Source organism: Equus przewalskii, chromosome X (assembly GCF_037783145.1).
Source record: "Equus przewalskii isolate Varuska chromosome X, EquPr2, whole genome shotgun sequence".
Taxonomy (NCBI): Eukaryota; Metazoa; Chordata; class Mammalia; order Perissodactyla; family Equidae; genus Equus; species Equus przewalskii.
Genome location: NC_091863.1, coordinates 44,285,483 through 44,357,571, shown reverse-complemented (window position 1 = coordinate 44,357,571; position 72,089 = coordinate 44,285,483). Strand labels below are relative to the sequence as shown.

Below are 72,089 nucleotides of genomic sequence, written 5' to 3'. Positions count from 1 at the left end.
CTGAAAATCAAGCAATTATTGTCCCAGCATACTCACTCCTGCTTTATTGCACACATACATCCTCACACTCCTCTTCCTGGTCCTTTATCTCAAGGGAACGCTATTGTTGATTCTGTTGTAGCCAATGTTTCACTTGACTGTCCTGCGTTTACAGCAGCACGTTCGTTTCATGCCTTACATCATTGCAATGCTCCAGCCCTGCGCTCGCGCTTTCACTTAACAAAACGACAGGCTGCACAAATAATTGCTGGTTGCCCAGCCTGTCAACAATCTTCCCTAGCCACCTCTCCCTTCGCTGCTGATGGGGTTAACCCTTGTGGACTATACAGCAATGATCTTTGGCAAACGGATACAACAATATTTCCGCCTTTTGGATGTTTCAAGTATATTATCGCTTCTGTTGACACTTACTCTCAATTTCTTTTCGCATTGGCACATACAAAAAATACCGCTAAACAAGTCATTCATCATTGGCTTGCTATATTTGCTTTCGTGGGGTCTCCTACATGCATTAAAACTGGTAATGGTCCCGAGTTCTCAGCGCAGATTATCTGCCAATTTTGTGCAAATTGGAATATTATCCATAAAACTGGCATCCCCTATAATTCTACGGGACAAGCTATTACTGAGCGATGTCGTAGAACGCTAAAGGCTGCTTTACAAAAAATGAAAGAGGCAATGAATATTATAAGAATGATCCGCAAGGTATTCTCAATCACACCTTATTTACTTTAAATTTTTTGAATCTAGCAGAGGATGGCACATCAGCTGCAGAAAGATATATGAGTCAAACTCAGAACCATGTGGCCCAACAAAGGCCAGCATTACACACGTCTGTTTCGACACAAAATGTTGGCAAAGTGTGGATTAAACGTCCTTATACGGATATCTGGGAGGGCCCTTTTATGGTTAAATGTGGGAAGAGAGGAGCGAGCTCTTTGTGTTTTGACAGATAAAGACATTGAGCGGATTCCATTAAAATGTGCACGGCATGCTCTAGAATTACTGAAAAATGGACAAACGGATAAGTAAATCAGTTTTTTTCTTTTTCCTCTTTTCTTCTCTAATGCATGTTGAGGTGATTTCAGAGCATGAAAATCTCACATATTGGGTCTTTATTCCTAATCCTCCTCTCTTTACTCCGGTTACTTGGTGGCATGCCGATCCCTCTTTGTCCTCTAACGATTCTGATTGGACAGGAGGAACCTGGGTACCCCCCCCAACAACATACAGGCCTGCACCAAAAGGGAGAAGAACCTCTGGTGATGTATGCTAACGATTTACCTTTTTGTATGGTTTATCAAAACAAAAGCACAACGTGTGTCACCTTTCAGGAACAAATGTATTTGTATTACCAACCTAAGAAAGGACAACAGGCAGCCAATCTGACATACATTACTGCTATATCAACATCTTATGAAGACAAAAGTAATGTCACACAAGTTCCTTCCGTCCCAATTTGCCATCCAAAAACTGATTGGCGTTACAAACATTACTCAGTACAGTGGTCCCCTTGCCGTACAGCATATCCAAGGTGAGGCAACATCTTTGGGGCCAACGTGCTGGATTAGGGACCTCACGGACATCTTTTGAGTGACAATCATACTTGGGCCTTCAACAGATCAAGTCCTAAACCTATAACATGGAGCAAACATGGCCTATCTGGACCCCTTTTACAACTATCTTACAATGAGACAGTGTGCAGCCCCCTCACAAAGGAATATGGAGGGTCGGGTTGCCTTTTATATCATGACTGTTGTCCCATGGTAAATATGAGAATGCAACTGGCGATTATTCATTGACTCTGATTCGAAAAGTTTCTGATACCGTTATGATCTGTACCACCCATCCTTATGTGTTATTATGGGGAAAAAATGTCCCTACTATCGAAGAATCTTCTAGTATGTATGTGGTTAATATTTCTCCCCCATATTGGTATTCTGATTGTTTAACACATTATAATGTAACCTCATTGAATGTGACCTATGTAATGGTGTTAAAAAGAAGAGCACATATTTGGTTACCTGTTTCTCTAAAGCGGACATGGTCCGAAGAGCATGCTCTACATATCCTCCTTGAGTCCATGAGAAAATTACGCCCTAAGCGGTTTTTGGCTACACTAATTGCATTCATTGTGTCCGCAGTGATTATCATTCCATCGGCAGCTACAGCTACTACTGCCTTGGTTAACAGTGTTCAAACAGACCATACGATGGAGTCCGTCTTGGTAAATGTCACTCAAGAATTGCAGACACAGGTGGATATTGATAAAGGGCTAATGTCACGATTGCAGGCATTAGAGGCAGCAGTAGAGTGGCTGGGAGAGCAGCAAAATGCATTAAATATGCGTATGAAACTAAAATGTGACTGGCAATTTACCACGCAATGCGTTACCCCCCTACTGTATAATAGCTCACTGACATCTTGGTAAGAAATAAAAAAACATTTACAGGGGGCATTTAATACCTCCCTGGCCAATGACATCACTGGGCTACAAGCTCGGTTAGAGAGGCAGTTACAAGAAGTACATAAGGTGTTCTCTCAACAAATATTTCAAGACATTGAAAATGGGTTACACTGGCTAGAGCCCTCCAATTGGTTCTCGGGCCTCAATTTATGCATATTTGTTGATGCTGGTGTGATTTTGATATTATCCATGTTAATAGGTTATGTTTTACATCTGCTGTGCTCCCTGAAAAAACAACAAAGGCAACAAGAGCAGGCATTGGTTATGATGGGCCTTCTAGCCTCAGCACAACATGACACCTTCCTTACTTTAAAAAACGAAAAAGTGGGAAATGTAACCGCCACTGATGCAGGAAGGGTTAATGATCACTGGAAAAGGCTTACCAACAAACTGTGACCTGGAGGTGAGAAGGCCGGTTAGCCAAAGATGGGTAAGATTTCCAGTGGGAGGCAACCTAAGCCAGGCATGGTCGCCCAGGGGCACAGATGGAGACACGATATCGGGAGCAGGAGGGGCCGTTGCCTAGGAGGCCTTGCATGCTCCGAGATAAAAATATACGAGCACAGCAATAACATGATAATATCAAAACAGAGGCCGAGGGAGGGCTCCTTGAGAAATTGCTAAGAATTCTTGGCATCTGCTAATTACATTGTCCAGAACACCTGTGTATGTTTAACAGCTGTAAGCTATGTATATATTGAAACACTGATTATAATAAACTCAGAGTGGCCATCAGCCCTCTCTGCATCTATCCTAGTGTGTACATTGATCGCGACACCAACATACTTTCATTCTTTTGCATGGGGCTGTCCAGTTTTCCGAACCCCATTTATTGAAGAGACTTTCCTTTCTCCAGTGTATGTTCTTGGCTCCTTTGTCAAAGATTAGCTGTCCATAGACATGTGGTTTTATTTCTGGGCTCTCAATTCTGTTCCATTGATCTCTGTGTCTGTTTTTCTGCCAGTACCATGCTGTTTGGATCACTATAGCTTTTGTGTATTTTTTCATTTTCTTTTTTCTTTTCTTTTTATTGCAGTAACATTGGTTTATAACATTATATAAATGTAAGGTGTATATCATTATATATTTCCATTTCTGTGTAAATTACATCATGTTCACCACCCAATGACTAATTAAAATCCATCACAACACACATGGGCCATACACCTCTTTCCCCTCTTTCCTCCCTGCTTCCCCTCTGGTAACCACCAATCCAATCTCTGTTTCTATGTGTTTGTTAGTCGTTGTTTTTATCTTCTACTTATGAGTGAGATCATATGGTATTTGACTTTCTTCTTCTGATTTATTTCACTTAGCATAATACTCTCAAGGTCCATTCATATTGTCACAAAGGGCTGGATTTCATCATTTCTCATGGCTGAGTAGTATTCCATTATGTATATATAGCACATCTTCTTTATCCATTTGTCCCTTGATGGGCACCTAGGTTGCTTCCAAGTCTTGGCTATTGTGAATAATGCTGTGATGAACATTGGGGTGCATGTATCTTTATGCACTCATGTTTCCAAGTTCTTTGGATAAACCCCCAGCAGTGGAATAGCTGGATCATACGGTAGATATATTCTTAGTTTTTTTGAGGAATCTCCATACTGTTTTCCCTCGTGGCTGCACAAGTTTTCACTCCCACCAGCCGTGTACGAGGGCTCCTTTCTCTCCATATTCTCTCCAACACTTGTTTCCTGTCTTGTTAATTATAGCCATTCTGACAGGAGTGAGGTGATATCTCATAGTTCTGATTTGCATTTCCCTGATAGCTAATGTTGTTGAACATCTTTTCATGTGTCTGTTGGCCATCTGTATATCTTCTTTGGAGACATGTCTGTTCAGATCTTTTGCCCATTTTTTAATTGGGTTGTTAGTTTTTTCGTTGTTGAGATGTATGTGTTCTTTGTATATTTGGGATATTAACCCATTATCAGATATGTGGTTTGCAAATATCTCCTCCCAGTTGTTAGCTTGTCTTTTCGTCTTGTTGATGGTTTCCTTTGCCATGCAGAAGCTTTTTAGTTTGATGTAGTCCCATTTGTTTATTTTTTCTATTGTTTCCATTGCAGGGTCAGACACAGTACTGGAAAATATGCTGCTAAGACCAGTGTTGAAGAGTGTACTGCCTATGTTTTCTTCTAGAAGTTTAATGGTTTCAGGTCTTACATTCAAGTCTTTAATCCATTTTTGGATTCAAGCTTTGTTCTTTTTCCTCAGCATTCCTTTGGCTATTTGGGGTCTTTTGTTGTTGCATATAAATTTTAGGATTCTTTGTTCTATTTCTGTGAAAAAATGTTGTTGGAACTTTGATAGAGATTGCATTGAATCTGTAGATTGCTTTAGGAAGTATGGACATATTAACTATGTTAATTCTTCCAATCCAAGAGCATGGAATATCTTTCCATTTCTTTGTGTTTTCTTCAATTTCTTTCAACAATGTTTTATAGTTTTCAGTGTACACATCTTTCACCTCTTTGGTCATGTTTCTTCCTAAATAATTTATTCTTTTTGCTGCCATTGTAAATGGGATTGTATTCTTCATTTCTCTTTCTGCTACTTCATTGTTAGTATATAGAAATGCAATTTATTTTTGTATGTTGATTTTGTATCCTGCAACTTTACTGTATTCATTTATTATTTCTAAAAGTTTTTTGCTGGATTCTTTAGTGTTTTCTATATATAAAACCATGCCATCTGCAAATAGTGAATTTCATGTCTTCATTTCCAATTTGGATCCCTTTTATTCCTTTTCTTGCCTGATTGCTCTGGCTAAGACTTCTAACACTGTGTTAAATAAAAGTGGTGAAAGTGGGCATCCTTGTCTGGTTCCTCCTCTCAAAGGGATAGCTTTCAGTTTTTCTCCACTGAGAATGACATTAGCTGTGGGTTTGTCATATATGGCCTTTCTTATGTTGAGGTACTTTCCTTCTATACCCATTTTATTCAGAGTTTTAATCATAAACTGTTGCTTTATCTCGTCAAATTCTTTCTCTGCATCTATTGAGACGATCATGTGATTTTATTCTTAATTTTGTTGATGTGGTGTATCACATTGTTTGATTTGTGGATGTAGAACCCTCCCTGTATCCCTGGAATGAATCCCACTCGATTACGGTGTATGATCTTTCTAATGTATTGTTGTATTCGATTTGCTAGTATTTTGTTGAGGATTTTTGCATCAATGTTCATCAGTGTTATTGGCTTGTAATTTTCTTATTTTGTGATGTCCTTGTTTGACTTTGGTATCAGGATAAGGTCAGCTTCATAGAATGAGTTAGGAAGCCTCCCCTCCCCTTCAATGTTTTGGAAGAGATTGAGAAGGATAGATATTAAGACTTCTTTGAATGTTTGGTAGAATTCACCAGGGAAGCCATCTGATCCTGGACTTTTATTTTAGGGGTAGTATTTGGTTACTGTTTTGATATCCCTACTGGTGATTGGTCTATTCAAATTCTCTACTTCTTGACTCAGTTTTGGAAGGTTGTATGATTCTAAGAATTTATCCATTTCTTCTAAATTATCCAATTTGTTGGCATATAGCTTTTCCTAGTATTCTCTTAGAATTTTTTGTATTTCTGAGGTGTCATAATTTCTCCTCTTTTATTTCTGATTTTATGTATTTGAGCCTTCTCTATTTTATTCTTGATGAGTGTAGCTAAAGGTTTGTCAGTTTTGTTTATCTTTTGAAAGAACCAGCTCTTGGTTTCATTAATTTTTTCTATTTTTTTTTTTTTTAGTCTCTATATCATTTATTTCTGCTCTGATTTTTATTATTTCCTTCCTTCTATTGGTTTGGGCTTTGTTTGTTCTTCTTTTTCCAGTTCCTTTAGGGCACTGTTAGATTGTTTATTTGGGATTTTTCTTGTTTGTTGCAGTAGGCCCAAATTGCTATAAACTTCCCTCTTAGAACCACTTTAGCTGTATCCCATAGATTTTGGCATGTTGTATTTTCATTTTCGTTTTTCCTCAGGTAATTTTTGATTTCTCCTTTGATTTCTTCCTTGACCCAATTGTTGTTCAGTAGCATTTTGTTTATCTCCACATTTTTGTAGCTTTTCTTATTTTCTTCCCGTAGTTGATTTCTAATTCCATCCCATTGTGGTCAGAAAAGATGCTTGGTATGATTTCAATCTGCTTAAATTTACTGAGGCTTGCTTTTTTTCCAAACACATGGTCTATCTTTGAGAATGTTCCATGTGCACTTAAGAATGATGTGTATTCTGCTATTTTTGAATGGAATGTTCCATATGCATTAAGTCCATCTGATCTAATGTTTCATTTAAGGCCATTGTTTCCTTATTGATTTTCTGTCTGGATGATCTATCCATTGATATAAGTGGGGTGTTAAGCTCCTCTACTATTATTGCATTGCTGTCAATTTCTCCCTTTTGATTTGTTAATAGTTGCCTTATATACTTTGGTGCTTCTGTGTTAGGTGTTTTTATATATTAACATTTTATGTCTTCTTGTTGGAATGTCCTTATATCATTATATAATGCCCATCTTTGTCTCTCATTTTCTTTTTTGTCTTGTAGGGTTTTTTGTCTGATATAAGAATGACTACACCCACTTTCTTTTGGTTGCTATTTGCTTGGAGTATCATCTTCCATCCCTTCACTCTTAGCATGTTTGTCTTTAGATCTGAGATGTGTTTCCTGGAGGCAGCATATTGTTGGGTGTTGTTTTTTCATCCAGCCAGCCAATCTGTGTCTTTTTAATTTGGGAACTCAATGCATTTGCATGTGGAATGATTATTCATATATGAGCGCTTAATACTACCATTTTATCTTTTGTTTTCTGGATGCTCTATATTTCCATTGTTTCTTTTTCTTTGTGCTTCTGTCTGCCATTTCAGTTTGGTGGTTTCCTGTGATGTTTTTCTCAGTTTTCTCTTTATTTATGACTTGTGACTCTGCTCTGATTTTCTGCTTAGTGATTACCATGAGGTTTGTATAAAAGATCTCTTAGATGAGACAGTTCTTTTTCTGATAGCCTCTTTTCTCCATTAGCCTATGTAGATTCCACCCCTTTCCTCTTCCCCTTCTATGTTTTTGTTGTCACAAATTGTTCTTTTTTGTGTTGTGAGTTTGTGACAAAATTTAAGTGGTTATATTTTTTTTGATGCTTCCTTTCCCTTTACCTTTATGTTATAGTTGTTTACTAAGCTATTCTGATATAGAGTTGCAATTTTCTAGTTCTGTCTGTCTATTTATCACCTTGCTCAAAGCTGTGTAAACCTTTGCCTTTTTGTTTCAGGTAGGAGAGCTTCTTTCAACATCTCTTGTAAGGCAGGTCTAGTGGCAATGAACTTCCTCAGCTTTTCTTTGTCTTTTAAAGCCTTCATTTCTCCTTCATGACCTAAGGATAATTTCTCTGAATAGAGTATTCTTGGCTTATAGTTATTGTCCTTCTGTATTTTGAATATATCATTTCACTCTCTCCTAGTGTGGGGGGTTTCTGCTGAGAAATCTGCTGAAAGTCTGATGGGGGTTCCTTTGTAGGTTATTTTCTTCTGTCTTAATGACCTTAATATTTTTTCTTTGTCATTGACTTTTGACATTTTTAATATTATATACCTTGGAGAAGATCTTTTTTGCACTGAGGTAATTAGGAGTTCTATTTCCTTTCTTGTACTTACATGTCCAGTTCTCTCCCCAAATTTGGGAAGTTTTCCACTATTATTTCTTTAAATAAGCTCTCTGCTCCTTTCTCCCTCTCTTCTCCTTCTGGGATATCTATAATCCTTTTGTTACTTTTCCTAATTGAGTCGGATATTTCTCAAAGAATTTCTTCATTCTTTTAAAATCTTGGTTGTCTTTTGTCCTCCATCTGAACCATTTTTAGATTTCTATCTTTGAGCTCACTAATTCTATCCTCCATATGGTCTGCTCTATTTTTTAATGCTTTCTGTGTTATTTTTCATCTCATTAATTATGTTCTCCATCTCCAGAATGTCTGGTTTTTTTCTAGCATTTCAATCTCTTTGGTGAAGTACTATTTTGTTCATTAATTTTACTCCTGAGCTCATTGGACTATCTTTCTGAGTTTTCCTGTAACTTGTTGAGTTTCTCTATGAAAGCTATTTTGAATTCTCTGTCAGTTAGATTATAATCTTCTGTGATTTCAAGCTGGTTTCCAGAGTTGTCATTCTCTTTCTGCTCTGTTGTTTTCCTGCAGTTCTCCCTGGTGTTTGATGAATTAATCCTCTGCTGGTGCATTTGTGGTAGTAAGCACCATTTCTTATTTGGATATGGCTTTGGTTACTTTGTTCTGAGCCACTTCTGATTGTATTTGAGAGCCTGCACTTTCCACTTCCCACTGCCTCTGCTATAAGCATTGTCAATGCCCTCCTTGTGCCACCCTGTGCCTCTGAGGTTGCTGGTGCCTTGCTGCTTATGATGTCACTGCAGTCTCTGGTGTTGCCCTTGGGGTCACCAGGCTGTGAGCACTTCTGCTGCATCTGGGGTCGCTTGGGCCTCCTGATCCTTCGCTAGCTCTCCACAGGCTCTCCATGGACTTGGATGCTGCTGCCCCATGCACCACCTGCACTGCTGTTCCTGAGTTGTCTGGGGGTGCTGTTTGCACCACTACCAGGGGTGCTGGGTTTGCAGTTGTCACTGTTGTTGCCAGGGGCTTGGGACCCAGGGACTTGTATGCAGCCCTCACTGCTAGTGGAGCTGGCATTGGGGGTGCCACTACTCAGTGCTGGGTCACCATTTCTGCTCTGGTTCCTGAAGCCTTTGGTTGCAGGTTCCACCTGGGTGGGGGCGTGGGGACCATGGGCTGTTTTATCTGCTTCCACCACATCTGCTCATAATTGCATGAGCCAGGGGTCCTGCTGACCCCACTCCACTGGCCATCTTGTGGACTGGGGCACCTGCCACCTCTGCTCACAGTCATGCAAGCTACTGTGTTAGGATCTGTGCCACGGATTGCAACTGCCATCAGAGGGAGAGAGAGATGTTCCCCTAGCTCCACTGCCTCCCGGGGGTCCAGTCCACCAACCTTCAGATGTATAGATGCATGGGTCTCTTATGCATCCTGTTGTGCTGTGTAGGGAATCCTCTGTTGGCAAATGGCTATCCAGTTGCTTGTAACATGGTGGGGAGAGACAAAGGGAACAACTCACTCTGTCGTGATGCTGATGTCACTCCCTAGAAGTCTTATTACTTTTAGCGTTGTATTTAATTCCATGATGCATATTGGGTTAACTTTTGTATGTGGTGTGAGTTATGGGTAAAAGTTCATTTTTTGATCTTATGGAATCCAATTACCTCAAAACTATTTGTTGAAAAAATTGCCTTTCTCCCTTGAATTGCCTTTGCATCTTTGTTGAAAATCACTTGATTATACATGCATGAGTCTACTGCTAGACTCTATTTGTTGATTTTTTGTCAATACAATGCTATCTTGATTACTGTGGTTTTATAGTAAGTCTTGAAATCAGATAGAGTGAGTTCTTTAACATTGTTCTTCTTCAGAATTGTTTTGTATATTCTAGTTCATTTGCCTTTCTATATAAGTTTGAAAATCAGCTTTATTGAAGTAGGTCAAAGAGAGAAGAGTCTTAGGATAAGTTAAGGCAATATGCTTTGAAGGACAAAATGTAGTTCCAATCTGCAGAAGGACATGTGGGAAGGGATTGGATTTCCACCCCCGCCCCCCCTCAGCTTGGGGGACTGCTCCAACAGAGAGGTAGCAGGTGATGGTTCAGGAGAGAAGAATGATTATTTCAGGTGCAAAGTTCTTGAGAAAGTGGAAGGCATGGGATCCTGAGCAGAGGTGAGGGGCTGGTTGCAGTCAGGAGCATATATGCAGAGGGCAGCAGAGAATGCCAGGGTAGAAACAGGTAGTTCGGGTTTGGGAAGCTCTGAGAAGTCCCAGCTGATTGCTTCTGTCTTCTCAATGAATTATTAGTGAGGGTCGTTAGAATGGAGGAGTGTTGCTAGTGATTGTGAAGGAGTATTGTAGTAGTGTATGTAGGATGAAAGTAAAAGTTTGGAGCAATTCTGTCATGGTCATGAATTTCAGATTAAATAATTCAGTGTGGTTGTAACATTTTCTCATCATTTCTTGGTTGCTCAGATACAGGTATTATTATATTCATTACATTATTATTTGTACTAGGAGCAATAGCATATAAAATAGGTATCATAATACTTGCCTCCTCAAAGGCACTAAAACTATGTATATTAGTTTGCTCAGGCTGCCATAACAAAGTACCACAGACTGGGGTGGCTTAAACAATATAAATTTATTTTCTCACAATTCTGTAGGCTAAAACTCTGAGATCAAGGTGTCAGCAGGGTTGGTTTCATCTAAGGCCTCTCCTTGGCTTATAGATGGCTGTGAGCTTGTGCCTTCACATGGTCTTCCCTCTGTACGTGTCTGTTTGTAAATCCCTGTTTTTATAAGGAATCCAGTCGTATTGGATTAAGGCCCACCCCAATGACCTCAATTTCACTTACTGATCTCTTTAAAGACCTTATCTCCAAATACAGTCACATTCTGAGGTACCAGGGGTTAGGATGTCAACATATGAATTTTGAGATTTTGATGGGACACAGCTAAGCCCATAACAGTATCATTATTAGTTTTATTTTAATACTATCTTTATTCCTATTACTAATATAATTAATTTCATTCTCGCAACAACCCTGTGAGATAGGAGTTAGACACTTAAACTCAGGAATTATGGCGCTTGCCAAACCTTCCCAGGAAAGGAAGTACTACTTAAACAGATGAAACTCGTGTATTTTTTAGTGTAGTCTAGCTTACATAGAGAGTCAACCTGTTTGTAATCACTAATTCACTTGTTATCATTAAACTATAAATGTTCAGCATCAGTAAAGAAAATAATAATGAAGGATGATGGAGTCTTATGAATCTACAGATATACTGGAAATCACACTGGATTTGGAGTCCAGTGAGATACACCTGGTCAGGCAACTACAACAAGCCACTGCCAAAGGTCTCTGCCCCCTGCAGTACTGAGGCAGGTGAATAACAAGGGAGTCTTGAGGCCACTGCAATTATTCACACATTTACACCTGCACAAACCCATGCATCTGCGGCCACTCTGGGAGAAATAAAAATAGCTTCCACTTCCCAAACCTTACAGAAAGGAGTATCATTAGCAACACCTAAGAATTTGTGGAGCACCACCACCTGCAAGGGACCCTGAGACATTCAGCTATCAAGAGTCTAACACTAGCAGTGCAAGGGAGAGCAGAAAAGCAGAAGGGAATGACTGTTGTTTGAATGGTTGTGGAGGTTCTATCTGTCAAGAATTGATCTAGTATGTTTTTTGTGATATGAGTTTCCTGGACACTGAGGTTCATGTGTATTTGTTGTTCTATGGCTTCCCCTGAATCAGTATATTGCATGGTAGATTTTTAAGACACATAGCTTCAAGTTTTCTAACTTTGGGGACAAACTGATTCTAAAATTTATACAGAAATGCAATGGACCACAAATAGCCAAGACAGTCATGAAGAAGAACACTGCTAAAGAATTTACATTACCAGAAATCAACACATTATAAAACACTAGTAATTAAGACAATGACGTATTGACACTAGGATAGTAAAATAGGCCAATGAAACAGAACAGGTGCTAGAGAAATAGACCCAATCATATAAGACCACCTGATTTACTACAAAGGAGCCACTGTTATTCAAGGAAGAAGAGATGGTTCTTGATCAATTAGATATCCACATGGAAAAATTAAAACTTGGGCCCTTGTCACATCAGCCACAAAAGTCAATTCCAGATGGATTTTTGATCAAAATTTGTCAAAATACAAAAGATAAAACAATTAATTTTCTATAAGTAGCATAGGAAGATATTCTTATGACTTCAGAGTGGGCACAGATTTCTTAAACCGGACACAATAAACACTAAGACAAAAGAAAAGATTGATAATATGGAATTCATTAAAATTAAGATCCTCTCTTCATCCAAGGCACAACTGAGACGGTTAAAAGACTAACTACTGGGGTCCGGTCCGGTGGCTCAGTGGTTAAGTGTGCAAGTTCAGCTTCAGCGGCCCGGGGTTCGCCGGTTCGGATCCCGGGTGCAGATAAGGCGCCGCTTGGCAAGCCATGCTGTGGCAGGCGTTCCACATATAAAGTAGAGGAAGATGGGCACAGATGTTAGCTGAGGGCCACTCTTCCTCAGCAAAAAGAGGAGGATTGGCAGCAGATGTTAGCTCAGGGCTAATATTCCCCACAAAAACAAAAAGACTATAGGAGAAGATATTTCCAATACATATCTCCAAAAAAGGACTTGCGTGTAGAATATCTAAGAAACTTCCACAAATGACTAAGAGAAAAGCAGACAACCCAATGAGAATAGGCAAAAGGCTTGGAAAGCCATTTCACAAAAGAAGAATAACCAAGTGGAAAATAAATATTATGAATTAGTGCTCAACATCTGTAGTCATCAGGGAAACAAACTAAAACCACAGCGAGATTTCACTACATGCCTACTGTAATGGATAAAATGAGAGAGAGGGGAAAAAAATCTTAACGTCAACTACGATCTGAAGCAACTACAACTCGAGAGAGCATTACCACACTGCTTTTGGAACATAGTTTGTTTCAACCACTGCTGCAAACTGTTGGTAGTAACACTTAAAGCTGAGTACTTAAAGCTGCATCCTCTGTAACAGAGCAATGCCACTCCTCAGCATACACCAAACAGATATGTGTTTATATGTTCACCCAAGGGACAAGTACAGGAATATTAGTAGCAGTATTATTTCATTAACATCAAAATTTGGAAATAATCCAAATGTCCATCAATATTAGAGTGAATAATAAAAGTGTTGAGTATTCAAACATTAGATTATTAAACAGAAATGAGAAATATTAAACTACTGCTATCCACAACAATACGGATGAATTTCACAACCATAATATTGAATGAAATAAGACAGACATAAAAAGGATACATACAGTGCTGTTCCATTCACATAGCATTCAAAAACTGGCAAGACTATTCTTTTCTGTTTGGTTAACAATTGGGAAAGGATTGTGATGTGTTACCATGTAGAGCACATTGGATATGTAGGGTCTGAAATCTTTCTGAATGATACTATAATGGTGGATGCATGAATTTATGCATTTTTCAAAATCCATAGAACCCTAATGTAAACTATGGACTTTAGTCAATAATAATGTATCAATATTGGTTCATTAATTGTAACAAGGGTACCACACTAATGCAAGATGTTAATAATAGGGGAAATTGTGTGGGAGGCTTCTGGGAACTATCTGTGTTTCCTACACAAATTTTCTGTAAACCTAAACTTCCTCTGAAAAATACAGTCTATTCAGTTTTCAGAAGTCAGAATAGTGGTAAATTTTGCTGGGTTAATGATAGGGAAAGGATTATGATGGAGGTTTCTGGGGTGCTGGTAATGTTCTATATCATGGTGTAAATATTAGTTCTGTGCATGGTTAACTTCACAAAATTCATTGAGTTGTACTCTTAAAATATGGGCACTTATATCTGTATATGTGAAGTGAAAAACACATTCCAAGAAAAAATGTCCCAGAAAACTAAACTGAAAGTCAGAAGCTAAAGGCCTTGTTAGATCTCTCTTTCTCTCCCTCTCTCTCTCTCTCTCCCTCTCTCTCTCTCCCTCTCTCTCTCTCCCTGTTTCTAACTCCCTATCTGTCCCTCTCCCTCTCCCTCAGTTTGGGAAATCTCTAAACACAACTGCTGTTTGCTAAAATTGATCCTGAGATAAATAACCCCAAATAAGTTGAAAAAAAAAAAGCCTTTTTTCTTCCAAACTTGACTCCTCGGAATACGATATCCGTCTCTGAGCTCATGGTTTTAATGACTCTACCATATTGCTTGCTAAGGATGCATCTCTCCAAAACAGGTTCATTGTATGGACAGTACTTGAGGCTTTTACTGTGGAACAGGACATATGGGTACTTTCCTGACCCTAGAATTTGAGGACAAAATATTCACTTGTGTGTGCTTTTTCATCTTTATCTCAGGAACTTGTGAACCTTCAGGACCTCCTTCTTGACCATGGAAGGCCTGTCCCTTACCGTTGCTTACCAGGTAAACCATTTTGTCTTCCAGACTGGCCACGTCTCTGGAGAAGGGAAGGCTATCCTACCACCCTCTATCACTCTGGGGAAGGCTGCAAGGTACAATTAAATGAATCAGTGACCATATTATATGGAGCTCCCACTGTGTGGAAGGCACTGCCCTTTGTGCTTCAAAATCCTGTTTCTGTTTTCTTCTCAACCTCACAATGTAGCTTTCATGATGCATTTTAAAATTAGCTGTGAAAAATAAAATAAAAATAAACCTAAAAATAGCTACGAAAGCTGAGACACAAAAAGGTTTTCACCAAGTTAAAGAACACTATTCAAACTCTTCTGTGCCATGTCTTATATCTGAAAGCTCCAATGTTATTTTTCATTAGAATTAGATACACATTGCAATATTCTGATGAATAACAATATGAAAACAGTTGTCATTGCTCTTGTAGAGTAAGTGCAATTTGGGAGTTCATTGATGAAATTAGCTATAATCTTGGGCTTATGTTTCATAGCAGATGCTGAATACATAGCAGCTCTAATCCTCATTGTCATTGTTAGTCTAAGTATTCATTAAGCACATGTGTGCCAAGCACTGAGTTAGGCACTTGAACATGTGCCATCCCAGGAAAACTTCAAAACATTCCAAGCATGTAGATATTCTTTTTGCCATTTTATAGAGAGGAAACTGAGGGGCTGACTTGCCCCAAATTGGGTGTCAGTCCTAGATTTTCCAGGTTCTGTCTATATGATTTTGTGTCGGTGGCTTACCCTTTTATGAGCCTCAGTTACCTTATCTATAAAATGAGATTAGTTACAATATGTACTGTCTCTGGTCTTTGTGTGTGTGTGAGTTCGATAGAACATGCTGCCTTGGTTTCTATGTGGATTAAATAAAATCACACGTGTGAGGCACTTAGCTCAGTTGCTTCCACAGAGTAAATGCTCAACAAATCACAATAATTTTGGCCAATAATATTGCTATTGCTACTACTGTAGAAAATTCCAGACTGTGGCCTATCACTGGAGAAAGACATAGTACATTCTATGGAAGATGGTTGGAAGCACTAATTTGCCAACTCTTGTCACAGCAATCTTCTTTAAGAAGAATCTTGACAGTATACTACTGGCCAATTCCCTCTTTCTTGGGATGTCATTAAAAATCAAATAAAACAATAAAAAATACAAGTTTAAGGCGGGGGGAGGGCCTTCTGACAGAGCTGGTGGAGATGCAAGGCAATGATGGCTTCTTGTCTCATCTCTCATTTCCTGTTAGTTGCTGCCAAGAAACATCTCGCTTGTGCAAGATCTTTAAATTCCATATTCAGTGTATTTTTCAAGACACAGAGATGATGCCCAAGATGACCATTATTTGTTTTTTGGTGTTGTGTAATTTTTTTTGAATGCAGATATCCACACTTATTTACAAGGTGCACTAAAATAAAGAAAAGAAAGTCCCTCAACTTGAACTTAGCTAATATTATCTCCATTCTCCACAAGATCTTAACAGTAGATAAGAGCATCCACGTGTTACAGGTTCAGGGCTTTTGTGACTTTTTCTCAATCACATAGTGTGATCTCACTGAATACAAAGACTGTTCTGGCTGCTCTGACACATGGTCCTGATTCAAGTCAACCTTTTCCAAAAATCTTCAGCTTCCCAGGAGGTTCTATGACAGAAGATAATTCTGAAAAGTGACCATTTACTAGTCTTAACTGTCACCCTGCTCTGAGTTTGATTGAAGAATGACTGTAAGGACACAGGTTCTTTCAGTGGTCCAGCCACTGACACAGTTTGCTCCAGCTTCACCCAGCTTGGGAGCTGTGACCTAGACCATGATTGTGTGAATCTAAAGAACATGGACATGTCCTGAGTCACTCCGTGGTTGCTCTAGGATCTGTTTTTGGGAACCACAAACAAGTTGCTCTCTGCCAAGAGGGTAGAGAGGCCTTCATCAAACACTTTCCTACTCTAGAATCCAAGAGTCCTCATAAACCTTTTCTTTGGGGCACAAAAAACTAGTGGTAACATCCTGGGATCTGACATTTTCCATTTGTGTCACCTTTAGCAAGACATTCAAGCACTCTGAACCTATTTCCTCATTAGTCTTGTGGGAGTAACATCTGCCTTGCAGATTGGTTCCGAATATTTCATGTAGTAATACATATAAATTACCAGACACAGTGAAGGGAGGGTGCCAATAAACAATACAGTTCCCTTCCCTCTTCCTCTTACTGCATATTCTAACCCTTGGCTTCAGTTACTAGCCCCAGATCCATTATTCCTTGAACCAAATTTCTGCTTAAATCACTCCTGCCACAAACTTCCTTCATCTGGTTACTCAGCTTCTGAGAACGGGGGAAGATTTTTGTGAATCCAGAGGGACAGTTGCTGGTTACAGCTTCAGTTTGAAAGGCAATTTCCTCTCTATACAGATCCCCACAATTTACCACATCTCTCTCTAGTTAGATCATAAGGACATTTACCAGGTGGCTACCATGAGCTGGGCCCTTTGTCCTCTCTTGTCTTCTACATTTCCTGCAGATCAACCGCTCACCTTCCCTCCCTCCACAGCAGGCTCTAGATTCTCCAGGTTCTATCCCCTCCTCAGCACTTTGCCCAAAGCGGACCACCTGCCGAGCACGCTGGAACCACCTGCTCGACTCGCCGGAACCAGCTGCCTGACACGCCAAAATTACCTGCCGGCTATGCCAGAACCTCTTGGCGGACACTCCGGAACCACATCTCAGACGTGCCATAACCACGTGACAGTGACGCTGGAAGCACCTGCCGAGCACGCCGGAACCACCTGCTCGATTCGCCAAAACCACATGTTCGACTCACCGGAACCACCTCTCTCTGAGGCCCCTATCTGAACTCTCACTCCCAGAAAACAGCTCTGCAACTAAAAGCCCTCCTCAGAATGCTCTCTCCTTAGTAGTCCTCAGGAAGGTATAAATAGCAATTGTTTTTGCCCTCAAAAGTTTTAAAACTATCTATTTTCCTTTGTTCTAGCAGGCCTCAGTGTTGGATGTAGAGGCACTGGGCCAGAGGACCTGGGGAGTGGCCTGTGGGATGAGGAGCTGCTCAAAGTGTGAAGGCAAGATGGCCTGAAAACCAGGGTGGGCTGGATCAGTGAGAAAAAGGGGAAAGGAATAAGGGGGGAGCACTTGGGAATTATACATTTGGAGACTGCCTACAGTGTACTCCATGGGCTTTAGCATCAATAGACTTAGATTAGAGTCCTGCTTCTACCTTAACATAAATGGGTGGCCCTGAGAAAGTTACCTAACTTCTCTGGGTCTCAGTATTTTCATCTATAGCAATAGAACTAACTATATATTCTTTGAAGAATTGTGATAATCAAAGGATAAGAGATACAAGAAGTGCATACAATTACACAATTTTTTTCTTCTGGAATTATTTATTTATTCATTTATTTATTACTTGTTTGTTTGTCACCATGCAAAGCTATTACAATATTATTGGCTGTATTTCCTATGCCATACATTACTTCTCCATGATTTATTTATTTTACAACTGGATGTTTGTACTTCTTATCCCCTTCACCTATTTCACCCGTCCCCCAACCCCTCCCTACTCCAGTAGCCACCACTTTGTTTCCTGTGTCTATGAGTCTGTTTCTGTGTTGTCTTATTTGCTCATTTGCTTTGTTTTTAGGTTCTACATATAAATGAAATCAAGTGTTATTTGTCTTTCGCTCTCTGACTTATTTCACTTAGCATAATACCCCCTAGGTACATCTACGTTGTCCCAAAATGACAAGAGTTCATTCCTTTTTATGTCTGAGTAGTATTCCATTGTGTATTACACCACATCTTCTTTTTCCATTCATCTATTGATGGACACTTAGGTTGCTTCCACATCTTGGCTATTGTGAATAATCCTGCAATGAACATAAAGGTATATATATCTCTTCAAATTAGTGTTTTCATTTTCTTCAGCTAAATCCCTAGAAGTGTCACTGCTTGATTGTATGGTAGCTCTATTTTTAATTTCTTGCAGAACCTCCATACTGTTTTCCCTAGTGGTTGCACCAATTTACATTCCCACTAACAGTGTACATGGGTTCCCTTTTCACCACACCCTCGCCAAAACTTGTTATTTTTAATTGTTTTGAAATATACTTAACATAAAACTTACCCTAAACTATTTTTAAGGCTGCAGGTCAGTAATGTTAAGCACATTCACATTGTTGTTCAAGCAATCTCCAGAACACTTTTTATTTTGCAAAACTGAAACTCTATGTCAATTAAAGAACAACTCCTGATTTCTCCTCCCCCCCCCCCAGCCCCTGGCAACCACCATTCTACTTTGTCTCTATGAATTCTCAGAATTATACAATTTTTACTGTTACTTATACCCAATCTGAAGCTTATTTTTAAAAAATTTTAGCCTTATTTTGGTTTTGCTACATTTAATTTTAGTTAGTTGAGTGTTTTTGCTTTTTTGCCAACTGATGCTTTTTATTTAAATAAAATTATCAAGTCACAGCTCAAATGGAGTGCAAAGAAAGTAATAACTCTGAAGGTGATACTTAATAACTGAATTCTGGAAATTATTTAACTGATTAAGATTCAGTGATGCCCACCAGGATTCTGGCAGTGTCCTGCAGAATGGATTTCCAAAAACCAGGGTCCTTGCCCTGGAGGTTCTCATAGTTTCATGGGGGATCCAGACCAATTCATTCACTCTACATGGGTTTATTAAGTGCCTACTATGTGCCAGACAATGTTCTAGATGTTTGGGATACAGCAGTGCATAAAATAGACAAATATCCCTGTCTCGCAAAAGCTTACCTTCCCTCAGGAGCACTGATGCGTGAACATAATATTAATAATTTATGGATCATCTGATCCAGACATGTGCCTGATCTCTGTCAGTACCATTTGAGGCTGGAATACCCCATAACTCCTTGTCACATACTATGACATTTTTATCCCCCACTCCCTGAGACATAGTCAAGGCAGAGGCATTAGGATTGAAGAGGCACAATCTGATGTGGTGTGATAAATTACTCCCCCTAATGGCACCTTTGGTGTGCCATGGCAACATAGCCTTGTAATTGTGAGGAAGATCCATGATGTCACTGTGTCCTGAAGGATTCATAACTGTGGTGGGCCGTGGTGACAGTCATCCTTTATCCCCATCTCAGCCAACTACCATCCTCACCACCAAGCTATCTTGAGAGTCTCTTAATTCATTTAAATTCTTTTTTAGAGTGGTAAGTAAAGATTTATTACTTTCTTCTATGAAGCACTACAGATTTCATTTTGGATTTTCTCCATATTTTTTCTAAGATATTTTCCAACTGATTCTCTTGCTTTTCTGGGTATATAGCATGGATACACAAAAATTATGTCTTTTCAATCAACTAGTGACTCAGTGTTTATTTCACATGGATTTTAATGAAAGATTTATATGATCTTGAATTTTTCCCTTATTGCTCTCCTTTGCTACATGTCCACTCTTCAATATTTGCTTTTAATATTATTGCATTTTAAAGAAAAATAAATCAATTTAACAAAACATGATGGGCAAAAATTGTATATAAAGTCTATTTTTAGTGTTGTAAACTATACATACATATATCCATACCCACACATAGAGACAGAGAAATGGCTGGTCAGAGATACACCAAAATGTTAATAGTGTTTGCTTGTGGGCTATTTCCTTGTCTATGTCGTTGGAGTTATATGACTCTCTGAATATTCTAACTTTATAGGCAAAAAAATAAATAAATAAATGCAATAACATTAAAGACTGTTCAAGCAAAATAAAATATTTTATATAATATCTACTAAAAATATTATGATACAATACCTACTATTTGGCAGAAAAGTAAAGATTCATGTGTTATGTCTTAGGTTGTATATTCCAATCATGTAAAAATTATATTTCTAATTAACTTAATATAAGCCAAAATTAGATCTTGTTACTTTCAGAGTGTTTTTGAGCCTCCATCATATTCTATCCAATAAAACTTTATACTTTCACTTGTGAGTTCTCAAGGAGATTTAACCTCTGTTTTTTGAATAGGAAACTGGCCAAGTATTCATATGTGCCTATGAGACCCATCCCATTATTTGAGTTTCAGTTATAATACAGTTTTTCTCAGAACTGTGAATATTTTCCTAGAAATGTATGAGAGAAACTTCACAAGTTGAGGTGCTAAATCAGTGTTTTGCCTCTTATTGGCTCTATTAACCTTGGTCCAGTTACTTCCTTTGCTGAGTCTCGGTTTCCTCTTCAGTCAAATGGGCCTAATAATTCTTATTATAGTTTTAAGTGTCCAACACATGGTGATTGGTATTAATAACAATTGTTATTACTCTTGATTGTTCTTTAGCAGAAAGAACAGATAAGATTGCACTGAAAACATTCATATTTTCCATGGTAAGATATCTATTTTTACTATTTACAATAGAACATGGGGTGACTGGGAATCTGAAGCTCTTAAAAAGTAAACGTGAGATTTGATAAGGTGTCATCGAGGAAGGTACGAAGGAATCCAGCTCCTGCTTTCTGCCTCAGTGCCCCTGTCCATGCTGGGTGTGGATAGGCTGACTAAGAAAGATGGCCCCTACTCTGGAGGAGTTAGAAGTACCCACTCAATCAAGAACAACTGCCAGGGCTCTGGTCTGGGCAATAAATGGATGACAGTGACCACATCCAAGCAATTTCCTCCCTCTGTGGTCAGCAATTTGCACTGTTCTCTCATTGACTGTCTCCCGTCCAGCATCACTCAACCAGGAAAGCAGCAATAATAAAGGCTGCCACTCACTGAGCACCTACTCTGTGCCAAGAACTTCATTTTTTTTTTTTTTTTTTTTTTTTTTTTTTTTGGGTACCAAATTACTTTATTTGAAGGAATGGTACAAATCCAAGAACTTAAGTAGATGTTTTGGTACAACTTATAGAAAAGGTAAAGGTAACCCCAACATGCATGCACTGCCTCGGTGGATCAGGGAAGTCACCCGGTGGCTGCGGGAAGCTGGCCTGAGACTTAGCTCTCGTCACACTCTCCCAGGGTGTGCTTGTCAAAGAGATACTCTGCCATGCCAGATTCGGGGGCCCCCATCCTGCGCAGGTTGGTTACGTGGTCACCCAATTCTTTGATGGCTTTCACCTGCTCATTCAGGTAATGAGTCTCGAGGAAGTCACACAAGTGGGGGTCATTTTTGTCAGTGGCCAGTTTGTGCAGTTCCAATAGTGACTCATTCACATTTTTTTCCAAGTGTAATGCACACTCCATTGCCTTCAGCCCATTCTCCCAGTCATCCTGGTCTGGTTTCTTGATGTCCTGAAGGAAGATCCGGCCGCCTCGTTGGTTCTGCAGCTTCATCAGTTTCTCAGCATGTTCCCTCTCCTCATGAGATTGGTGAAGAAAATATTTGGCAAAGTTCTTCAAAGCCACATCATCGCGATCAAAATAGAAAGACATGGACAGGTACACATAGGAGGCGTGGAGCTCCAGGTTGATCTGACGGTTGATGGCGGCCTCCGAGTCCTGGTGGTAGTTCTGGCGCACCTGCGAGGGGAACGCGGTCGTCATGGCGGACGGCTGAGGAGAGGAGAGGGCGGCGGCGGCGGGGCGGCGCTGGAGCGGCGGCGGGAGCCTTGCGGCGGGCCGAGGGCGCTGTGAGGAGGTGAAGGAGGGCTGACTCTGGGTGGCCGGCCGGGGCGGGGAGCGAGCGCCGGGTTCCGTTCAAGCACTGTTGAAGCAGGAAACCTCGGCAACTCCGACGAAGACTGTCGCCAAGAACTTCATTTATGCCAGATACAAACATTTATCAAGGATCATCTATGTGCCAGGCAGTGTGGTAGGAGCTGAGGATGCACCAGTGAACTAAGCAATCTAAAACACCTGCCCTTGTTGAGTTTATATTCTAGGGGGGAGACAAAAATAAACAATGAATATAATGACTCACAAATTATGCAGTGCAATAAAAGGCAATATGTGCTATTAGAAAAGTAGTGAAGGAAAGGAAGATTGGGAGGGCTGATCGGTCGGTATGGAGTTTTAAATGGGGTGTTCAGGGTCAACTTCACTGAGAAGATGACATCTGAGCAGATATGTGAAGAAGGTAAGGGATCAAGGCACAGGGGTATCTAGAAGAGCAATGCTACCGGCATTGATAACATTCCTTCCCACCCCTGAAGGAGGAGTATGGGTGCACTGAAATACAAGGATACTGAGCAGGGTCACCGGGATTACAACTCGGAAATCACACTCTAGTGCAATTTCTAATCTGCCATTATTCTCATCCAGTGTATTTTTTTTAAAAGATTTTATTTTTTCCTTTTTCTCCCCAAAGCCCCCCAGTACATAGTTGTATATTCTTCGTTGTGGGTCCTTCTAGTTGTGGCATATGGGACGCTGCCTCAGCGTGGTTTGATAAGCAGTGCCATGTCCGCGCCCAGGATTCGAACCAACGAAACACTGGGCCGCCTGCAGCGGAGCGCGTGAACTTAACCACTCGGCCACGGGGCCAGCCCCTTATCCAGTGTATTTTTCATCTTTCACATTGTAGTTTTCATCTATAGTTCATTTGTGTCTTTTTACATTTTACATGTCTTAACTTTTTGAACATATGGAGTACAGTTATAATAACATCTATGTCACTTCAAGTGAGTTTCAATTGATTCACTAATAGTCTCATTATGAGTTGAATTTTCCTGCTTATTTACATGCCTGCTAAGTTTTGATTGGATGTCTGATTGTGAATGTTACCTTGTTGAATGCTGGATATGTTTGCATTGCTAAAAATATTCTTGTGCTCTTTCTAGCATGCAGTTAAATTACTTGGAAATATCTTGATCCTCAAAGGTTCAGGACTAACACAAAATTTGCATGTGTGAGATACTCTGACCCGGAAACAACACAGGGCAGTTTATGTTTTCTGTGATGTTGACACTTTCTCTACAGAGGCCAACCTTTATTTACTGAGTGTGACCTGAAGATTTTAAGGCATACTTAAGAGTTTTAAAGGCATGTTACCCCATGCATGGAATTAGGCTGTTTCATCCAACTAAACTTTTATGGATGTATATTTAATTTATTTCCAGTTTTCCACCTTTTCAAATACAGCCAGTGTAAATATCTTTGTTCAGAAACCTTTGTACATCTGTCCAATCATTTGATTAGAAGATATTTTTAAAAGAAAATGTATGAATCCTACAGAATTTACCTTTAAATCTTGATGCATATTTCCACCCTGCCTCCTAGTCTCACCAGGAGTGTATGAAGGTAACTGTTATCCTTCGTTTTCTCCTTTATTTACTTACTTACTTATGCTTAGTATTATTTTCCAAGGGATTAGATTAAAAGGGAAGAAAATCAGGTCTCAGCCTTTATACAACAACCTTGTTCTGTGGATAATAATTTCCCCCTTGTTAAAGAAAGGAACTGTCACTGAAGCTCTCCTATACTTCAGATTTCAGAGACTAAGTATGCCATTGAATCAAACTTGCCTTTGTTTTGCTCCCCCCAGAACCAGTAGGTAAATGTTCCGAATGACTGTACCTTTCCCCTAGGAAAGGCCTCGCAGCACAGATATGGCTGCACCAATTCTGGTGTTGGGGAAAGGCATATCTAAAGTAGAATCCCAGCTCCATCACTTACTAACTGTGTGTGTGACCTTAGGCATGCTGCTTTGGCTCTGGGTGCCTTGGTTTCCTGTTGCATATTTGAGGGGTAGGAGGCATGAGAGGCATGGAGAAGTTTTGAGCCCCGACCAGAGACTTGAACATAGCACCTGGGATTCCATCCACCTGTGAGGATGAGGCCCTGAGACCCAACCTTACTCCTCATGCTCTCCTCAGTAAGGGAAATGTGGGGATACAAATAGCCTAGTTATGGTCCAGGAGGTGCCATTAACCCTAGGCGTGTGAAAGTCACACATCAATGAGGAGGGAAGGGTGCCAGGACTCCCGAAAATCTCATTAATTTTCACAGCGCTCAGGGGCGTACTGGAGCCAGAACACACTCATTCACAAGAGTTGATCCATAAACATCTAGGGGTTTTGCAAACCAGTTGTTAGACTGTTGGCTGCTTGAAATCAGCAAAGGCAGGAGTGTCGACATGACAGAAATTAGCCAGCAAATGCTACAGGCCTTTGCTGTCCTCCTGCACCTTCTCCAGAGCCAGTTTACCAATACACTACCAGTGTGCTGGGGTGAAAGGAGTTGGTGCCATTTCTATGCTTTCCTTTTTGTTTACGAATCCAAGACACACTTCAAGGTATCTTTAGGTGAGTTGTGTAAGGGAAGGTAAAATAACATGCTGTAAAGGCATGGAGCTAGCCCTCATAGTTTATTCTGTGGCCAGCTGTACCAACAGTGGGGTCCCAGCCCTTAAGTGGACATTGCAGGAACTGGCACAGCCTGGGTGGGTTTAGGGAAGGTGTTGGGGGAGCCAAAGGGGGTGGATGAGGTTTGTCGAAGTCCCTGGGATGGTCCCCAAAAGTCAGCGGAGGACTGTTCCTTATCTCCCTGGTGACAAAGAAAGACCAGGAATGAACCACTAGACAGAGCTAGGATAATTTAGTTAAGAGACATTCTTGAGATAGCAGGAAACATGACTGAACTGGTTTAACTTATGATGAAAATTTTTCTCATATAACAAAAAGTTTATGGTCAGAGTGGTTCCAGGCATGATTAATTTCTTACCTCAATGATGCCATAAGTAACAAACTCTGTATTTCTTGGTTTCTGTCCTCACTGGATTGGCTTCTCCTAAGCTCAGATCCCCTTATGATACCAAAATTATGGCCACAGTTCCAGGCACCATATCCAGATACAACAATGTTCAATGGAAAACAAAGGCTTGCCCTTTGCTGTGTGTATCCTATTCTGAGCAAGGAAGACTTGCCACAATCACCAGCTCTCAGACTGCATTTCCACTTAGTTCATTCTGAACCTGTATAAAATGTTGATATATTTGTGGATTTTATAATGAATTTCTATCATGTTCCATCTAGTAAAAATATCAGATTTATTAACTGCACTCTTCCACTCAGATTTAAACTTTGTTGGATGAACAGGAGTTTGATGTATGGTTTCGTATTTGACTATTTCCCCATCCTAACATCTAATATTTAACTATGACACTGGATATGTAAAACAATGTCCCAGATTATTAGGTTCTGGGACAAGCAAGGAAAAGACACACACGATCTCTGCCCTCAAGGAGCTCCTAGTCTGTTAGGAGACATTCAATAAAACAAGCACTGACAAGGAACTGTGATAAGTGATTTCTCTCAGAGAGAAGGTAATTGTATGGATTTGTCTGCACACAGCAGGAAATAACCTAATTTCAGAGGGACAGAGGAAGCCTCTTAGAGAAAGACAAGTGTAACCTGAGTGCTGAAGGTAAGCAGCAATCAGCCAGATGAAGGTGGAGGAAAAGCATCCCTGACAGAGGGTGGATGCCGTTGTATACAAAAGCATATATGAGGTGGAAATCAGAGAGAGCTTGGGCCATCTAATGAACAGAAAGAGGTTCAGATTGGCTGGAACATAGAGTGTAGGAGGCTGATTCAAGATACTGCCTGAAACATAATGAGCCTTACTGAACATTTATTGGGTTAATTAATCTTTTGTAATGACCCTGATTGGAAGATCATTTTCTCAATTCTCGGGTCAGTAATGAGAGGTTATCTGTATAGGCACCAGTTTGTCAGACTTTTCAGGATACTATAATATATTTAGACATTGTGTCTCCTTAGTCTTCTAGAATTGGCCATTTCTTCCAGGAGCCCTGGTTCCATATATTAGAGAATGATAGAAAGAAACCAAGACCTGGGCTCTGGGTGTGCTCATTGCAGCTAGAGATGCAACACTCTCCAAGATATAGAATAATAATTGGAAAACTAGTGGATCTTTGGCTTCTATGTTTGCAGGAGAGGAGGAGAGCCTGGACAAAGGGAGTCATTGTAATATGTCTTTCACTGTATGTCTAATCATTAGCATGCTTCACTATTATTGGTATCATTTCCATTTGGGGTATAGGAATATTTTTCTGCATTAAAAAAAAAAAACTAGCTGTTTTTGTGAATCCTCCCTGTTCTTTCTTCTCTCTCCACCATTGTTTGCAGTTTGGCAACTTTTGGCTGCAGTCCTTTCCTTACTAATTGCAAGCAATTTGAGAACCTTAAGCTTCAGTTTCCTGTCCATCCTGAAATCCAAGAGTAGCTTCAAGCTAAGAATGGATCCACCATGGAGAGTCACCACAACTTTAAATTCTGGTTCATCACTGATTCCACCTAAAGAAATATCCCAGGAAGTTACATCAACCTCCCAACCATCATCCTCCAAAGTACAAAACCTGGATCTCATTAACTTAAACCTCAATCCAGATAGCAACTACCTCACTCCTCTACCAGAGGAACTGTGCCAACAGCAGTACAGAGATGAGATGACGCAACAAGAGAGGCAGTGGGAAATGTCAGTGTTCCCTCAGAGGAAAAAGACATTCATGGAGAACATGAGACAGAAAACCCTCAATCACATGGCACCTTATCGGATTGAAAAGGAGGGAAAAATCTCGTCTTCACACGTTAAAGATCATAATAAATGTAAATGTCGTCACTGCCAGAGCCAAAGGGAGCATGTTTCTGGAAACCCTAAAGGGCAGAATCCATCTTCTTGGAAAATGCTGGTGCAGGACCTTAGCCACTTGAACCTCAGCTCTGATACCAGACAGGCCAGCTGTCTACCAGAAGAGCTGCCATAAGAGTAGGAAAGAGAGAAGAGCCACCAAGAGAGGGAGATGAAAAGCAGAAGAATTCCTCAGAGGCTCCTTAAATAATAATTGAAATAAGACTCTCATCCTCATGTGGTGAGATCAGAATGGATTCAGATGTGTGAATGTTGATTTTTAGTCAATTCCCTTGGTGGAACTTTTTGGGAACCAGTTAGGAATGGTCAGTAGGAGCAGTAAGATCCAGTGTCTTCAAAAAAATCTTATTAGCAAGCAACAATCATTCTTTCAGTGATTTTTAGGGTCACTCTGGGACATGGTGGGAGGGATACTCTGTGGCAAGGAAGATGGGTAAACAATGGTTCTTTACTTCCCATTATTGGTGCAACCCGTCTTTTTCCCTCCTTGGATCTCTTTTTCCCTTATCCTGTTGCCAGTAAGTTATAAAGGATCCATGTAGTGTGAATCTCTTGCTGGTTTCAAAGTGCTTTTGTTCTGCTTTATGGATTGGACACAAGAAAAAGCACTATGTCTGATGAAATGCATGTGTGTTTTGGAATTCTGAAGTTGATAAGATGAGATCCACTTTTAAGCTTTTGAATCAAAAGAAAGTGTTGCAAAGGTATGTGTGAATAGAACCTGCGGGCTTCACATTGAATTGTTTGGATGAAACGTACTTATCATGAGGCAAGTATAGGAAAATATTTTATGCCCCTTTACAACTGAGTATTAGTCTCCCTTTTGAAAAAATTTCAAATGTATTGTCTCAATTGTCAGTTTCTAATACTTGTGTATGTATTTAAAAGCCTATCGTTCAAAGTCAGATATTTTATTCAACATTGCTTGGATCATATTTTGTCAAGGGTCACTACACATGTAATTTTAGAAGAGGTGTAGGAAAGAGGTTTTTGAAGACATTTTCATTACTCTTTGAGGTACCGTATTCAGGATGGCATGTGGAACAGCCACGCCATTGCGTGGACCAACTGCTCCGTGTGGGTAGCAATGGAAGGAGAACATCCTGCTCATAGTGTGAGCATCTGTGCCTTGTGCAGCTATCACTTGCTTAAGTACTCCATGATACATTCTTTGCTCTCTGGTGCCCTTCTATGTTTAGTAAGAACCGCACTCCCACGTCTGCTATATGGGACAAAGAGCATCATTATGTTGTTTATACTTCTCCAAAAATTATGACAGAGGTTAGATATGTGTTTTTGCTGTTCATGATATGAAATTGATTTAATTTCTCAGTTTCATTCCCGTAGACTTTTCTGAGCCACTCCTGGTGGTCTAGTGGTTAAGATTCTGCACTATCACTGCTGCGGCCAGGTTTGTTTCCTGATCATGGAACCATACTACTCCTCTGTTGGTTGTCATACTGTGGCAGCTGCATGTTATTGTGATGCTGAAAGGTATGCTACTGGTATTTCAAACGCCAGCAGGGTCATCCCTGGTGGACAGGTTTCAGCAGAGTTTCCAGACTACAACAGACTAGGAAGAAGGACCTGGCCACTCACTTCCAAAAAAAACGGCCATGAAAACCCCATGAACAGCAGTAGTACCTCATCTGATATAGCACTGGAAGGTGAGAGGATGGTGAAAAAAGACTGGGCAGGGTTCTGCTCTGCTCTACTCGGGGTCGCTAGGAGTCAGAATTGACTCGATGGCACTAAACAACAGAAAGAATTTTCTGACAGTTACCCCACTACAGAGCATAGTATTCTGCTAATGAGAAAGTAAGGTTAGCTCTGGACAATCTGCTTTATTATGCAGTCTTCAGTGGTGTGATACAGTAAAAATCCATGATTTTTTCACACATGGAAATTACTCCAGCACATATAAATTAACATGGACTGGATTCCAGCCATGTGATTTCATCAGAGAGTATGAAATCTTGTATGGTTTATACCACAATTCAAGGGGACAATGTAAAAAAAACAAAAATAGGTTTTATACATTTGGAAGTTTATGGCCTAATTTGATTATGTAAACTGGAGTGTATTTTTGAAAGAAATATAATGGTTTATTGATTGCTTCTTATGATTCTGGCAATATTCTAAATATTTATAGGTATATGTATATTTAGATATACAACTAATCCGGAACTGCTCAAAATCAAAGCAGGTTTTCTTCATGTGGCTATTGGCATACTTGTACTAAAATTTATATGTAAATACAAAGAATAGCAAACCCAATCTTAAAGAACAAAGGTGGTTTTATTACACTATCAGTTATCAAGCATTGCTCTAAGTCTGTAGTAATTCTGATAGTTTTGTATCAGCATAAGAATATACAAATAGAACAGTGCAAGAGAATATAATATACTCCACTGCAATTCAGTGGGGAAAGATTGTTCTTTTCAATGTAGGAAGAAATGAATTTTGCCCACTTACAACATACAAAAAATTAATTTGAAATTATTCATCAAACTAAATGTGAAAAACAAATCAATAACATTTCTAGAATAAAATACAGGACCATATCTTCATGACTTTGGGCATGCAAAGATTTTTTAACAGGATACAAAAAGCACTACCTATAAAATTAAAGTTTGATGAATTGTACTTACTTAAAATTAAGAATTTTAGTCCTCAAAAGGAAACCACAAAGTATTTGTGTACGGGACATATAAAGAATTTCTATTTTAGAAAAATATAGGTAAATCTTATCTTTATGAAGTCACAAAGATCTATAGAATAAATGAATCTTTATAATATCTCAACAATCTCTAGGATGCCCCCTTTTCATTCCTGCTTATTGTTAATTTTTGTTTTCTCCATTTTTTAATTGATTCATCCTGTTGATACTATACCAATTCTATTAATCTCTTTAAGAAATCAACTTTTGCCTTTCTGGTGTTTATGTATTATTCATTTGTTTATTATCTCTTAGATTTCTGCTCTTATATTTATTACTTCTTTTGAGTTCAATTTGCCATTCTTTTTAATCAATTCTTGAGATAGAGGTTTAAACCATTGCTATCCACCCTTTCTTCTCTAATATATGCAGTTAAGACGATAAGTTGTCTTTAAGCATTGCTTCACCTGTATCCCACACAATTTGTGGCTGGTCTTCATTAATATTTGATTAAAAATATTTTTTAATTTTCAGTATGCTATTTTTCTTTAAGTAATAAGTTAAAGCATACTCCTTAACTTTCCAGTCATCAGAGATTTTCCCATTATCTTTTTAATATTGAATTCTACCTTAACTTCCCTGTTGTCAGATAACTGACTTTTATTTCTTTTGAAATGTTAAGACTTACTTGTATGATCAGTTTTGCTAAATGTTACTGGTATACATTAAACAAAATGTATATTCTGTCATCATTGTGTACAGTGCTATGTAAATATTAGGTCCAGTTTGTTAATTGTCTTCTTCATATGTTCTTATATGCTTAAAGAATTTTACCTTTTTCTAATAGCTACTGAGAGAGGTGTGTTCAAGTCTTTTACTATGAATTTGGAGTAATTTTTTAGTAATGTCAATTTTTGCTTTCTGCATTTTCAGGCTGTATAGTTGTACGCATATAAATTGGAACTTTTATATGTTCCCGATGAATTGGCCCATTTACGATTATAATATTTTTATCACTGATAATGATTCTTGCTTTATAGTCCACTTTTCCTGATATTAGTAAAGCTACATCAATTATCTTTTAGTGTTGTATGGTATGTCTTTCTACATTATTTACTATAAATCTCTCTGTTTATATTTAAAATTTGTCACTAACAAGGTGTGTATAGTTTTATTTTTTCAAAATTATGACAAAAGCAAATATTTCTTTATGATAGTAATATGTGAGTACTTGCCATGAACCAAGCAGTGTTTGAAGCATTTTCCCTGGATTTGCTATTTTAGTTCTCACAATCTAAAGTTAATGAGTAATGTTATAATTATCCTCATGTTCGTTTTCATTCCCAGTTTGTCATTCCTAGTCATTTGTGTTTTCATTCCTATCTGACACTCCTAGATGGCATATTTTGTCAATTTACATTTAATATAATTAATAATATATTTGCATTGGTAATCTTACCATCTTACTTTTTTTCATTCATCTATTTATTCATGTATGTATTCTATTCAGTACATAATTATAATTTAGACTCTGATTCATTTGAAACTATTTTTTTAAATGTGAAATTAAAAAGAGTAAAGCCAAACTCATAGTAACATAGACTACAATAGGGATTACCATCTTATTTTTGACCCATAATTCTTATGGCCCTTTTTCTTTTTGTAAAAATTATTTCAATATTTTTTTGTGATTCCACTTTCCTCTATCAACTGGTTGGTTATACGTTGTCTTACTACTTTTAGTGGTTATCCTACAGCTTACAGCATGCATTCTTGACTTGTTACAGTCTTAAAAATTACTAAGATCTAATACAAAGTGCTAATCTTATAACTTTCCTTATAATACTGGAATTATGAGATATTTTAACTTCATTTATCACCTTGAGCTTTTTCCTTATGTTTACGTGGTTAACTTTACATATATTTGAAATTCCATAAAATACTACTCTTTTTGTTCTCACAGTGACTATTCAGTCAATATTCTTTCATATTTACTCACATGATGACTATTTTCTTGGCTCTTTCTTATTTCCTGAAATACTGTTTCCCCTGGAATCATTTTCTTTCTGCCTGAGGAATTATCTATATTATTCCTCTTAGTGCAGGTTGGCTAAGGATGAATCTCATCAGTTTTTTTGTGTGTGTTTCTCTGAAAACACCTTTAATTCATCTTCAGTTTTGAATAATATTTTCACTGGTTATAGGATCCTAATTGGCACTTGTTTTCTTTCAGACTGTGGAAGATATTTCATTTTCCTCTGGATTTCATCATTCTGTCAAATAGATCTCCTTTGAAAGTAATGTATATTTTTTTCTCTGCTTGCTTTTAAGATTTTCTCTTTGGTTATCATCACTATTTAAATTTGATGCTTTGGTTTGACTTTCCCTATAATTATTTTTAGAGGGTTCACAGAGCTTCTGATATGTATGGATGCCTTTCATCACTTGTAGAAAATTCTGGGCTACTACTATACTAATGCTTCTGCCCTATTCTCTTCTCTCCTTGTAGGAGTTCACTTACAACTATGTTAGACCTCTATCTTTACCATTATTTCTCCCTAGCTTCACTTTGATATAGTCAGTGCCCTAATCATGTTTTCTGCCTTAGTACTGACCTGGTGTGTATATCATCTTCTGCTAACTTCATCTAGTGGGTTCTTAATTTTAAAGATTGAGGGTTTTCCCATTCTAAAATGTCCATTTGAGTTATTTAAAGATACTTTAATTTTCTGGTAAAATTCTTCATCTTTCAGGATGAGAATCATATGCAGTGGTTGCTAGGAAGTACCTTTGTTAAAAATATTTGCAACATTTTTCTTTTATCTAAGTTCAGTCATTTAATATACAGACAGGTGAATTTCTATTTATGCCTAGCAGGACAGTAAGATTTCCACATGTTAATGAGTAGCAGTTTTGATAACACACAATAGCTATTACAAAATAATACGAAAAATCAAAGTGGTATTGAATCTAGCATGGAAAAACCTGGCACTTGATAAAATTCCATATTATACAGTTTTTTTGCATGACTCAAAGTAGCAGGGGTTTATAGCTGCTGGTTACATATTGATGTTTAGATGTGTGTAAGATTCAGTGATATGTGTAAGCTATCACTCTTGAAAGCAGTGATCCAACTTTCACTACCCAGCATATGAGGAAAATAAGAACTAAAGATGAACTTTCAGTTTGGGGATGTGCCAAAATGCATGAAAAAGTGGAAATCTCCTGTATAAAATAAAGATATGACTTCTGGTCTGAAAAAAATGGCATAGACTCATTTCTCCCTACTCTTCCCCACTAAGCAAAACTATAAATCTTGGAAATAATGCAAGAGGCATCCAAAAGAGAACTCTGAATAGTAATAAGAGGAAAGCAAAGAGGTTTGCAATTCCAGAATTGGAGAAACACAGTGGCTGAATAACTTACTGTCTTAGTCAGGTTCTCCAGAGAAACAGAACCAAGAGAATAAATATATAGAGATAAATAGATATATATAGATATAGATGTTTAGACATACAGATATAAAGACATACATGAGAGAGAGAGAGAGGGAGGTTGATTTTAAGGAATTGGCTCATACAATTGTACAAGGTGACAAGTCCAAAATCTGCAAAGTAGGCTGGCAGGCTGGAGACCCAGGGAAGAGTTAATATTGCAGTTTGAGTCTGGAGGCAGAATTCCCTCTTACTTGGGGGACTTCAGTCTGTTTCCTCTTAAGGCCTTTAACTGATTGAATGAGTCCCATCCACATTATGGAGGATAATAGACTTTACTCAAAGTCCACTGATTCAAATGTTAACCTCAACTAAAAATTAGCTTCCCGGCAACATCCAGACTGGTGTTTAACCAAATATCTGGTTACTGTGACCTAGCCATGTTGACACACAAAAGTAACCATCACAAGTCGACCCCTTGTCAACTTGGCACCCAAATACATTTACCTCTGAATAAAGACAATAACAAAATAACAAGATATGCTTCCACCTAACACAATACAACTATCCTGTGTAAAATCAAAAATGCACTAACCCTTTTCCCAGAAAAGAATGCACTTTGGTGATGTTCACTCTTCTCCTTGATATTCTGTAACTTAAATACTATCCTGTAAAGTCAATACATCTTATATTATACAATAAGAGAATAAGAGGGGGAAGAAAAAAAGATACTACACACACATTTTATAACATAATAAAGAAGAAATATTTATGACAATTACTATCTTTGTTTCTGTAACTGATAATGGGGTCAGAATTAGTACTTATAACTACCCTATTCCACTATCACTTTGTCTTCAGCTAGTCATGGTTCTTACCTGGTGGGGTGATCCAAAACTTCATTCACCAAGGGTTTGAGGCATTATTAGTCCTGCCTGAATTGGGCTGTTGTAGTTTTCCATTGACCTTAATCACAGGGCATGGTAATACTAAGAGACACCTAAGGGATCTCCTGTATGCCACAAATACAATTCCTCACCTCCATTGTGGAGTAGCAATACAGTATCCTCTTGGCAGCAGTCACCCCAGCCAGCACAGTAACTCCCTTCTTTGCCTGTTGATTCAGAGGCATAAGAAGAATGAAGTGGTGGGGCAAGAGTTTTAACTTCCAGTTCAATGGAATCATTATTCTGTTACCTGGTGGACACATTCCTCTCTTTGAAACTAAGACCTCTAGAACAGAAAAGCATAAAGCTGCAGGAACAGGAAACAAAAATTTTGCTAGTGGGTCACTAGAGGTAATAGTGAGTAGTGCCACTCCTATTTTCACCCCTTGATTCTTGGACCCATGAATCCCAGCTATGGAAAAAACAGTACCATATATTGAATGCTGATTCAGAGCATATACAATCTCCTGGAGAACCTTTCCCCACTCCTAAAGGGTATTGCCACCTAGCTGGCACTGTAACTGAGTCTTCAAAAGGCTATTCTACCATTCTATCAAGCCACCAGTCTCAGAATGGTGAGGAACATGCTAAGACCAGTGAATTCCATGAACATGGGCCCATTGCTTCATTTGTTGTGAAGTGAGTTCCATCATCAGAACCAATGCTGTGTGGAATACGACAAGAGTGGAGAAGGCTTTCTGTAAATCTACCAATGACAGTCTTGGCAGAAGTACTGCATGCAGGGAAGGCAAATCTGTATCCATTGTAAGTGTTTATTCCAGTAAGAACAAAATGCTGCCCCTCCCATGATGAAAGAGGTACAACATAATCAACCTGTCACCAGGTAGCTGGCTGATCACCCCTGGGAGATGGTGCCATGTCGGAGACTCAGGGATGGTTTCTGCTGCTGGCCGATTGGGCACTCAGCAGGTCGTCCTCGGTGAGTGACAGTCCATGTTACTGAGCCTATGCATAACCTCTATCCCTACCATCATGGCCACTTTGTTCATAAGCCCACTGGACAATTAAAGGGGTGGCTGAGGAAAGAGGTTGACTGTAATTCATAGAACAGAACATCCTAACCTAAGGAGATTATTAAAATCCTCTTCTGCTGAGGTCACTGTTTGGTGAATATTCACATAGGACACAAATATCTTCACATTTTTCACCTATTCAGAGAGGTCTATCCATATACCTCTTCCCAAGACTTCCTTGTCACCAATTTTCCGTCATGTTCCTTCCAATTCCCTCACCATTCAGGAAAACTATTGGCCACAACCCATGAATCAGTATATAATCAGATGTCTGGCCATTTATCCTTCCAAGCAAGATGAACAACAAAGTGCACTGCTGGAAGTTCTGCCCACTGGGGGAATTTCCCTTCACCACTGTCCTTCAGGCATGTCTCAAAGAGGGGCTTAGTGCTGCGGATATCCACTTTTGAGTGATGCCTGCATGTCATGCAGAATCATCTGGAAACAAGACCAGATTTTTCTCATTCTCTGTCAATTGCCTGTGCCACTGCTGCTGCACAGATCGATGATGAGAATTCTTCCTGGGGCAAAGCTGAAAGAGAAAAGAGCAAAAGAAAACGATAATTCAACCTGTATCAGTCACTACTCCATGGTTTCACTCTCTAGCACAAGGCACTTGCTTTTGCTTATTTTTTAGATTCCTCATATAGTTGTTTTTTGTATTTTTTCTAGAAATTTTAGTTATAATCAATGGAAGACATAGGCAGTAGTGAGCTAACTCCATGGTGGCCATAAGTAGAATCTCCTCATTGGGTTTTTTAATAGATTTTATTTTTTACAGCAGTTTCAAGTTCACAGAAAAGTTGAGCAGAAAGTAGAGAGTTCTCATATACCCTCTGCCCCCACAAATACACAGTCTCCCCCATTTTTAATATCCTGCACCAGAGTGGTACATTAGTTATAATCAATGAGCCTACATATCATAATCACTAGAAGCTCACAGTTTAAATTATGGTTAAATTAAATTAACCATTAAACACCAGTTTAAATTAAACTTGGTGTTGTACATTCTATGAGTTTTGACAAATGTATGATGACATATATCCACATGGTTTTTGTGTGGACATAAATTTTCAACTACTTTGGGTAAATACCATGGAGTGCAATTATAACATCATACAGAACAGTTTCACTGCCCTAAAATATATTAATCTTGTATCCTTCATCTTTGCTATAATTGCTTACATCCCCTTGCTGGAATGGCAAGTTTTTTATTCTTTTTTATTTTCTACGTAGACAATCATGTCATCTGCAAGCATATATTGTTTTATTTCTTCCTTCTCAATCTGTATTCCTTTTATGTCTTTGTCTTGTTAGTTAGGACTTCCAGTACGATGTTGAAAATAGGTGGTGAGAGAGGACATCCTTGCCTTTTTCCTGATCTTAGAGGGAAAGCTCACCATTAAGTATGATGTTACCCGTAGGATTTTTGTAGATGTTCTTTATCAAGTTAAGGAAGTTCCTCTCTATTCTTAGTTTTCTGAGTTTTAATCATGAATCAGTGTTGGACTTTGTCAAATTCTTTGCATCTATTGATATGATCATGTGACTTTTCTTCTTTAGCCTGTTTCCTCACTGAATTTTACGGAGGATAAAATTGAATTGGAAGTTGTATCAAATTGGTGGTCTGAATGCAATAGATTCTGTTTGAAGTTGTAAGTCACTCAGATGATGACTGGATCATTTTAAAATAGTAAGTGTTCTAAAAAATAATGAAGGTTCTACTGAAGACCAGAAAATATGAGGATTGACTGAAATGTGGAAAAAAGATATATTCCGAGTGAATGACTAAACCAAATATAAAATCAGGCATAAGACAGAAGTGTTTTCAGAGGCAGGCAGGTGGTACACTCTCCCCGCAGTGGGAATCAGAGGTTCTTTCCCACAATGGTGAGCACAGACATATTGTTACTCCTGCCCTTAGTTAAGATATTTCAGATGCCAGTCCTTGTGCCTGGGTGCTCCCTTGCAGGATGATATGAATAGTGTTCTCACACCTGCTCCCTAGGAAATAGAGCATTATTAAGTTCTGTGCAAATTATGTTAGGGTTTAGATGTGTATCTTTACTTTTCATGATGCAAAGTGGCTTATATTGACTAACTGGTTCCCTGTAGAGTCCTCTGACGGGCATTCAACCAGATCATTATATTCTGATGGGACAATTAGTATTGTGCAGAGTCAATATCTTCCATGACTTCAAGTTTGGTTTCTGAAGAATTGCCATTTTCCTTTTGTGATACCATGTTACTATAGTTTTCAAGGTTTTTGAGGAGTTGTTCCTCGGTCAGTGCCTTTAGTAAACATCTTTCCTTATTTGGATACGGCTTTGTTTACTTTGATTCAGAGCTGCTTCTGGTTGTATTTGAGAGCCTGTACTTTCCACCCTTTACTGCCTCTGCCAGAGGTGCCACCAGTTTCCCTGTTGTGCTGCTTGTGCCTCCCAGGTTGCTGGTGCCTTGGTGCTTACAATGTTGCTGTCATCACAAGTGCTGCCACCAGGGTCACCAGGCTGGCGAGCACCTCTGCTGCTTCTGGGGTTGCCTGTGTTGTAGGTTCTCCCACTGTGGCAGGGGGAGGGGGGACTGGTGTGGGAGCTAGGGTCATGGGCACCTTCGCCGTGTCTGGGTTTGTTGGATCTACAGGCCCCAATGCTATGTGTGGGGAGGCTGACGCTGTGGGGTGCCACTGCAGCTAGGGGGATCAGGGTCATGAGCTCCACTGTTGCAGTTACCTGGTTCTCTGCAAGCTCTTCACAAGCTCGGCTCAGGCGCTGCTGCCTCCAGTGCTGCCTGTGTTGCTGCTCCCGGGTTTTCTGGGGGTGCTGGCACCACCACTGCCAGAGGCACTGGGTTCACAGGTGTCACTGCCCTTGCTAAGTGGGCTGGAATCATGGGCGACACTTCCAATACCACAGAGGGAGGGGTCCCTGGGTCACAAGTGCCAATGGGGCTCCTAAAGCCTCTGAATTAGGGTGCCAGCGCAGTACCTGGAACTTCACATGACAGGCACCGCTGCCACTGCTGGGGGCCCAGGGTCTTGTACGCATCCCCCACTACTGGAATGGCCAGTGTTGGAGGTGTTGCTGTCAGGGGAGGGAGAGGGGGCTGGGTCACAGGTATTGTCATGGTTCCTAGAACCTCAAGTCACTGGCCCCACAGATGTTCCTGGCGCTTCTGGAAGCATGGGCTACCTGGGTTTCTGGGGCTTCCATTCTCGGTGTTACCTCAGTTCCTGGGGCCTCTGGTCTCAGGCATGGCCACAATTCCTGGAGCCTCCAGTCTTGGTTGTGGACACTGCTCCCCTAGTTCCACTACCTCCAGGAGGTCTAGTCCACTCACCTTCAGATGTATAGATGCATGGATATCTCAGGTGTTCTTGTGTGCAGAAGATCCTTTGTCAGTTTATGGATGCCCTACTGGTTGTAACTTAGAGGGGAGAGACAACAGGACCAACTCACTCTGCCATGATGCTGACGTCACCCTCCAAGCCTGTAATCTTTTGAGACTCCTTCACTCATAATGCATTTGAGTTTCATCCAAGTTGCAGAATGTATCAGTAGTTCATTCTTTTTATTGCTGAAAAATAATCTGTTGTATGGATGTACCAGATTTTGTTTATCCATTTACCCATTGAAGGACATTTGAGTTATTTCCAGTTTTTGGTAATTATGAATACAGCTGACATAAGCATTTGTGCATAGGTTTTTGTGTGAATATAAATTTTCATTCATCCAGGGTAAATATCCTAGATGTCCAATTTTTCCAACATCATTTGTTTAAAAGACTCTTTTTATTGAATTGTTCACAAAAGTACAGGTCAAATAAGAGAGTTGAATAGGGATATGGTGAAAATCACCAATACTGCATCTTTCAAGTCAAAAATGGTGGCATTTATTTCTACAATCCTTCCAGGGATGCAGTATTGCTTTCAATTTACTACATTCCTAGATAGAGGCAGGTCTAGTGGCTTCCACTTGGTCTTCCCACCATAATAGCCCTCATTCCACAGGCAAGGGAAACAATGTGAGTACATGTACTCCAATTATGTATTTATCAGCTGAGTATATGTATACTAATGATACATTCCAGACTTGAGAAATAAACACAAGATGGGTTCAGAGACCCACTGGCCCACCATGAGAAGGACTTGAGCTAAAATTCTATTGATCATGTGACCTACATGAGCCTCTATTCTGACTGATGAGCCACAGTGATGTTTTGGATCTCCTGGAATCAATGTCAGTTCAGAGCTAGTGTCAGTAGTCCTCAAAAGATCTGATTGTTTCCTTTTCCCCAGTGTATAGTTACCCCGGTAAAAGGTTTCTTTGGGGAATACTGGGAGAAAGATTTACAGTATAAATTTTCAGTAGTGTATGAGTGTTCTTCCTCAAGGGGACTGGGCATCCTTTTCACTCAAGGGGTTTTGTGAGAGGGGGTCAAGATGGCTGCATAGATCTCATCAAGATGATGGCATAAGCAGACTCTGAATTCGTCTCCTCCCATAAACACAACCAGGTTACAACTATTTTTGGAAAAATTACCCCGGATTGAAAACTGAAAACTGGATAAAAAGAACCTCCATAACAAGGGACAGTCCTGACGAAGGCAGAAGAGGCAGAAATTCCTGCTGGAGAGGAAAAAAGCCACCTTTGGGAGCAGCAGAGCTTCTCAGCTGGCCAGGCGGGAGACACCCTAAGGTACGCAGCCCTCCCTGGAGGAGTGAGGTCCAGAGCAAGGGCCAATACTGCTATAAGCATCATTCACACGCAGCCCAACTGAGACGATGGTTTTACTGTCTGGCTTTGCTGGCTATTAACTGCAGCGAGGATACTCCCAGAAAGCCTATCAGCTGAAAGCCGAAAAGACCCAGGTCTTAAAGGGCCCACGTGCAAACTCACTCATTGCAGCAACCTAAAATGACCAGAGAGGAGTCTGACAGTCCTTTGGTGAAACGAGACTCACCTTGTGGGCTCTGAGGCCATCTTGGTGAGAGGAGTGACCTCTCCGGAGACTGAGACATTGGTGGGGGCCATTGTTCTGAACAGGTCCAGGCATGCTGACACAGACCCCAGTAGGCGCCATTGAGGTTCATCCCTGGCCTGTGAGCCCAGGGCTCTGCCATGCCCATTAGAGCACAGATGTAAACCAGCTCAGCCAGGGCAGGCAACCCGCCACAGGAACTGGCCCCACCTAACAGCAAACCCTCAGGTTACTTTTCAGCCTGCATAGACTGGCTGCCTTGATCTTCTACTGGCAGGGAAGGGTGTCTGCCTCTGTGGGGCAGGGCCTGTGTGAGGACCATGTGAACTGTGGGGGGCATTGGTGGAGAGGTGGGGGCCTCTGCAGTGCGGTGTCAGGGTACAATCTATGGGTTTGGGAAGTTTGCATGGACCAGGACTGTGTTGACCGTGTGTGTGGTCATGTGGGGGGTGAGACTTAGCTGCAGAAGACCTGTGCTTCACAAATAGCCATAAAAAGGATCAGCCCCACCTTCCAAAGCCTGAAACAACTGAGTGCTCCAGTGCCTAGGGCCAGCCCCACTCAGCTGCACTCCTAAGAGAACTGACATCAGTCTTGTAGGCCTCAGGCCCATCACAACTTTAAGCCCCCGAGCCTAGCAACCAGCGACACTGGGTACAAACCCAATTAAGAGGAAAACTTCAATAGGAGTGTGCTAATAGACTTTGTAGCCAATGGTACTGAGGGCCCCAAACCAGATTTACAAACAGCTGGCCAGGGAAGGAAAGACTAGACTCCCTGGGTACCCACAGTAAGAGCAACCCTGCCACAGCAGAAAGACACAAGTAGCCCACAAAGAGGTCCCTCCTGGATCTTCTTGACTGGTGATGAGAGGGAAGCACACTGCTGGGCCTCATAAGGCATCTCATACATAAGGCAACTTCTCCAAGATCAGGAGACACAGTTGACTCACCTAATACAAAGAAATAAGCACAGAGAAAGAGGCATAATGAGGAGGCAAAGGAATACTTTCCAAGCAAGGGAACAGGACAAAACCCCAGAAAAAGGACTAAATGAAACAGAAACTAGTGACCTACTCAACAAAGAGTTCAAACAAAATATCATGAGGATGCCCTCAGATATGGAGAGAAGACTGGATGAAAAGGGTGAGCTCATCAGCAAAGAACTAGAAGATATTAAAAAAAAAAAACAATCAGAAATGAAGGATACAATACTGGAAATGAAAAATTCACTAGAAGGACTCAATGGCAGAGTAGAGGATGCAGAAGAATACATCAGCAAACTAGACAAAGACTAGAGGAAATCACCCTAGCTGCACAGAAAAAAAAAAGGACTACAATGAGAACAGTCTAAGGGAACTCTGGGACAATATCAAGCGAGGTAACATTCAGATTATAGGTATCCCAGAAGGAGAAGAGAAAGACAAAGGGGCAGAAAATTTATTTGAAGAAATAATAGATGAAAATTTTTCTAACCTGAGGAAGGAAACAGACATCCAATTCAGGAAGCACAGAGAGCTCCAAACAAGAGAAGCACAAAGAGGCCCACACCAAGACATACTATAATGTCCAAAATTAAAGATAAAGAGAGAATCCTAAAAGCGGCAAGAGAAGGCCACAAGTGACATACAAAGGGAATCCCATGAGGCTATCAGCAGACTTCCCAGCTGGGACCCTACAGGCGAGAAGAGAATGGCATGATGTATTTAAAGTGCTAAAAGGAAAAAGGCTACAGCCAAGAATACTCTATCCATCAAGGTTGTCATTCAGAATGGAAGGAGAGATAAAGAGCTTCCCAGACAAGCAAAAATTAAAGGAGTTTATCACCAAGAAACCAGTTCTACAAGAAATGCTGAAGGAACTTATTTAACTGGGAAAGCAATGACCACAAATAGAGATAAAAAAGTATTATCAATGAAACAAAACAACAACAACAACAAAAAACAGACAATAAAATCACTTGTAAAGGTAAAAATATAGTAAAGGTAGCAGATCAACTACCTGTTAAGATAATATGAAAGTTAAAAGACAAATGTACTAAAATCACCTATTTCAATGATAAGAGGGTAATAGATAGACACACACTAACCAAGAGACGATATATGGTTTGAAAAGCATAAAATGTGGGAGGAGGGGAGTGAAAAAGTAGAGCCTTTAGAAAGAAGTTATGCTAAAGAGTCTATCAACTCGATATAGGCTGTTATGTGCATAGAATATTAAAAAGGATCCCCATGGTAATCACAAATCAGAAACCTATAATAAGGAAGAAAAAAAGTAAGACAAGAGAAATCAAACATATTACTAAAGAAAGCCATCAAACCACAAGGGAAGAGAGCAAGAGAAAAAGAAAGGAACCGAGAAGAATAACTAGAACACCCAGAAAAAAAAGTAACAAAATGGCAATAAATACATATTTATCAACAGCTACCTTAAACGTCAATGGAATAAATGCTCCAATCAAATGCCATAGGGTGGACAATTGGATAAAAAAAACAAGACCTATATATATGCTGCATACAAGAGACACACTTCAGACCTACAGACACTCACAAACTGAAAGTGAAAGGATGGAAAAAGATACTCCATGCACATGACAAAGAAAAGAAAGCAGGGGTAGCAATACTTATATCAGACAAAATAGGCTTTAAGGAAAACTGTAACAAGAGACAAAGACGAGCATTACATCATGATAAAGGGAAGAATCCAACAAGAAACTGTAACACTTGTAAATATCTGTGCACCCAACATAGGAGCACCTAAATATATAAAGCAATTATTAACAGATATAAAAGGAGAAATAGTAACACAATAATAGTGGGGGATTTTAACACTCCACTTACACCAATAGATAGATTGTCCAAACAGAAGATCATTAAGGAAACACTGGCCTTAAAGGACTCATTTGACCAGATGGACTTAGTGGATATATATAGAAGTTCTGTCCAAAAACCATAGAATACCCATTCTTTTCAAAGGCAGATGGAACATTCTCCAGGATTGATCACATATTAGGCCACAAAACAAGTCTCAATAAATTTAATAAGATAGAAATAATACCATACATCTTTTCTGACCACAAAGGTATGAAACTAGAAATCAACTAGAAACCAGGAAGAAAACCAGAAAAGCCACAAAAATGTGGAGGTTGAACAAAATGCTACTGAACAACGATTGAGTCAATGAAGAAATCAAAGAAGAAATCAAAAAATTCCTGGGGAAAAAAGGAAAATGAAAATATGACAAGCCAAAATCTGTGGGATACAGCAAAAGCGGTTTTACAAGGGAAGTTTATAGCAATACATGCCTATCTCAACAAAGAAAAAAACTCCCAAATAGACAATCTAAAAGTGCATCTAAAGGTACTTGAAAAACAACAACAAATAAAGCCCAAAATCAGCAGAAGAAAGGAAATAATAAAAATCAGAGCAGACATAAATGAAACAGAGACAAAAAATAGAAAAATTAATGAAACCAAGAGCTGGTTCTTTGAAAAGATAAACAAAATTGACAAACCCTTAGCTAGGCTTACCAAGAAAAAATGAGAGAAAGCTCAAATAAATAAAATCAGAAATGAAAGAGGAGAGATACAAAGGACACCTAAGAAATACAAAACATAAGAGAATACTATGAAAAGCTGTACGACAACAAATTGGATAATCTAGAAGAAATGGATAAATTCTTAGAAACATACAACCTTCCAAAACTGTACCAAGAAGAAGTAGAAAATTTAAATAGACTGATCACCAGTAAGCAGATCGAAACAGCAATCAAAAACCTCCACAAAAATAAAAGTTCAGGACCAGACAGCCTCCCTTGTGAATTCTACCAATCAGTCAAAGATTACTTCATGCCTATCCTTCTCAAACTCTTCTAAAAAATTCAAGAGGAGGGGAGGCTTGCTAAATCATTCTAGGAAGCCAACATTATCCTGATACCAAAACCAGACAAGGACAACACAAAAAAACAAAATTACAGGCCAATATCACTGATGAACATTGATGCAAAAATCCTCAACAAAATACTAGCAAATCAAATACAACAATACATTAAAAAGATCATACATCATGATCAAGTGGGTTTCATTCCAGGAATGCAGGGATGGTTTAACATCCGCAAAACTATCAAAGTGATACGCCACATTAACAGAATGAAGAATAAAAATCACATGATCATCTCAATAGATGCAGAGAAAGCATTTGACAAGATACAGCATCCATTTATGATAAAAACCCTAAATAAAATGGGTACTGAAGGAAATACTTCAACATAATAAAGGCCATATATGACAAACCCTTGGTAAATATCATTCTCAATGGAGAAAAACTGAAAGCTATCCCTCATAGAACAGGAAGCAGACAAGGATGCCCACTGTCACCACTCTTATTTAACATAGGATTGGAAGTCCTAGCCAGAGCAATCAGGAAAGAAAAAGAAATAAAAGGGATCCACATTGGAAAAGAAGAAGTGGAACTGTCACTCTTTGCAGATGACATGATTTTATATCTAGAAAACCCTAAAGAATCAACTAAAAAACTTTTAGAAACAATAAAGGAATACAGTCAAGTTGCGGGATACAAAATCAACGTACAAAAATTGGTTGCATTTCTATACACTAACAACGAAGTAGCAGAAAGAGAAATTAAGAATATAATCCCATTCACAATTCCAACAAAAAGAATAAAATACCTAGGAATAAACTTAACCAAAGAGGTGAAAGATCTGTACACTGAAAACTATAAAACATTGTTGAAAGAAATTGAAGAAGACACAAAGAAATGGAAAGATATGCCATGCTCTTGGATTGGAAGAATTAACATCATTAAAATGTCCATACTTCCTAAAGAAATCTATACATTCAATGCAATCCCTTTCAAAGTTCCAACAACATTTTTCACAGAAATAGAACAAAGAATCCTAAAATTTATATGGAACAACAAAAGACCCCAAATAGCCAAAGGATTCCTGAGAAAAAAGATCAAACCTGGAGGGATCACACTCCCTGATTTCAAAATATACTACAAAGCCATAGTAACCAAAACAGCATGGTACTGGCACAAAAACAGACAACCAGATCAATGGAACAGAATTGAGAGGCCAGAAGTAAACCCACACGTTTATGGACAGCTAATATTCGACAAGGGATCCAAGAGCATACGATGGAGAAAGGAGAGTCACTTCAATAAATGGTGTTGGGAAAGTGGACAGCCACATGCAAAAGAATGAAAGTAGACCATTCCCTCACACCATGCACAAAAATCAACTCAAAATGGATTAAAGACTTGAATGTAAGACCAGAAACCATGAAACTTCTAGAAAAAGACATAGGCAGTACGCTCTTTGACATCGGTGTGAGCAGCATATTTTCAAGTCCCATGTCTGATCCGGCAAGGGAAACGAAAGAAAAAATGAACAAATGGGACTACATCAAACTAAAAAGCTTCTACACAGCAAATGAAACCATCAACAAAACGAAAAGACAACTTAACAATTGGGAGAAGATATTTGCAAACAATATATCAGATAAGGGGTTAATATCTAAAATATACAAAGAACTCATACAGCTCAACAACAAAAAAAAACAAAAACCGAATTAAAAAATGGGTAAAGGATGTGAACAGAGATTTCTCCAAAGAAGATATACGGATGGGCAAAAGGCATATGAAAAGATGTTCAACATCATTAGCTATCAGGGAAATGCAAATCAAAACTACAATGAGATATCACCTCACTCCAGTCACAATGGCTATAATTAACAAGACAGGAAACAACAAATGTTGGAGAGGATGTGGAGAGAAGGGAACCCTTGTACACTGCTGGTGGGAGGGCAAACTGGTGCAGCCACTATTGAAAGCAGTATGGAATATCCTTAGAAAATTAAGGATAGATCTACCATATGATCCAGCTATCCCACTGCTGGGTATTTATCCAAAGAACTGGAAAACGCAAAGTCATAAAGATACTTTCACCCCTACGTTCCTTGCCCTATGTTCATTATACCCAATAGCCAAGACTTGGAAGCAACCTAGGTGCCCATCAAGGGACAAATGGATAAAGAAGATGTGGTCTTTATTCATGATGGACTACTACTCAGCCATAAGAAATTATGAAATCCAGCCATTTGTGACAACATGGATGGACCTCGAGGGTATTATGCTGAGTGAAATAAGTCAGAGGGAAAAAGTCAAACACCATATGATCTCACTCATAAGTAGAAGATAAAAACAACGGCAAACGAACACATAGAATTGGAGATTGGATTGGTGGTACCATAGTGGAAGTGGGGAGGGCATAAGGGGTGATTAGGCTCACATGTGAGTGGATGGACTATAATTAGTTTTTGGGTGGTGAACATGGTGTAATCTACACAGAATTTGAAATATATTATGATGTACATCCAAAAGCTATGTAATGTTATAATCCAATGTTACTGCAATAAAACAATAATTAAATAAATAAAATTTTTTTAAAAAGATGGTGGCATAGGTGGACTCTGAATTCATCTCCTCCCATAAACACAACAAGGTTACAACACTGCAACAAGGGACAGTCCTGAGCAACCCCACCACAACAGAGGGCACACATAGTCCACACAAGGGTTACTCCTGGAACATTTGGAACAAGGAAGGAGAGGAAAGCACATTGCTGGGCTCCATAGGGTATCTGTTACATAAGGCCACATTTCTAAGGTCGGGAGACATAGCTAATCTACCAAATACATAGATATGAGCACACAGAAGTAGGCAAAATGAGGAGACAAAGGAATATGTTCCAAATAAGGGAATAGGACAAATCCTCAGAAAAAGAAATAAACATAACAGAGATTAACAATCTACCTGATAAAGAGTACAAACTAATAGTTATAAGGATCCTCACTGACCTTGGGAGAAGAATAAACGAACACAGTGAGAACTTCAACAAAGAATTGAAAATATAAAAAAGAACCAATCAGAATTGAAGGAATAAAATAAAGGAAATGAAAAATTCACTAGAGGGAACCAACAGCAGAGTAGATGACACAGAAGAACGGATTAGTTATCTGGATGAAAGGGTAGAGTGAATCACCCAAGCTAAACAGAAAAAAAGAATAACGACAGTCAAAGGGACCTCTGGGACAACATCAAGCCCACTAACATCCATATTATAGATGTCTCAGAAGGAGAAGAGAGAGACAAAGCAGCAGAGAAACTATTTGAAGAAATAATAGCTAAAAACTTCCCTACCCTAAGAAAAGAAACAGACATCCAGGTGCAGGAAGCACAGAGAGCACCAAACAAGATGAACCCAAAGAGGCCCACACCAAACACATTATAATTAAAACGTCAAGAATTAAAGATAAAGAGAGGATCCTAAAAGCTGCAAGAGAAAGGCAGCAAGTTACATACAAAGGAAACCCCATAAGGCTATCAGCTGACTTCTCCGCAGAAACCTTACAGGCCAGAAGGGAGTGGCATGATATATTCAAAGTGCTTAAAGGAAAGAAAATACAGCCAAGAATACTCTACTTGACAAGGTTATCATTCAGAATGGAAAGAGAGATAAAGGGTTTTCCAGACAAGAAAAAACTACAGGAGTTTGTCACCATTAAACTGGCCTTAAAAGAAATGTTAAAGGGACTTATTTAAGTGGAAAAGAAAACATCACAAATGGGAATAAGAAAATTATCAAGGAAAAAACTCACTGGTAAAGGCAAATATACAGTAAAGGTAGTGGATGAAACACCTATAAAGCTAGTATGAAGGTCAAAAGACAAAAGTACTAAAAATATCTAACACGAATGGATAGATCATATGAACAGAAGATCAATATACAACAGGTATGCACCCAGAGACAAACTAGGGCATGTGCACAGACCAGCCAACTCCTCCATGCACAGGTGGAGACATTAGCAGAGCTGCCTGGCTGGTGGGCACCTGCCGCAGCAGGGGGCCAGAGCAAGAAGGGGCTCCAGGGTGCCATGTGAAAAGGGAGGTTGTAAATGTTCGGATCACTTCCTGTTAAAGCATCCCTGATAGTCTGATGATTACTTTGATTGCCACTCGTTCATCATCAGTGAGGCTCTTTGGTCTTGCCTATACATGTACAACGTTTGTTTTTCTTTTAATTTGATCTCATTCTTATTTTTCCACAAAAATAGAAAGCTGTTATGATTGTTGCTGTTATTACTATTATACAGTATTAGGTGTTCCTAAAAGAAATATAATTATGTTATTAATTTCCTTGATTGTTGCTTTATTTAAAAATGTTTTCTTTTAGAACATTTCAAACATAAAAGAGTAGAAAGAGGGGCTGGCCCGGTGGCCGAGTGGTTAAGTGTGCGCGCTCCACTTCGGCGGCCCGGGGTTTTGCCTGTTCGGATCCTGGGGGCGGACATGGCACTGCTCATCAGGCCATGCTGAGGCGGCGACCCACGTGGGACAGCCAGAGGCACTCACAACTAGAATATACAACTGTGTACTGGGCGGGGGGGGGGGGGGGCTTTGGGGAGAAGAAAAAAAAAAGAAGGTTGGCAACAGTTGTTAGCTCAGATGCCAATCTTTAAAAGAAAAAAAGTAGAAAGAATCCTGTAACGAACCTTAGCGCACCCATTGCCCAGATTCACCAATGATCAACTCATAGGGTCTTTTTTCGCCTATAACCTCACCCACTTCCCCCACTTCCAGAGTATTCTGAAACATATCTATGATACCATTTCATCCACAAGTATTTCAGTAAGTATTTCTAAAAGATAAGGACGCTTTTAAAAAATTACAACCATATCATTTTCATTAGTTCTTTGCTTATTGATTTACTTGCTACTGGCTTTTAATATTAAAAATTAGCCAAATCTTATTCTTGGTGGGATTTCATAATTAACTATTATTTTTTGGTTTTAATTAAAAACATTTGTCAATAAATGAATGGCGCCTGACTACAGTTGAATTGAGTTGATTCATGAGAGGAAAATCTAGGCGTTTCTGGCTCCATCGTGGAGTGCTGCTTTCTTAAGAATGCAGAAGAACTCAAATTTGTTTTTTGAAAAACTCAATTTTCAGAAGTCACAAAGGTCTGCTGATCCCTTCAGTACTTTATCTTCAAGTAATTTCATTTTTGAGATGATAGTTCTTTTCCCATCAAAATGGACTTTTTGACTAAAGCTGGAAAATCAGGAGACTCACAAGACAAACACAGTTAGTCTCCCCTCCAAAAAAATCCAAGATGTCCCTAATTTAAGCAATTTAATGAGGATTCTCTCAAATTTGGATTCAGCTGCCCAATGAGCCCTCTCTTTCTCTGCCTAAATGTTCGATTTGCATGGAAAAGTTATCAAAAGAAACTTCATTTCCCAGTAGGCTATGTTGGTCAACCGACCACAAAACACTCTATTACACAGAGAAAGATTTGGACTTTTTAAAGCACCCGGAGGTGCAAATCAAGAAACCGGGCTCTTTCATGAGATGAGTTAAAACATTCTTAGATGGAGCTCAACCAGCTAGTGACAGGGTTGCATAATTAGTAAGTAAAGCTAAGATGACCGTTCAGCAGAATCTCACATTAGCAGTCTGCCGGGAAATTGTCCACACTATATTTGAGACCCACGAGGTAAAGGGAATAGGAAAGGGGCCACTTTCAATTATTGTTATTAGGAGACACACTGACAACCGGTCAAAGGACATCAAGGCAACACTAACCCAGAAGTTCATCGAATCGAAAGGGTTTTCATTTCGTACTGATGCAATTCTGGATGTTGATTGACAATGCTTATAGTACTAGTCAGAAAGCCTGAAGAGAAATGCAAGAAGCACCAAAATAAACTAAGGTTGAAATATTCAAAAGGATACATGAGTATTCTGAAATATTGTGGAAACTTTGCGTAAGGTCGTGGACTGATGCTGCTGTTGAGAAGGCAGGAAGTTGACATGCGGAATTTGTTCTGAAAACGCAGAGATTCATTCATTCACTGAGGAGCCTCACCTATAAAAGTTTGCCTGAGGGGCCGGCCCGGTGGCGCAGCAGTCAAGTTCGCAAGTTCCGCTTCGGCGGCCTGGGGTTCGCTGGTTCGGATCCCGGGTGTGGACCTAGCCTTGCTTGTCAAGCCATGCTGTGGCAGGCGTCCTACACATAAAGTTAGAGGAAGATGGGCACAGATGTTAGCTCAGGGCCAGTCTTCCTCAAAAAAAAAAAAAAAGTTTGCCTGAAGGTCTCATTTCCACAGTAAATGATGCTAGGTGAAGTTAATAAGATCCAGGGCACTACCCACGCGCTTGTCAGCTTTTCGCGAAGCACTGGGATCAGTATCCCATTCTCCATCGTTTTAAACCTAAGTGTGTAAGGATTTTGTGAACGATTCTCACTTTGCTGATTTGATGCTTACTGGCTTCAACAAATGGCTCTTTGAGCACATGAACAAAATGACAGCAAAAATTTTGAAGACAGTCAAAAATATATGAAAGTATACCGACGAGGTTTACGGATTTGAAGCCAAACTTCAATTTAGAGGAAATGAGGCCAAGTATGGTTCCTGGGTGAGGTTTAGTCGGTGTTATAAGTTCAACACTAAAGAAGACTTATTAGGATGAGTAGAACAATGTGTCTACTTAGGGGAAAAGCTTCATCGTTATTTTTAAATACTCAAAACGAAAATTTTCTGTTGGATTCAAAATTCATGAGCATTTGTTACAAGGAATTTCAACATCACATCTGATTGAAAGAAAAGAAAGAAGCATTAGATTTAAAGAAGGTTTCACCTTTGATGTACAAATTTCAAAGACTATGAATTATCCAAGTTCTGATTATTGACGAGAAAGGAGTTTTAATCAATAAAAAAAATACCCTTTGACCATTTGCTGTCACCTACTTATGCAAGCAGTTTCCTGTTGAGGGTAACTACCAAGAAATAGAAGAGATCATGTAGCTATTTCGAGCATAAAACCTGGGTCTCTGCCTGGCCTTGGCAAGAACCAGTAAGTTATAAAAGGGAGGTGAAAAAGGGAGGCACGAACAAGCAGTTGTTCCATTTCTTAAGAAAATTTGGTATGGTATGAAAGCATCAGCCATATTCAACACTAGAAACTGCATCTGATGCTTCAGAGAAGCCAAAATGGTACCTGATGACCCCAAAGCTTGTGCTTTTGAGGTAAGCTTTGCTGGCCTGCAGGACCATGCAGCTGTATTTCACACATTCCAGCTGATTACTGAAGACATTAGGGCAAACTGTGTCTCAACAAGCTCCACGGAATGGATCTTACTTTCGACAACATGCCTTCCAAGATTGAGAAGTGGCAGGTCACGATGGAAGTTTATATCCGTGCTGAAACTACTAATGGTTATTTGCTTCATTTGTTTTGTTTGGGTTTTTACCGAGAAACACAATAACGATGTAGAAGATCTATGCTCAGTACCAACTGATTTACCTAATCATGATGAAAATGGCCACAAGTGAATCAAATGACCATGAAATAAATCAAGGCAGTCATGACCAGAGGCTCAGAAGAAGTGGGCACGAACGTTGACCACTACAAATTTGCACGAGTGAATAAAAACTTATGCTTACAGAAGTGAACTCAAGTGTGCTATGACAAAATTCTGAAAAGATTTCATTGGGAAGTTATATACAAATTCAATATTTAATGACTCTCTGAAAACTTCGCATTTTTGTTTTTCTTACCACAATTGGTATAACGAAAAGAAAATGTAAAGAAGTCCTTTTCATCAAACCCCAGTACCCCTAAATCCTCTTCGGTTTACTCCAGTGCGCCATACAAATATTTCACCTTTTCTGTGTGCCTGGCTGTGAATGCCCTAACACATTCACATCTAGTCATATTGCATAGACACACTAGCACACGTGGACAGATATGTGCCCACAGGCACACGTGTTACATGGAGATTTGAATTTGCACTTACATCCAGACTCACACCAGCTGATAAGTGCAATCAGGTGCTCATACACACACGTACACACATACTTCCTCTTCTACACAGAAATGGTTAGGTGTGTGTGTAGGTGCCCACCTACCGGCAAATCATGCAAAGATATACAAAACACACACACACGCACACACACAGATATAACCACTCTTTTATAGAAATACAGGCCTAGGCAGAGACATATTCGCCATTCACATGGGCACATGCAGACACATACACCTACAAACCAAATCACATGGTCCTGCATGCTTTCAGACACAATTGTGTGCACAGACATCAGAACTGACATTCAGATACAGGGCAAGTCCTGTGCACATCCTACAGATCCAGGCCCTACCCACTCCAGGCTCTTACACTAAAAGATTAAAACCCACTAGCTTATACAAACCCTGCCCTGGCACACATACATATGAACACAGTATATAAATCTGCCCTGGCACACATACACATACACATACACACAGTAAAGATATGCTCACACACACAGACACATTGCTCAGGCTCACTGCTACAGACAGAGGCAGGCAGGCGTGTAGAGCAATGCAGGCTCATGCATACACATCCACATAGCCACCAATGCTTGTGAACACAGACAGACACAAAGCCTCAGATGCACACACCCATTTACACCTACATATAAACTCACATGTCACAGATATACACATCCTAGTACATGGCCATATAGGCACAAATCCTTTATACAAACACACACACACACACACACATCACGTATAAACCTGGATACCAACCTTCTTACATTTGCAGACACTCACAATAGAGATTGACGTGCGTGCTCACGTATGCAGACATACTGGCAATGCAGGGTAACACCTGAACTCACATGGACACAACACTATCACAGACACAGATGTGTGCACTCATACACCCGGATTTGCACACACTGGGAAATACACACACAGGGCCAAACTCCCTCCATTGACCTCCTGGACACACACTTCCTTTCTCAGACACCCCTGGTTTTATACACACACTGGGACACATATAAGTATAAAACAAGTTTTATGTACAAGCACCCTCTCACATACACACAGGATCTGCTCATTCTCTCACATACACATGGAGACAGCTAACGTGGCAAATACGCACATAGAAACTACCCCATTCACACTTGCAGATGGACACACACTGTTACTTACACATCAGCACATCAATAATTACGTACTAGGTAACACCTTATATGGCACAGAGGACTCATTATGTGCCTGGCACTGTCCTAAGCACTTTTCAAATATTAACTCATCCAAACCTCACCCTACGAGATAGGTGGTATTATTACTCCTACTTGACAGATAAGGAACTGGGGCTTCGTTGAGGTTAGGTGACTTGCCCAAAGCCGCACAGCTAATACACGGCAGAACTAGAATGCAAACCAAGAGCCTGGCTCCAGAGACCTTGCAGATCCAACTTACTCACATGCAGAAGCACATTCACTTCATACACATACACAGATACACACCACTCTAGCACAAGCACATGCAATGCACACACAAGCCATGTATTGACACACTCAGCTGCAAACAGCCACACACATGCACACACAGACACAAACATGGACATGCTCACATTTACAGACACTCCAGCCGAAGTATATATGCCCTAGGAAAGATACACACATTCATAAACACGCCCATAAACACACAGCCCACTCAGATACACCCACACTATCAAACACACAAAACACCCAGATGTACCACCTACACACCAACCAGAGAAATCCACACTCACATACAGATACACCCATATTCTCAGATACATTCCCCACCCAAACACACCCAAACACTCTCACACACACTATCCAGATAAACTCACATGCACACCTCCCCACCCAGATACACTCACATTCACACACTCCGCACAGATTCACCTATACACTCTCTCTTTTACACACCACCCAGATACACCCTATCTCTCTCTCAAACACCACCCAGAGGGAACCCCACACATCCTGCTTAGATAAACCCACTCTCACATGCCCCAACCCAGATAGGTGCACATTCTTTTTCTTACACACACTATTTGGATATACCCAATTTCACACACATACCCAATACTGATACAGCCACACTCTCTCACACACATCCCGTCCAAACATACCCATCCTTGTACACACACACATCAAATACACCTACAGTCACAGGCACTACACCCAGATACAGCCACACTTATTCAAACTCCCAACTCAGTACACCCACACTCTCACATACACCATTCAGATACACTCAAACTTGCACACATTCCCAACCCAGAACCCTCATACCCGACCCAGGCACAACTAAAACCTCTCTCACACACAGTATCAAGACACACACCCACGGTGACACACACACCACTCAAAGACACTACACTTGCACACACTCCACCCAGCTAATCACACCCACAAATTCCCAACCCAAATACATCCACACACACAGACACCCACGTACACATAATCCAGAGACACCCACTCACACACAAATCCTATCCACATTCGCTCACTTTCTCTGTCTCTCTGTCTCTGTCTGTATGTCTCTCTCTCTCACACACACACCCCAAGCACAGCTCCACTCACCCAGCCCCACCCAGATACGTTCACCCTCTCACACATACACACACCATCCAGATTCATCCCATACGGACCACTGAGATACACTCACACCCACACACATCATCTAGATGCACACCACCATCTAGATACATTTGCATTAACATCCCGCCCAGATATATCCAGCTCTCACACATGCCATCCAGGTGCACCTCCCCAGATACTCCATTGACCAGATACATCCATGCTCTCATCCCCTCCACACTACCCAGATGCACACACACTCCAAACACACTTCCCACCCAGATATGCCCCCCAAATTCTCTCTTTCACACACCCTATCCAGTTATACACACACATACCCAGGTGCATATACACCCAGATATACAACAAAAACTTTCACAACACACCATCCAGATATACCTTACTACACACTCGGCCACCCAAATACACCCATGCTCTCACGCACCCACCATCCAGATACACCCACATTCAAACACACTTCACCCAAAATACACCCACACACTGTCTCACACACAGCCCAGACATACCCCGACACCCTCTCTCACATATCATCCACATGCATCCACATCTCACCCACACGTCATCCAGATACACCCACTCACACCTCCAATACACTCACACTCACCTCCCAACCCAGTTAAACCCAAACACTTACACCTCATCCAGATATATCTACGTACTCCTCCCACCTGATACATCCGTGCTCTCATACACCCACACTCAGAAACACCTCACTCTCTCTTACACAGACACACAATCCATATCCCCTCTCTCTTAATCATCGTCATCCAGAATACCCACATTCCACACACACAATGCAGATACACCCATACTTTCTCACACACCCCCACACACCATCCCCAGATACCCCCAATTGTATACACACTCACACTCCCACCCTCACCCCGACGTACCCAAATTCTCTCTCTTACACACACACACACACACACACACACACACAACATCTAGGCACTACAGGTACATCTAGGTACATCTAGGTGTACTCCATCACACGCTTTCATTGCCTAGATACACTTGTGCTCTCACCCACCTACACACCATCCAGATATACCCATATTTGAATGCCCTCCACCCCCAAACGCCCATACTCCCTCATACACATACTCTACCTAGGAATACCCACACTCTCTCTTACACACACAACACAGATACATCCACACTATCAAACACATACATTGCCCAGATATCTCCCCACTCTCTCCTGCACCATCCAGCTATACCCATACCCACGTATCCCTCAAATATTCACATCCTCACACATCTTTCCACCCAGACACACCCAAACTCTCACTCATACCATCCTCCACTCAAATAGGCCGATGCTCTCATAGTACCTCACAAATGTACCATTAACACACACCCACACTCACACCTGCCCCTCCCAGATATACCCAAATGTCTTACATACACACTCCACCCAGAAACACCCGGGCTCTCTCTTACATACATACAACTCAGACCCCTTCTCTCGCTCTCTCTGTCTCTCTCTCTCTCTCATTCTCTCTCTCACCAAATATAACACCCTTTTCTACACACACACACACCCTACTCTACCCAGATATACCTTCACTTATACATATATATTCACATCTAGGTTTCTGCCTGGACGGCATAATTCGGGTGCTCTCCGTGAAAACCATTTATCAACCCTAGACACCATACAATGCCATTTTGTCCTGGGTCTTTGATGGGGAGGGGAAGGGAAGGGAAGGGAAGTCTTTGTCTTTCAAAAAATCCTTTCCTAAAGAGGTGACAGGCCCCCTTCCCTAGTAGGACATCAGCCATGATTGGTTCCCACTTCTTGAATGTGAATGATGACAGGAATTATCCTGAGACCCACACAAAAGCCCAGCACGTGGTCAAAGTCAGAGAGGCTCCAGAAGAGGTTCATGGATTGCTCGGGTGTTATAGTTTGCAATCCTGTAGGATGTCTACAAGTTAGAGGCAGACATGGTCTAGCAGGGTGCCAGTGACTCAGACATGCACATAAACACACGCTTGGGTGTGCATAGCATCACACAGACTCATAAGTACCCTCCCTTATCATCTCCTCAGGGATAAGGTCTATCTGCATAGGGCCAAGGCCAAATATTTCTCTCACACACATACCATCAGATAGGCACATGCACAAATACCTACACTCATCCCTATACATAGGCACACTCACAGCAATGCACACTCGCACTGCACATGGTCCCACACGTTCACATCCATTTACTCTCAAACATAGGCATGCATGCATGGCATACCTTCATATGACATAATGTCCATGAAGGACATACATTTACTCACAAACACAGGTGTACACACAGGCATACTTACACACGACCACAGTCAGGCAGACTCTGTATCACACCTAACGAGACAATGAACAAACATAACACATAGAGGTGAGCTCCCAAATGTATACACACACACACACACCTGGACATGACCACATAAGCATATTCACACACACTCACACATGGGTGTACGCACACACATAAATGCTCAGATGTGCACATGCTTGTCAATGAGATGATGTCTGCATATACAGACATTCTAACACACATAGACTTATACACACAACCGGGCATGTCCGCCTCTGAGCACATTCACATGCTTATAGACTTGTACATCATTTGTTCCTATATGCACACAATCAGACATGGAGACACAAATGTACTTACAAAACATACTCACACAATCATGGCCAGATATGCACACCTTATACATTTGCACACGTGCATACACCCATATGAGAAACTACGCAAACAAAAGAAGATTCATTTACACTCACATTCCCGGACAGACTTGGACACAAAGGTATGTTCACATACACGCACACATAGAAGAGCAGTCACATATTCTCACGCACTTGTACATCTGCACGAGAAGAACTGATAACACTCAGCACAGACATACACATGTAAGACATCCTCATACCACACACACACATACACTCAAACACACTTATAGGCCCAGAGTGGCACAGACATACATTCACTTACACTGTTCTACAACATATGCTCCAGAACAAACAATGGTATATAAACACAAACACACATATGCAAATAATTAGAGCCGTACAAACTGGTACATTCACACACCTGTACCTGCAGACAGGCACGCGCACAGGCATATTCACATGCACACGCACGTGTGCATGCACACACACACTTAGATGTGCATGAACACACAAATATACAAACATGTTCACTCAAATTGCGTACAGCCAGATGTTCACACATACTAGCAGATACACATACATATACACTCACAGTCACTTCACAGGCATATCCACACTCACATATTCACACTCATACTCAGAAATCCAAACAAAACACATAATCAGACACGTGCACCCAAGTATTATGAAACATAGTTACTCATGCATATCACAATGAGACATGTACTCACATATAACAGTGTATCCACAAACATAATTAGACATGTACACAAATGCATCTATTCACCTGTGTACACAGTCTTCTGTGCATATGTATACAACCCACCCCACATCCATACCCATATACATAGTCAGATGTGCACACATAGGCATATCCACAAAATATATTTTCATGAACAAAACATGTACTCACACACTCTCCCTTACTCACACAATTAGTTCTCCTTATACTAGTGTGACCATCTACACTAACATTTCCCTAATCAGATGTGGACCCATAAGCCTGTCTACAGACAATATCTCCCCAAACATGCACACCCATAATTCAAAATGCTAGAGAGCCCACATGGACATTCACACATAGGCCTACTCATACATATACATGACAGACCCACCCACACAGAAGCATGTTCACACACACATACCCTCCCATGCATGCATGGACACACACACAGATGCCCTTACACTCACAAACGCACCATTTAGATGCACCTAACTCATATGTACACATAAACACACATGAATATACACAATCCGCTACAACTAGGCATTCACCTAATTGGATATGCATACCCAGGCATTCTGAAACCCTCATACTCATACATATACAATCAGACATGTACACTCAAAGACAAATTGATACCACACACATATACAACCAGACATTCAACAGGCCTGTTGGCTCAGAGAAATACACCCTCACTGAGGCTCAGAATCAAACATACCTATTTGCTCACCCAGACAGACATGCAAAGTCATACCCACTCCCCTACACACACACAAACCTACCCAGACACCCATACACTCACATACACCATCACATAGCCTGTTCACACACACAGACATATACACACCCACAGTGCCCATGAACAGACACACACACACAGACTGCGCACACAGCTACACACCTTCAGTTGCACATACAGTATACACCCATGCTCAGGCCCAGATGCCTCTGGACCACAGGTTGGGTCCTCTCCCTTCCACATCAAATGCTTCTTCAGAAAAGTCTACTCTACACTCCAAAGCCCCATCGCTCCTTGCCCCCACAGAGGAGGTAGTGTTCTGGGCCTCAGCCTTTCTCCTCCTCCTACTCCTCCCCTGGCCTTGAGGACCCTCTGCCAGCCACACTCCCTCACTCAGTTTTTCACCACGTCTCCGCACCCAGAAACCAGCCAGTAACCCCCACTGTACCCCTAGCCCAGGCTCTTGGTTAGCAACTCCCTGCGAACTGTCCCCCACAGGTCTGGCTGCTGCATGGGCCACACCCCAGCTCTCCCCGAAGCCCTGCGATCTCAGAAGCTTCAGCCTTATCTACAGGCCCTGCCAACCACTGACCACAGGCCAAACTCTTGCCAAGTCTCCCCTCAACAGGGAGACGCATACATCGTCAGGGCCAGAAATGCTGCAGGCTGCAAGCCAGACCTCTGTTAGCTCATGGGGGCCTCAAGCCTCTGTGCGTGTGTGTGTGTGTGCACAGACAGGAGCAAGTGCAGGGAAAGGAGCCTGGAGTGGGGTAGGGGCAGGAGCTCTGCCCACAGCTACCACTTGTAACTTCCTACAAATGAGGTGGAACAACATAGAACTGCCTCCTCACCTCCCCTCCACTCCCCTCACCATTTGCCTACCTGCTGTCCTCCCCAGATCTCTACCAAGAGCCTGAAGAAGAGGGGCCAGTCCCTCCCCCAAATAATCAATAGCGGCATTAATCATGAATAACCGGCAACAATATTGACCATGAGCTTTGCTGACATTGCTGAAGGGCCACTTCTAGGCACATCCTTTATTTACACACACCAACTCATCTGGTCACTACACACACTCATGATGGAAGAGTTACCAGTCTCTTTGACAGATGGGAAAACCAAGATTCAGTAAGTAGCATACTTTCACTCAAGTTGCAAGAGCTAGTAGCGGCAGCCAAGTGTCCCTGGAGAATCCATGTTCTCCATGAACCAGGCTTTCTTGCCCCTCCAGACATAGGGACCACTGGCGACATGCACAAGGCCATAAGCTCTGGGGGTCCCAGATACAACGTGGGTGTCTGAAACAGAGATAGACAGCCTTGTGATGGAGGCTGGGGACCACCATGTTGTGCCTGGCCCCTGCAGGTTGTTGTGTGACATGGTCCTTGCCCCCACAGAGCCATCAGGGCAGCCTAGGGCCTGGAAGTGCTCCCCACCCCACCTCACCTTCCTTTCAGCCCTACAGTGACTTCCTCCCCTTTACCCGGGAATCACAGCAATATCTTCGGTAGCGATGAGCAAAAGTCTGCTACCTGTAGGGAGAGACAGGAGAAGAAAAAGGAAGGAAGGAAGGAAGGAAGGAAGGAAGGAAAGCAAGAAAGAAAGGGGGAGGGAAGGAAGGAAGGCAAGCAAAGGAACGGAAAGGGGGGAGGGAAGAGAAGTGGAGGGTGGTCTGGGCTGGGAGCAGCTTCTCTATCATGTCTACCCACCTGCCTGCTCACACACACACACACACAGACACACACACACCCTGCATGCAGGCCAAGGAACCTGGAGGAGAGTGGAGGAGGAGGGAAAGGGAGAGGAGGCAGCTGCAGGAGGCCCAGCCTGCCCGGGGTGCAGGCATTGTGAGGAGAGCACGGCCCGGCTCCCAGGCGTGCCTTCCACAGCTAGCACATGAGGAAATATTAACACAGCCTGGTGCCCAACCGCGACCATAATGATAAAAACAGACCCTGTGCGAGGAAACAGGTGGTGGTCCCCTTTCTCATGGGACATTTGGGACTGAGAAAGATGAGGGTGGCTACAGGACTCTCCAGGTTTGGGTGCCCAAGTAGCCCTTGCGATGGAGCAGAAAGAGAAAGAGACTAACAGAGTCAGAGAGAGACAGAGAGCAAGGCAGTGATGGATACTCTGAAATATGTGTGGGGAGACAGAAGAGAAGTCCCAGCCCCCCACCCTTGGTGGAAGGATGCTGACTACTTACCTGGGCTCTCTCAGCAGGGCTGTCTTGGAATCCAAGGAGGGGGCCTCAAGACGTCTGACCCAGGATGAATCACAGCCCGGGCCACACTGTGGGACCCTCAGCGATCTGGCTGGCCAGTGACACTCTTGCTCCTGTTGCCGTGGATACAGTTGGGCTGGTCTAGATTGCAGACATCACGGCAAGGCCGGAGGGGTGCACTGGGCAGGGCTGCGGGTGTTGGAGAACACCAGGTGGGCAGCACATAGCCTTGGGGTGCCCAGCTAGCTGGCAGGTGGGGATCTGGGCAGGTGCTTCCCCCACTACACAGTCCCACCCCCATCTTCGTGCCACTGCCAAGCTGGGAGGGCGGCCAGCGCTGGCCCCTACGACCCGTCTGCCCGCCTGGCTATTGGTCCCCCCTGCTTCCCTGTCTGCCTGCCGGCTGCTGCCTTTGTCCTCAGAAGACACGGTCCCCGCGGGGCCTCTGCCAAGCCTCTAGCAGATGCTCAGGGTCCAGGGCTCCTCCCTGGGAGCACTGACGCCATGGCCTGGGAGAGCCCCAGGTTGAGGGGGCTCTCATCCAGGCTCACCCCGCTCCCCAGGCTGGGCGGGGATGGGAAACAGGAGTAGGTCCACAGCCAGAGGCAGCAGCAGAGGTGGTGTTGGGGAGGGGATGGACGCCAGAAAGAGGGGGTGGGGTGGAGAGAGAGGCTGGCCTGAGAGCTGTGTCCCGGGTTTTAGATCCGGGTTGAGGAGGGTGGCTCAGAGCATCCGAGGGGGGGGTCCTGATGCAAAACAAGGGCACCATGGGCACGCCGGGAGCCTCCTGGCCTGGAAACCACCCCGGCTCCACACAAATCCAGGTCCCAAGATGCTAGGGACACCCAGCCTGGATGGGGCATCAGCAGAGAGCCCGGGGTCCTAAGCTGGACCCCATCCGGCCTGTCCGTCCCTCTCCTCGATTTGCACGGTCCCTGCCTCAGGGACGGGCGGAGGAGGGAGGGAGGCAGGGAAAGAGAGGGAGGCAAGGAGGGAGGCTGAGCAGGCAGGGAGACTCCCAGCCACCAGCCTGGTCCTCCCTGGGGCGGGGCGGGGAAGGGGGCTGGTGAGGCCAGAGGAGCAGCCGGCTGGCTGGCTGGCTGGCCGACTGGGTGGGGATGCTGGCGTGGCGGCTGTGCTGCCAGGACAAAAGCTGACTGAGGAGGTCAGACTCCAGCCTTTCTGAGATGCTTGAGAGAGGCACACCGTAGAGGTGGGGAGAGGTGGCCAAGAGGCTGCGGAAAGAGCAACCCACGTGGGCTACAAGTGCAGAGGAGGCCGGAGGTGGGCAGCCTGGGGTCAGGGTCGGGGCAGAAAGGTCCTGTGGAAGTTTCTCAAAAGCTTTGAGATGGGAGGGATACTTGGAGCTCTGAGAGGTAGGACAGGTAACCTTATTTAAATAGAATGGGTTCTACGGGCATTTTCGCAGCAAGGCCTGGAGGTGGGCTGGGGGGCCGGTGGCAGGGACCTCTGCCCAGCTCTGAACAGCCCCTCTCAGAATATCTCCCAGTGCCACCCCTGCTTCCTCTGGGCCAGTAGACAGGCACAGACTCACACTTAATGCCATGTTCCAGGACGACAGAATGGGACAGGCAAGAAGAAAGCCTGGTGGGCAGAGATTTGAGGATAAGGAAAAAATGTTTCTGTCCTGAATGGATTAAATTGGGGCCAAATGACGCCGTAGTGGTTCCCCTAATTTATAGCATTCAGGAATTCCAATTCTCTTGATATGAGTAACTTTCTTTTATCTCCTTTCTTCCATCATCCGTTGGTTCACCCATTTCTTAAGCACGGCTTTATGCTAGCTAGGCCCAGTGGTGGGCACTGGCAATACAGGTGAATCAGACTTGCTCTCTGCCCTTAGGAGACCCTTGCTCTACCACCAAACTGTGGTCCTGCAACTCACCTGTACCTGAATCCCCTGGAGAGCTTGTGAAATGTGGATCCTCGAGCCTACCTCCAGAAATACTAATCTAGGAGCTTGGAGATGAGGCTCCAAAACCTGTATTTTGACAAGGACCTCAAAATGTTTATTATTATGCTCACTGAAGTTTGGGCACCATGCTTTGGAGAGGAGAGAAACCCATGAGTCAAAGATAAATTCACAGTGGAAATTAGAAAACATTTTGAACTGACTGATAATGAAAATATTACACCTGAAATCCTGTGGGATGCTGCGACGGCTGTGCTTAGAGAGAAATTTACAGCCTTAAAGTCATATGTTATTTTTAAAAAGGCTGAAAATCCATCTCAAGAAAGTAGAAAAATCAAATTAAACTTAAAGAAAGTAGAAGGAGAGACATAAGAAAGATAAGAGCAGAAATCAATGAAATAGAAAACAGAAGTACAACAGAGAGGATCAACAAAGTAAAAGTTGGTTCTTTGAAAAAACTAGAAAAATGATAAATCCCTGAGATTGATCCAGAAAAAATATATAGAAGGCACATAATGTGTCAGGAAGAAAAGGGGGCACTACAAGAAGGGTCACAGATACATTAAAACATAATAAGACAGTATTATGAGAGACTTATTCAACAAATTTGAAAATTCTGATGAAAATGAGAAAATTTTCTGGAAAAATACAATTCACTAAAACTCACACAAGAAAAAAATTTAAATCTGAATAATCCTATAACTATAAATTGAATTTATAATTAAAAAGCTCTCTACAAAGAAACCTCCAGACCCAGAGACTGCCCATGGTGAATTCTACAAAATATTTAAAGAAAAAAATAACACCAATTTTCTAATTTTACACAAATTCTTCCAGGGGATTGAAGAAAAATTATACGATCACTTCAAGAGATGCCAAAAAAGCGTCATGACAAAGAACTTAGCAAACTTAAGTTTGCTAAGAATATAAAGGAAATTCCTTAATTTAATATACGTTATCTACAAAAAAACCCTATAACAAATATCATACCAAATGGGGAAATGTTAAATGCTTCCCATCTAAGATTGGGAATGAGGCAAGAACGCCCACTATAACCACTTTTATTCAAATTGTACCGGAGGTCCTGGCTAGTGCACTAAAGCAAGAAAAGTAAATAAAAGACAAGGATTACAGAAGAAGATACAAACTTGCCAATTCATTAGTAGTCAAGAAAATATGAAATAAAATCACACTCACTCGAACGACTAAAAAGAAGAAGAGAATACTGAATGTTGGTGAGAACGTGGAGTGACTGGAATTCTCATTCAATGCTGATGATAGTATAAATTGATATAATCACTTTGGAAACTGTTTAGCAATATATACTAAAGGCGACCATGTGTACACCCTATAACCCGACCATCCTACTCTTAAGTACACACCCAACAGAAATGCTTATATACGTTTACCAAAAGACATATGCAATAGTGTTCATAATAGCGCTATCTGTAATAGTCCAAACTGGAAACAACCCTAATGCCATCAACAGAAGAATGATAGATAAATTGTGGTATATTCATATAATGAAATACTACACATTGATGAGAAGAAATACCCCACAACTACATACGACAATATAGGTGAATTCTGCAAACATTACGCTGAGCAGAATAAACCAGACGCAAAAGAACACTTACTGGATGATTCCATTTATAGAAAATTCTACAGCAGGTGAAACTAATTTATGGTGATAGAGTCAGAACCGTGATCGCCTTTGGGGTCTGAGTAGGGAAGCCCAAGGAGACTTTCTGGAGTGCTGGGAATGTTCTGTTTCTTGATTTCTGTGCTGATTACATGAGTGGTTACTTAGTAACAATTCATCGAGAGCTGTGCGTTTATGCCTCGTGTGCTTATTCTTTTTACGTATATTATACTTCAATAAAAAAAGTTTTTAAAAAACGAAAAAGTACAATAAGCAGTCAGACTGTTTCATCGTAATGGGAGGCAAGGGTGGGAACTGGGAGTGTGGTGGGGGCTTCAAAGATGTCAGGGGTGGTGTGTGGAGAGGTGTTGATACCCAAGATAAGTGTGGAAGAAGTGAAAGTGAGTTGGAAGAAGTTTAAGAGGCAATACAGTATAGTAGCTAAGAGCACTGACTCTGGCTCCAGGCTGCTTGGGTTTGAATTCACGCCTCTTACCCTCCTTGCACCTCAAGTTTCCTGTCTGTTAAATGGGGTAATAATAGTGCTACAACATAGGGTTGTGAGGATAAAGGAGGTAATATTTGTAAAGTGTTCATCATAATCTCAAGACATATAATTAGTACCATGTACTTCTTGATTAAGTGAAAAATGGTGACTAGGTGAGTGACACAGCCTGTAAGGGCTTGCAAATCTGCCAGAAGGCAGATGCGTTTGGAGCATGGTGAAAGCAATTTGCTGTGGCCTGGGGTGGGGGATACTCCTCCTGCACAAGCCAGACCCTGAATGCCAGGCTTAGGCTGCTTTCTTTCTAGCAGAGATATTGACCTGGACTCCTGGACTATCTTGGTTTGCCCTCAGTTAGCTTCCAACTGATGTCCTTCTAAGGTCCTCAGGAGAAAGAATTGTTCTGGTGAGGTCGTTGGAGATGATGAGGAATGGCGATGAGGAAAGAAGGGGCTGTAAAGGAGGGTGGGAGAGGACGGCTGGACTCAAGCCCCCCACCCTATCCTTCAACCTTCCTCCCTTGCCAGGGGGAAGAAAGGGTTCTCCGAAAAGGCCTGTCTGTGAGATACGCACATAGGAGCAAGAGGCGGAGCTGTAGCGGGGAGAAGCCGGGTGGGGGAATTGGGGGGAATTGAGTCATGCTCTTGTAGCCACAGTCCCTTGTTTTAAATCAACTCCAGCATTCTAGGAATGGGAGAGCCTTGGTTCTCTTCTGCCTGTGCCCCTCTGTTTTCAGCCCTGAGCAGGTGGAGACTAAGCACATTTTAGAGGATTTTAAAAGTTCCTTATTTCCTTCTTCTCCTTTCTGAAATGACAGTGTTCCGCCACCAGGTGGGCAAAAGCACATTTGTGAGGCTGCTGTGATCTGTTTAACCTGTCCAGAAGTCTGGATTGGGAGAAAAGAGTGCCATGTTTTCCTATTCAATTATGCTTTAAAAAATTTAACATTTTCAAGTGTGAAATGTGATATACAGATATAAATGTGCATAAGATTTATACATGCAGACTGACAAACAGTTATAAAGTGAACATCCATGAAACTACTGCTCAGCTCAAGAACTAAAACATTAAAGGTATCCAGAAGTCCCTAGCATAAATGATTTTCTTTCTATCTAAAAAACCAAAAACACATTCCTATCGTAAGAAATCTTCTACTTGGTGTCTAAAGAGATGTTTGGTACCATTGTTTGGTACATTTCTGATCCACGTTTAACTGTCCGAGTTACTGAATCTAAACAGGGCTTTTACTCCAGACTTGAATAAAGATGCTCCGTTACAACTTGTTTGGGAATTTTCCTTAGTTGGGGCCCCCTTTCATTCTCTAAAACAAACTTTAATTTTTTTATTTTGAATATTTCAAACGTAGAAAACAGAGAGTAGTAGCATGAACACACACACACCTCACCAAGATTGACAGTGAATAAGATTCTACCATATTTGTTTCACCTATTCCATTTTTTCTTTTGTTGAAGTATTCCAAAGCGAATCTCAGACATCGCATCACATCCCTATATACTTCAGTAGGCATTTCTAAAAAAGGATATAATTTAATTAAACCATTATGCCATTATTACACTTAAGCATAGCAATAACCCCTTGGTGATGTCTAATAATAAGCAAGTCTACAATTATCCAATTGTCCTGAAGTCAAAGGTCTTTTTACAGTTGGCTTGTTCTAATCAGAGCACATTGCATACCAGACACGGTATGTCTCTAGGGTCCCTTAGTAGACCAGGCCCTCTCTTCCCACTTCGTCATGCCCTTGACTTGTTGCAGTTGGCTGTAGAAGGACTCATCTTCCAAATTTGTCTGTTTGTTCCCTTGTGGAATCATTTAATGTGCTCTTTACTCCCCGTTTTTCCTGGAGATGGAAGTTAGCTCTGAGGACTCTCTTGCGTTCGGGTTATTTATTGTTATTTTATATGTATTTTTCTTTCTTTCTTTCTTTCTTTTTTTTTTGCAAGAACACCTCATAGGCGTTGCTGTGAGATTCCTATTTCATCACACCAAGAAGCATATAGAAGTATTTGGTGGTCCTGCCTTTAATGATGTTAAGACTCATCAGTAGGTTAAGGTGTAATAGCTTGATCTCTCCGTGAAAAATTTCCCCATCAACCTTTCATCTAATGAATTTACCTATTGGTGATTGTTGCCTGAATAAGTTATTTTATTAGGACTTGCAAAGTGGCAATTTTTCTAAAATTCTATCACTTTTCTACACTTATTAACTGGCATTCTTACATAAGTAAAGACTTCTGCTTCGGGCTATTGGGTTACCCGAAATACAGTTGATACAGGAAAGACAAGATAAAGATGTAATCTGCTATTACAAATGCCAATTTTAGATTAAGGAATTGATGCTCTATGGTTCCAATGGTCCCAATGAGGTTTTAGTTTAGACTTTTTCTTTTGCTTGTTTTGTTTTTAGCGTCATTACAAACTCATAGTTTTCGCTTTTTTAAAAAGTACATTCAGTGCGTTTTGATCCATTGCACTCATTATTCTATTTGACGTTCAAATTCTCTCTCACTTGGCCAATGGGAACCCCTTCAAGTTTGCTCCTGTGCCTTTTTGACATGAAACTAGTAGTCTTTGAATAAGTTCTGGTTTCTAGTATGAAAAGATGTCCTATGCTCATATTGGACATTTCCTGCTCCAGACCTCGAATCAGCCATTTCTCCAAGGAGTCTGGGATGTATTTGGACAAGAAAATAAGGGTGCTGACACATTGATACTGGGTGTCACTGCTTCTAGGTATTTTCAGTGAGGAGAGAAAGAAAATTTTTTCTTTGAGAAACAGAAAAAGTCATTGGATTGTATTGATCTTTCTAATTTAAAATTAATATTCCAAGGTGTTTATGCAATTTTTAAATTTTGTACTTCAAAAGGGGCACTGTTATACTGAAAATCTTGGTTCCTAACAACATTTATATGGTGAATTTTTTGCAATAAAGTAACAAAACCAATATTTCTACCAACAGTTAGACTCTTGAAAGAATCTTGCTAAGATTTCTCTGAAGAAGCAGCTCTATTTGTCCTTGGAATATATTCCACTAAGGATATGCGTTCAAAACACTGTGTTCTCAAAGTTGCTGGAAATAATACATCATCTTTGGAAGCTATGTCATGAATGTGGTATTGGGTTTATTCATTACAGCTTGTTTTCAATTTTTAGGCATTAGTTTTAAAATTTTTAATCGAATTTTAATTTTCGAATATGTAAAACATTTTTATGTTTCCAATATATAGTCTAAACTATGTAACTTCCATCCTGGCCCTACATGTTGCATCTTCTCCCTCAAAGGTTACTATCTTTTATTAGCTTTTGGTTTATCCTTCCAGTATTTCTTCGAAGATAAGTATCTACCTACGCACTTATATGTGTATATCTATATATACTTATACTTTGCATTCTCCCCTTTCTCAGGCAAAGGCAGTAGACTTACAGGAGACTGTTTTACTCCTTCTTCCAGCATCTATTGAGTGCTTATTACATTTCCAGCACTGTGCTGAGGTGCTCAGGCAAGAGTGATCCCACTTATCACCATGTTCTAGTATATTTTTGGTGTTACAGTTAATTAGGGCTGCTGCTCTTACTCCTGTCTCTCAGGAGGCAGTGCTCCCTGGTGCCGCCTCAGTGCAAACTCTATTATCTCCCGCTATCTTGCAGTGAGCGCTGACAGTGACAAACAATGTCCTCAGCATGTCAAAAGAATAAACATTTTTAATTACACAAGTAATGCATGAGAACATGTACATTGTGAGACGCTCGAACAACACAGAAATGTACGGAATAGCAAGCCATGGTTTGCTCTCACTCTCGCCCAGTTCCACTGCACTTGACTGAAACAATTGTTCCTATGGTAGTTGCCAAATGGTGATTTCCTAATTCCATTGTTTCTTCTACATTTATTAGTTCACATTCTACAATAAGGAAGAGCTTTCTCTTCTCCTTCATTTATTTATTCATTCATTCATTTAATTTTCTCATATGAATTTGTGGATTCTTATTTTATTCAATGGGTTATAAACGGCTATATTTGGATTATTTATTTCCATGCCCAAATTGTCCCAGAATTTGACGGGGGTGGCAGGTCCTGTCAAGCTTGCTTTTGTGTCCTTGTGATATGCCCACCATTCTTTGAGCACTTCCTTACTTTCTGGAACAGCAAGATGTTCTAGGCGCATCTTGACTTTTCCTGCCCCAGCTCTGGAATCAGCCATTTCTCCGAAAATCCAGCCTTGGTTCCCTTTGGTAGACATACCAAGATATGGGCACTAGGTATGCTCATTGTTGCAACTAGGGTTCATTGCTTCTAGGTCATCTCAGTGGACAGAGCTAGTGTGTGTGTGTGTGTGTGTGTGTGTGTGTGTATGTATATATTCCTACACACAAACACACACATTATCTATCTATATATATACATATATATCTCTACTCATATGCACTTTATATATATATATATACACACACATTATCTATATTTATCTATCTATCTATCTATCTATCTATCTATTTAAGTAATCTCATCATCTTAAAAATGATGAGTCCGGCCAGCCCAGTGGTCAAGCTTCACGTGTTCCACTTCAGCGGCCTGGGGTTCGCCGGTTCTGATTTTCTAGGTGCTGAACTACACGCTGCTTGTCAAGCCATGCTATGGCAGGCGTCCCACATAAAAATAGAGGAAGATGGTACGGGTGTTAGCTCAGGGCCAGTCTTCCTCAGCAAAAAGAGGAGGATTGGTGGTAGATGTTAGCTCAGGGCTAATCTTCCTCAAAAAAGAAAAAAATAACAAAAATCATCATACTGGTACTCCAATTCCAGTCTCAAACCACAAGGTTCATTCTAGCCTTCCTGTGTTTCCACATGTTTATTTATTTATTTATTTATTTATTTATTATTTGCTGAGGAAGATTAGTCCTGAGCTAACATCTGTAGCCAATCTTCCTCTTTTTTAGCTTGAGGAAGATTAGCCCTGAGCTAACATCTGTGCTCAGTCTTCCTCTTTTTTATATGTGGGTCGCTGTCACACCATGGCTGACGAGTGGTGTAGGTCTTCGCCCAGGATCCAAACCCGTGAACCTGGGCTACCAAAGCAGAGCATGCCAAACTTAATCACTACACCATGGGGCCGGCCCCTTCATATTTTTAACTCCCTTCTCTGACAGTGAGAAACCTGGTTCTTGATAATCCATAACATATTTATGATTTTTTCAATCCTAGGATTCGCATTCAGTAGTTTCAGAACTGCCAACCCACACCACTGTGAAAAATAAAACTACCAGTTAGGGTTTAATATTTGTTTACAGTTCTTTTTGCTTTTGTCCTTCAGTGTAGTCATGTTATTCATTTGAAATAGGTTCATTTGTTTATGTTTGTATCCCATTTTGTTTTCCCTCATCCTTGTTGATTGGTTATGTAAAATGTTAACATGATTTTAAAAGTCAAAACTATACAAAAAATTATACCCTGAGAGGCTCACTCCCTGATCCTCTGTAACCCCATTCCCATCTGCAAACCCTTTTCATTCCATTCCCACTCAGCCCCTAGAGGTAATAAATCCCACTAGGTCCTGGTTGACCTTTACTGTGTCTTTTTGTGCAAATGAACAATATATATTTTTCATTTCTGTTTCTTTCTTACACAAAAGATAGCATGCTATACATAATCTACTTTGCTTTTTCTTTTGCACTATTTGCTTTACAAATATATCCTGAAAATGTATGTATTTATAAAAATATGTTAATGGCAAAATATGATAAACATACAGAAAAGTACATAAAACATATATCTTCACTTTTTAAGAATCATTATAGTTCAAAAACCTGTACAACCACCACACAGGTTAAAGAAATAGAACATTACCAGCACCCTAGACTTGTGAGCGACTTTTGCCAATCAACACCCCCTCCCTCTCTCTCATCCTAAATTTTATGGTACTTATTTTCTTGCTTTTCTTTATGGTTAACCACCTTAGTTTAGTTTTGCCTTTATTCAAGTATAACACCCACACAAAGCACACAAAAATTATGGACTTGGTGAGTTTTCCACAGACCAAACCTACCCAAGTCAAGAAACAGATCATGACCAGTACCCCTGAAGCCACACTTGTGCCCCCCCAGTCACTTTCTACCTCAGGGTAGCCGCTATTCTGACTTCTAAGGGCATGGTTTAGTTTTTCTGTACTTTACAGGAATGGGAAACAAAATGAGACATATGCTTCTTTTTACTTAATTATGTTAGTGATCTTGTTGACTGAACAGACAGTTCATTTTTTTTATTACTAAGATTATAGTTAACAACCTTGTCAAATTACAGTTGTACATCATTATTAGTCATGTTGTAGGTACACCACTTCACCCCAGTGCCCACCCCCACCCACCCCGCCTTTCCCTGGTCATCAGTTCTCTTTGTCCATATGTTAACTACCACCAATGAGTGGAGTCATACAGAGTTCGTCTTTCTCTCTGTCTGGCTTATTTCACTTAACATCATCCTCAAGGTCTATCCATGTTGTTGTGAATGGGACGACTTTTGTCCTTTTTTATGGCTGAGTGTGGTATTCCATTGTGTATATATATATATATATACCATATCTTCTTTATCCAATCGTCAGTTGCTGGGCACGTAGGTTGGTTCCATGACTTGGCTATTGTGAATAATGCTGTGAATTACATAGGGGTGCATGGGACTTTTGGAATTGCTGATTTCAGGTTCTTAGGATAGATACCCAGTAGTGGGATGGCTGGGTCATAAGGTATTTCTATTCTTAACCTTTTGAGGAATCTCCATACTGTTTTCCATAGTGGCTGCACCTTCCCACCAACAGTGTATGAGGGTTCCTTTTTCTCCACAGCCTCTCCAAGTTATCACTCTTGGTTTTGGATATTTTTGCCATTCTAAACAGGTGTAAGGTGATAT

At 40.8% G+C, this 72,089-nt stretch overlaps 1 protein-coding gene across 4 annotated transcripts; it reads right to left on the bottom strand.

Annotated features, from left to right (window-relative positions):
• Positions 1–19,848: 19,848 nt before the first annotated feature.
• On the bottom strand, positions 19,849–61,793 carry LOC139081124 (ferritin heavy chain). 4 transcript variants are annotated; one of them, XM_070605578.1, is made up of 4 exons: positions 61,070–61,793; positions 50,187–50,327; positions 34,154–35,788; positions 19,849–22,449 (listed from the first exon to the last, which is right to left on the bottom strand). In XM_070605578.1, the coding sequence occupies exon 4, from the start codon at positions 22,113–22,115 to the stop codon at positions 21,567–21,569; it is 549 nt and encodes a 182-aa protein (XP_070461679.1). In that variant the 5' UTR covers positions 22,116–22,449; positions 34,154–35,788; positions 50,187–50,327; positions 61,070–61,793; the 3' UTR covers positions 19,849–21,566. The 4 variants fall into 4 exon arrangements, with proteins under 4 accessions (XP_070461679.1, XP_070461680.1, XP_070461681.1 ...); XM_070605579.1 differs by having other exon boundaries at positions 34,315–35,788; XM_070605580.1 differs by lacking the exon at positions 50,187–50,327 and having other exon boundaries at positions 61,070–61,782.
• Positions 61,794–72,089: the final 10,296 nt, after the last annotated feature.

Coding starts and splice junctions, on each gene's coding strand:
- LOC139081124 (XM_070605578.1), bottom strand. CDS start 22,115: ATGACGACCGCGTTCCCCTCGCAGGTGCGCCAGAACTACCACCAGGAC.